At 45.8% G+C, this 63,687-nt stretch overlaps 1 protein-coding gene across 2 annotated transcripts; it reads right to left on the bottom strand.

The window, feature by feature from the left end:
• Positions 1-22,678: 22,678 nt before the first annotated feature.
• Etv3 (ETS variant transcription factor 3) lies at positions 22,679-38,963 on the bottom strand. 2 transcript variants are annotated; one of them, XM_048356939.1, is made up of 5 exons: positions 38,751-38,963; positions 36,816-36,874; positions 36,019-36,256; positions 34,644-34,759; positions 22,679-27,199 (listed from the first exon to the last, which is right to left on the bottom strand). In XM_048356939.1, exons 2-5 carry the CDS (start codon positions 36,859-36,861, stop codon positions 26,061-26,063), a joined length of 1,539 nt encoding a protein of 512 aa, XP_048212896.1. In that variant the 5' UTR covers positions 36,862-36,874; positions 38,751-38,963; the 3' UTR covers positions 22,679-26,060. The 2 variants fall into 2 exon arrangements, with proteins under 2 accessions (XP_048212896.1, XP_048212897.1); XM_048356940.1 differs by having other exon boundaries at positions 36,816-36,871.
• Between the last annotated feature and the right edge of the window lie 24,724 nt (positions 38,964-63,687).

Raw genomic sequence — 63,687 nt, 5'->3', positions numbered from 1 at the left:
AGAACTAGCCTTGGCCATAACCTTAATTTCTCACTTGTCCTTTAATCTACACTCTGGTGAGGGGATCCTACTTGGTCCTACTCTGTCCCTTTCTCCCTGTCCTCTGCCCACCCACCCCCCAGGTCCCTCCCTTTTGTTCCAGGAGCGGAACACACCAAGTTTAGAGAAGCTCTAACCACTGGCTGGGTACAGCCCCTTCAGTCCCTGCAGCCCCCACTGAAGAATAAGCACAGAGGCTTCTGAGAGGGACGATATTGAGAACCATAAATCAAAAAGGATCATAACCCAATCTTGAATGATCGGTATAGTTTCTCTAAAGCACTATATGTTTCTGGAAGGGTTAAAGAAGGAAGCAATTAGTCTTGTCATCATCATCATCATTCTGATTACTAATAATAAGGCTAATCCCCTTGGCCAATGTAAGTGTTCATTACAACATATGTAGGTTTTAGGTCATTATTTAATAAAAGCAATATAGATAACAATGAAAACAATGGCGAGTAAGTCTTAAGCTAGGGATTGGAGCCAAAGGAAACAACTAAAGCAGACTTTACTTTTCTAAGATTTTAGTTAATATGAATTGGGCCTCTGTCATGCACCTAGCATTGGGGGATTTTTAAAAAAAAATATGTTACTTCATAATAACCTCCCAAGGTGGATATTGGCTACATTTTGCAAGCCAAGGAAATTGAGGCTCAAAAAGATTAAGAAAGTGACTTGCATAAGACCTTAGCCTAGTGGTGGAGCCAGATGGGAACAGGTCTGTCAGACTCCAGACTTTGAGCTGTAATCAGTCAATCAGGGCAGAAGAGTTGAGGGTGAAACTTTCAGAGCATAGAGGTGAGACTGGCAGGCACTGTGCCCCAAAGAAGGAATGCTAGCCTAAACCTAAAGTATGGGCTCTCTGCCAGAAACAATTTCAGTAAAGGCCCCAGGAAGCCAGAGGACAACCATGCTGATTAGACAGAAAGCAATACAGAATAAAAAAGACAGAGGAAACACACACACACACACACACACACACACACACACACACACACACACACACACACACAGTGACCAAACCCTGTGTTGTCTGCATGCAAATAGAAACTTGTATTGAAAGTCACTTAATGTTGGGGGGCGTCTCCTAAGCAACCAAAGTGGACAGACAGTGTTAGCTGATTGACTGGACAAAATCAAGTCTTGATTCCCAGGAAAAATGGACTGTTTATAAACACAAAGGTAGCCAGAGGAGGCGGGCCAGGAGGGACTTGGAGAGGGAGAGGGAATCTGAATCCTGGCATAGGTGTAGCCCAGAGTGTTATGGGGGGGGGGGGTGTCTGAGAGATCAAGTAGAGAAACCAGCCCCTGGGGGCCACAGTGGGGAGAGACACCCCTTCAGAGATATAGGGATGGTGGTCTCCAGGGGATATTTTACACTTGTTAGCTTTGGACAAACTGCACATCCCCCTCCCCTCCACCAAATCCCCAATCTGATTACAAGCCTCTGGTCTCCTCTTTCCTTGATCTCAGCCCCAAGTGAAGAGTAGTTAGTCCTGAGACCTGCTTAATGCTATTAGCTAAAGCTGCTTAGGCAGGAGAGCAAGAGAAGCTGGGGGCCTGAGAAGGGCAAAGCCAGGCATCTTTTTTCCTTGGGCAGTGTGAGGAATGACTGGAGTAGATATCCTTCCTTCGACTCCCCTCAGTCTCCTTTCCCTTCTTCTCCCCTGACTGAAGGAGGTACTGACAGAGACCCCAAGGGCATCATGTGTCCTGGAGCAGAGAAGATCCTTTTTGGATGTTGGGATGCTGGTGTGGGAATAGCTTCCTCTAGCAGCTTTAGCTCCACCTACACAGACAGCAGGAGAGAGAGGCTCTCTAGGGTTCCGGACAGCCGCCCTGCAGTTCCTCTCCCTTCCTGCCCCTAGCCCTTCTCCTGGCTCCTTCTCCATCCCCTTCACTGGGTCTCAGATCTCTGTCCAGCCCCCACCCCTTGACCCTGACTCTTCTGCCTGCCATCCCCGGAGGTCCCGTGGGGTTGAAAAGGTTTAAATAACTCTGAGGGAGCAGAAATCCAAACCCAGACACCTCCATACTCCACCTCCAGACTCATTGTCTGTCATGGGCAGCTGAAGGTCGGGGTGGGGGGGTGGGGGGGATAACACATCCCCTCAGGGGTCCGGAGGTTAGGGGGATAGGACATGCGACATCCTACTCAGGTTTTTAGCTTGGGACTGGCCCGGTTGTCTGATCACTGCCAGTCTGTTTCACTCTGATCTTTCTTCAGCTCTTACACTACCTCTTCTTCCATCCACTTGATCCCTCTTTCTTTCCTCTTCTCAACCACCAGTTTTCTCTCAGTCTTTCTTTTCTGCTACTACTCAGTTTCCCACTCTTCTCTTCCCTGTTGTCTTTCCTCTCTCTGTCTCTCTGTCTGTCTCTCTCTCTCTGTTTCTCTCTCTGTCTCTCTCTCTGTCTTTCAGCTTGAACTCTGGGCCTGGGCGCTGTTCCTGAACTCTTCAGCTCAAGACAAGCACTCTACCACTTAAACCACAGAGCCACTTCCAGCTTTCTGGTGGTTAATTGGAGATAAGAATCTCATTGACTTCCTTGCCTGGGCTGGCTTTGAACCATGATCCTCAGATCTCAGCTGCCTGAGTAGCTAGGATTACAAGCGTGAGCCACCAGCGCCCAGCCTGTTTCTCTTTTTCTGAATGTGACCTCTGTCTCATCACTTCTCACCCAGCTATTTTGCTTTTTCTGTTACAGTCTCTCATGGTCACTTTCTGGTTTTATTTGTCTCTCTGTCTTTCCTTTCCAGATTCTGTGTGATGGCTCCTAGAGTCTCACTTCCCCAGTCCCTTCCTTTTCCCCAAATCCCACCTGCAGGCTGGGGATATGGCCTACTGGCAAGAGTGCTTGCTTCGTATACATGAGGCCCTGGGTTCAATTCCCCAGCACCACATATACAGAAAACGGCCAGAAGTGGTGCTGTGGCTCAAGTGGCAGAGTGCTAGCCTTGAGCAAAAAGAAGCCAGGGACAGTGCTCAGGCCCTGAGTCCAAGACCCAGGACTGGCCAAAAAAAAAAGTTCTCCCAAATCCCACCTGCACCCCTTCCTTTCCGCAAGTGGCCACCGCAGCATTGATTCCCCTCATGGCATTCCCATCAGCTGTGCCCTGGAGAACCCCCGGACACCCCCTCCCCCAGATCCTTAGTCTCCCTACCCAAGGGCAAGAAATCCCCTCCAGCAGGCACCGAAGTGGCAGAGGCCAGGTGGAGAGGAAGTGAAAGTTCCTAGCAAACAGCTGAGCTGGGTGAGTTGCCTTAAGTCTGGGGCTGAGTCATAGGGACCAGGAAATTAGAGGGCAGCCGCCTCTGTAGCAGGCTTCCAAGATAGTCCTCACTAACTGGAAGGATTCTGTGACACTGTCTGACTCAATCCCCAATCTTTAATCTCCAGTCCACTTCTAGCCTCAATTCCAGACTTAACATGAACCCTTAATTTCCAGCAAGCCCCATGCCCAACCCTGGACTTCATCCATGCACCTTGGTGCCTATGCCCACGGGGTCCCATCAGCCTTGGGGGCCAGAAAGGGGCACACAGATGGAATGCAGCAGCACCCATACCCTGGGACCCAAGCTCTCAGCCTTCAGCCTTCTTGGGCAGGATCTACGTAGTCTGAGGAAAGGAGGGAGGCAGGTGGACTGGGCAGAATCCCTTCACCTCAGGTTTCCATTGAATTCACCCCATCCTGGTTCAGATAAGACACAGCCCTAACTCTCCCCAAACCTGGTGCTCTTCGGCCCACCAGCCCCTTCCAGTCCTCAAACTGAGATGCGGGCAGCCTCACCTGCTTCAGTGGCCTCGCTCTGCCCCCACAGCCACCGGCCGAAGGCCAGCTGCTCAAGGAGCCCACAGCTACTCAACAGCAGCAGAGTGTGCTGAGAGCCGGAGCCCCTATTTACACAGACGCTCTACAGGGCAGAGAGATGGCTGAGACCACCCTTCATTCTGCCTCCAGAACCCAACTTCACTAATCCATCCCAAGAGTCTTTCTGCCCCCAGAAAGCCAATATCTGCCCCTGGCTGGGCCCCACTTGGGGCATAGTCCATTGCCATCATGGACCTGCTGGCTTATGCTGTACTCCTGCAGGTGCCCAGGTGCTCTCTGCCCTGAATGCCCAATACCTGGCTCTAGGGGCTACCCCACATCTGGATGCCAAAGCCCTGGCCCCTCCCAGGTGGCTTCAGTGTGGCCCCAGGGGGGACTCCCAGCGGCACACATCACTCCTCCAGTTCCCAATGGTCCCCATCACTGGCTCTACAGTTGGGCTGGGGGTAGGGGCAGAGAAGGGCCGCCCCCTCGGTGCCAGCCCCTGCCGGCCCCTGCCGCAGACCTACCAGAGACTGCTGCTGCAGACAAGTCCCCCGCGCTCAGTCCGGATCCTTCTGGTGCGCGGCTCGCCCAGCGACCCTGACTTAGCTCATCACAAGCGTTAGGGTTACTTAAAATGAGAGCGGGATCTCCAAGCTCCCTAGGGAGCCGATGTGGGTTTTCTTTTCTTTCTTTCTTTTTTTTTTCCCAGACAATAGCATTAACACTTCAGGGACCAGCGCAAGGTCCCGCGCCCCCCTCGCCTGCTCCCCCACCCTTTGGGGGTGGGGTGGAGGAGTGTCTTGCTCTAGGTCCTTTGCATTCTGAGCCTGCCTCTGGGGCAGCTAGCTCTGAAAACATCTAAAAACACCTGACCAACAAGGAGACGGGCATAAGCTACCTCTGCAACTCTTTCAAGGGATGCTAAGCTATTAGAAAGTCCTTCCAGCTGTCTACCCTCCCCACTCTGACAGCTGTTCTCTTGTGGAACTGTGGCAAACCGCCACGAGCGCCTGGTCTCGCCGCGGGCCGGGAGCAAAGCAATGAGGGAGACCAGACCGTGGAACTGGTTTCGGGGTACCAGGGGACCTGCTGCGTGCTGTCAGCAACAGATCCCCAGGGTCCCACGAACAGGGCATTTATTCAACATCAAATCGGGGAATACTTTCAGAAAACAAGGTAGCAGTCTCTTTGAAGTTTCAGACACCAGAATTGGGGGGGGGGGGGGAGGACAACCACGATCCTAGGATTGGTGACTTCCTGAAAACCGGAGATGAACGTGAGCAGCAAACAAACACAATTTGGTTAGGCCCCTGCCAGGCTCCAAGGTCTGAGGAAGTAGGGATGCTGAGTAGTTTACACCTAGTGAGGCTCTGCGGCCTTTGTAATGCTAAGGCCAAGAGATCTTTCTTTCTCAGGTAGCTGTCAGCCTTCTGAGAGTCAGAGAATGGCATTCCAATTCTCTTTGGCAGACCTCATGGCTCCGCACTTACAGGTTCCCACATGGAACTTCTTGTGGAGAGAAGAATACAGACCCAGAAAACAATCCACCTTCACAAACTCTGACAACACCCTTACACTTCTATTCCCCCACCTGAGCCCTGGGTCCTACCCGACTGTATTCAGAGACTGCTGCTGGGTCTTTTGATAACTTTTCTTCTTAGTCTCTGAAAAAACGATGTAACAGTTTTCCTCATTTTCCTTTTTCTAAGGAGTTTGAAGCAGTTGTTATGTCTGTAGTCAGAGCTCTAGAAAATGGAAGCCTTGTACTCATAACCTGACATGGAATTGCAAACCCATGGTACAACTACACAATAAATAATAATAATAATAATGAAAATGAGCCAGGCACTGGTGTCTCATGCTTGTAATCCTAGCTACTCAGGAGGATGCGATCTGAGGACTGCGGTTCGAAGCCAGCTCAAGGAAGAAAAGTCCCCAAGAGATTCCAATCTCCAATTAACCCGTTAACCACATCAATTAACCACTCAAAAACTGGAAGTGAAGCTGTGACTCAAAGTGGTAGAGCACTAGCCTTGAACAAAAGAGCTCAAGGAACAGAACCCTGGCCCCGGTTTCATGCCGCATGACCAACAAAAAGAAAGAAAGAAAGAAAGAAAGAAAGAAAGAAAGAAAGAAAGAAAGAAAGAAAGAAAGAAAGAAAGAAAGAAAGAAAGGAAAGAAAGAAAGAAAGGAAGGAAGGAAGGAAGGAAGGAAGGAAGGGAGAGAGAGAAAGAAAGAGAGAGAGAGAAAGAAAGAAAGAAAGAAAGAAACTTACTTTTCTTTTTTCTTATTAATTTGACTTGACGCTAGACAGCAGGAAGAACTTCCAGCTAAGGATTAAGACAGAGGGGAGAAAGTGACTATGGGGCCATCAGATAGCCAGCCTAAGAACAAGATAAGAGGTCTGATTCCAGGATATCCTGGGGAGGGAATGGATAACTTAAGTAACTGAATTGCCTAAGAGATAGGATTTTCAGGAGAAACCGGAGAAGGGTGGAGGCCAAAGACAGAACCTCTGTTTTTAAAGTCTGGGGACCAAGCTCCCCTGGAGCCTGTCAGGTCTGTGTCTAATCTCCCAACTCCTATCAGAGAGAAGATTGATGGATATCATTGGGGGGGGGGGAGAAATCAATATGAATTTCTTTTTGTCCCTTGGCTCTGAGAGACCAAGTTTCCCCCACTCTCCCCCTCATTACACAGCCCCTCCCAACCCCAAGATGATGGAGATAGGAATGGAGGGCCATGGAATTAAATTCTGGGGGTTGTTTTCTGGTTAAATCAACCGAAGCTAACATGATGGGAAGGTGAGAGAGAGGCTGATTGATGGGAGAGACAGGACTGGGGGCCATGAAGAGAGGAGGCAGGGAGGACAGGGCCCTGTGGGCCCACAGAGGGTGAAGAGAAAGAGGCTACAAAGGGAGGGTACATGGTGCCAGGAAAATGGATAGAGGGGTGTTGGGGGATACGAGCAAGAGCTAGGCAGACCTGGTCTCCAAAGAAGATAGATCTGCAGACAGTGAGATGAGAGCCAACATATGAATCCTGGTCTTTCTCTCTGTCTCTGTCTCTGTCTCTCTGTCTCTGCCTCTGTCTCTATCTCTGTCTCTGTCTCTCTCTCTTCTCTCTCTCACAGGGCCTTGAACTTGCTAAGCAAGTGCTCTGGCACTTGAACCTCATCCCCAGTCTGTTCATGTTCAGTTCATTTTTCAGATATTGTCTGTGTTAAAAACAACCCACACACACTCCCCACCCCACCCCAGTCTTAGGACTTTGATCCTCTTAACTCTGCCTCCAAAGTAGCTAAGGATGACAAGTGTATGCATTACACCCAGCGCTGGTGTCTGTCTTAGGTATCTTGGGCATTTCCTCATTTTGGAGCTTTCCTTGCCCCTTGTTCAATTTCAATTCAACTATTTTCTTTTCTTTTCATTTTTGGTGCCTGTATCTGCTTGAACTCAGCCTGAGTGCTTTTCCTTAAATTTTTTTTCTTTCTTGTGCTCATGGCTGGCACTCTACCATGTATGCCATAGCTCTACTTTCAGCTTTCTGTTGGTTAATAGGAAATAAGAAATGAGTCTTCCAGAAAACCAGAAATAGCACTGTTAAGCACTAACCTTGAGTGAAAGAGCTCAAGGACAGCCCACAGGCTTTGAATTCAAGCCCCATGACCAACTAAAAATAAATAATACATAAATGAATAAATAAATAAATATATAAATAAAATAAAGTGGAAATAAGAATCTCATGGACTTTCCTGCCTGGGCTGGCTTTGAACTACCATACTCAGACCTCAGCTTTCTGAACAGCTAGGTTTATAGGCATGAGACATCAGCACTGAGCTGTTTTTTGTTTGTTTGTTTGTTTGTTGAGTTGGTAGGGGTAAAAGCCAAGGCCTCACATGTACCAGGCAAGCACTCCAATCCTAAGCTACATCCTCAGCACCCATCTCCTCCACTGAAGAGTTTTCAAATCATTTGAGTTAGGAGCAGGTAGATGCCTAAGCCGAGGACTTCATTAGAAGAGGGGAGCACTTTATGAAGGCCCATTCACCTACAGAATTGACAGTCTACACTGTGAGAACCAAGACCTAGACTCAGGTCTGTGATCCCTTGGGATTCTCTAGAGTTCCTCTTGCCCACAAGCTGTTCTAGAAAGGCCTCTAGACAGCCGGGTGCTGGTGGCTCATGGTTGTAATTCTAGCTACTCAGGAGGCTGAGATCTGAGGGTTGCAGTTCAAGTACAGCCTGGGCAGAAAAGGCCATGAGACAGAAAAAGACGAAAGGGGGTGCTGTGGCTCAAGTGGTAAAGCACTACCTCGTCTTGAGCAAAAGAAGCTCAGGGACAGTGCCCAGGCCATCAGTTCAAGCCCTAGAACTGGCACCAAAAAATAAAACAACAACAACAAAAAAACCCTCTAGACAAAGCAATTCAAGGCTCTTCTGTGGTCTCACCTGACACCATCCTGCTCCTGCAAGAGTCCCTCACGTGGCTGACTTGAAGACCACGTGAGAGCAAGAGGAGCTGCTGCTGGGTAGGGTTTGCACCGCTTGTCTTTCTTGCCCACTTCCTCTCATCTTGCAGGAAACTTGATAAAACCAACTCTCCTCAGCTTGCCCACTTTTGGTCCAACTCATACTCACTAGCTTGGTTCAGATATTGACTTAAACTGGGATGGCCAGCTGGGTCTTCTCAGTTTCTTCCATGAGACATAAACAAATATCCTACTACTTGGGGTAGTGTGTGTGTGTGTGTGTGTGTGTGTGTGTGTTTGTGTATGTGTGTATATGTTTATGCACACGTGTGTGATAGGGAACCCTGGACTAAATGGAGCTATTGTGGATGATGAGTTGGCTCTCTGCTCTGTGTACAACCCAGTGCCTGGCATGATGATTCACATATCCAATCCAAAATCCAACCGGCCTGGTACACTATAGGCAGCCCCAACATATTTTTCTTTTTTGCTGGTCATGGGCTTGAACTCTGGGTGTTGTCGCTGAGCTCTTTCACTCAAAGCAAGTGCTTTACCACTTCTGGTTTTTAGGTGGTTAATTGGAGATAAGAGTCTTATGGACTTCCCTACCTGGCTGGCTTTGAACTGTGATCCTCAGATCTCAGTCTCTTGCGTAGCTAGGATTATGGGCATGAGCCACTGGCACCTGGCTTTCAACACATTTTATATTATTTGCTTTTTTTTTTTTTCTCTTTTTATGTGGTGCTGAGAAATCAAACCCAGGGCTTCATGCATGCTAGGCAAGTACTCTACCACTAAGCCACATTTCCAGCCCCAATTTTTTTCTTTTCTTCATTTTCATTTTTTTTTTTTTTTTTTTGCCAGACCTGGGGCTTGGACTCAGGGCCTGAGCACTGTCCCTGGCTTCTATTTTGCTCAAGGCTAGCACTCTGCCACTTGAGCCACAGCGCCATTTCTGGCCATTTTCTATATATATGTTGCTTGGGAATCGAACCCAGGGCTTCATGTATATGAGGCAAGCACTCTTGCCACTAGGCCATATTCCCAGCCCTATTATTTACTTTTATTTATTTATGTTTTGCAGCTCTGGGGATTACACCCAATTCTACTATTGACTTACACCCTAATTTTATTTCCACCAACTCTCCATGGTGCCCCACCACTTCTCTGTCACAATGAAGTAACAGAGTCTGGGTCTAAGCCAGGAAGGAAGGGGGTAGAGGCCCCACCTTATCTGGGGCAGGAGTTAGCTTCTCCTGCTTTGGGGCTTAGAGCAAGGTGCCTTCTAGGTGGGGGAAGAGACAGGAAGGAGCCTGGGGTGGGGGGGGCGGGCACAGGATCACAGCACAGACTCAGGCAAGTAGACACCATAGGAGTAAACCAAAGATAACTTGTGTCTCAAGTAGAACTTTTTTTTTTTTTTTTTTTTTTTTTTTTTTGCCAGTCCTGGAGTTTGACTCACGGCCTGAGCACTGTCCCTGCCTTCTTTATGCTCAAGGCTAGCACTCTGTCACTTGAGCCACAGCACCACTTCCAGCTTTTTCTATATATGTGGTGCTGAGGAATTGAACCCAGGGCTTCATGTATATGAGGCAAGCACTCTTGCCACTAGGACACATTCCCAGCCCTCAAGTAGAACTTTTACTGCTCTTGTGAGTGATTGTTTTTTCACATGTGGTTAAATTGTGCAAGAGGCTGAATTTGGAAGCGTCTATCAGCTGTGTATCAAGACCTCACTAGGGGCTGGGAATATGGCCTAGTGGCATACATGAAGCCCTAGTTTTGATTCCTCAGCACCACATATATAGAAAATGGTCAGAAGTGGCACTGTGGCTCAAGTGACAGAGTGCTAGCCTGGAGCAAAAAGAAGCCAGGGACAGTGCTCAGGCCCTGAGTTCAAGGCCCACAGTTGGCCAGAAAAAAAAAAAAGACCTCACTAGCTGAAAGTGCCCTTGGGGGGCATTTATGCAGTGCCTTTGCAGTGCCTGAAGTTAAAATGTGCAGGCTAGACTCTGGTGGCTCAGGCTTTTAGTTCTAGCTACTCAGAAGGTTGAGATCTGAGGATCATGATTCAAAGAAATAGCAAGGATTCAAGAAAACTACTCTCCTTTCTTGTCCTTCACTGTTCCCTTGCTCTTCTGAAAGGGACCTGCTGGGGGTCATGGCAGCCATGGTAGTGGAGGTTTGGGACCCTGGCTGGTTCCAGGAGGGCCTGTGTGACCTAATTGTGACAGGGACCCATTTATGAGCACCATTAACCAATTTTTGGAGAAAGAGGGGCCGTTCCCAGCACTCTTGTGGATCCAATGCAGAATGGAACTTGGTGCCTGCCATCAGAAAGGGTGGAAAGGCATGGTATTCTACTGGATTCCCTTGAAAAGGGGGGAAGAAAGGCCCCAGCACTACCAATAGAGGGACAAGATCCTCAGGTAGCTAGAGGGGGGGGGGAACAAAAAAAGAGGTGCAGCTGGGCACCATTAGCTCATGCCTAAAATCCTAACAACTCAGGAGACTGAGATCCGAGGGTCACCATTCAAAGCCAGCCAAGGCAGAAAAGTCTGTGAGACTTTTCAATCTGCCACCTAAAAGCCAGAAGTGGAGCTGGGGCTCAAGTGGTAGAGCACTAGCTTTGTGCAAACAGGCCCAGGGCTAGTGCCCAGGCCCTGAGTTCAAGCTCTAGGACCAGCACCAAATTTGAAAAAAAAAAAGATAGAGAGCAAAGAAGGAAGGAAGGAAGGAAAGAGGAAGGAGGGAGAGGGGGAGAGAGAGAGGGAGGGAGAGAGGGAGGGAAGGAGGAAGAAAGGAAGGAGGAAGGAAGGAAGGAAGGAAGGAAGGAAGGAAGGAAGGAAGGAAGGAAGGAAGGAAGGAAGGTGGGTGCCAGGCGAACCTTGGGAGAAGAGGAAATGTGGCTTGGCTTAAGGAGACCAAGAAGAAAGGAGAAGGAATTGAGAAGGCCAGGGGCAGAGGAGAGACGTGGGGAGGAGCTTTTGTCAGGGCGGGCACATGGCTGAGGTAGCCCTGGAATGCAGTGTTGGGGGGATGTGGGAGGGGGGTCTGGGAGACTGCAGGGGGAGGGCAGGCTGGGTTTGTGGAGCTAGGTGGCTGTGGTGTCAGTGGAGACTCTTCATGTCCCATTAGCAACAATGGAAGGTGACATGCAGGATCGATACCAATCGAGGCAACAGACTCCCAGTAATAAACCCATTTCACTCACACTTCTCCACCCCCACTGCCCGACCCGCAGCAGGGAGCTGGTGAGGGCTTCCCACCCCAACCCGGCTCTCCAGACAGGCGGCTCTCAGGATGGGCTCAGGCCTGGGACAGGGGCAGGGGCTGTGTCCATGGAGAAGCCTTCTTGGGGTGGAGGTCTGCAGTGTGGACAGCATTGGAGCTCAGCTCTCTCCTGGGCACAGGTGAAGGCTTCTTTGTGCTTCTGGGTATCTAGGAAGACACCCCTACCTTTATGGCTGGGCGTGGGGGGTTCTGAATGTGATTGTCTCTGTCTGTAGGTGTACGCCTGTGTGTCTATGAGGAGTTGTGAAATGACTGTGCCGCTCTCTGTGGATGTCTTTCTCTGCCACTGTGTGTCTTCGTGCGTCAGTGTTGGTGTCAGGTTTTGTGTTTCTAGCGTGTGTTGTTGGTGTACCATGTGTCCTTGCATATGTAGCTCTGGGAACCTGGAGGTCTGAGTCTGGGCTCTTGTGTTTCTGCAAGTGTCTCTTCTGGGTGTGGAGGCTGAGCTTTGTTTTGGAGAGTGTGTGTGTGTGTGTGTGTGTGTGTGTGTGTGTGTGTGTGTGTGTGTGTGTGTGTGTTGGCCTCTCTTTGTCTCCCTGGACACCTGGGGAAATGCCTCTGGCCTCTCCATACTTACACCCAAACCCTGTTTCCATCTGGCCCCTAAGGCAGTCTTGGCCTTCCAGGTCAGGCGCTCACCTGTTCAGAGTTGCTTGGGCCTGAGAGTGTTCCCAGAGGCAGAAGTTCCATTGCTAGAACTGAGACAGCCTCAGAAATATGGGACATTTGGTCAGGCAGTTTAGAGGCCTGCACACAGGGAAGCCAAGTAAATGGCCCTGCAGGTGTCAGAGAGGCAAGAGTGGAAGAAAGGAGGGGAGGGGAGTGTTGAAGCAGAACTTAGAAAGACAAGGCATTTGAATGGAGAAGGAACTAAAAAGAAAATGCTAGTTAGATTAAAAGGAACTTCCCTGGGACAAAGAAGGAGGGTTCTGAAAGCTAAGAGATGGGGAAAAGGGACCCTTTGATATGGAAAAACTCTGGTGGAGGGTGTGCTTCCTGTGGGATGGATAGTAGGGATAGTACTGGCTCTTGGCTGGTGAGGTGTCTCCAGATGCAAAGCCTGGGGGTGAGGGCTCCCACTGTCTTGCATACCCTGTGCTGTGCTCTGCCTCCTCACTGGTGGAGAGACCTGTAGTACAGAACACATGATGTTTCCTCTTTGAGTCCTCTTCCACTGTCTGCCAGGTGGGCTCCCTTCCTCAAAGTGACAGGGCCTGGAGGGCCTGGGTGATAGTAAGAGAATCTGGAGGGGGAGCTGGTTTTGAATCTCTTTGAATTTCTGAACTCCATCAGGGGAGTCTAGGGTGGATTCCGGTACTCATCACAAACACCCTAGCCCCACCCCCAGTGCCTGGCACACAGCTCTCCCACAGGCCCACATACACAGTCTTACATCCTGATCCCCTCACTTTGGCTGCCCTTCTTGGGCAGGATAGAGGGGATGAGAAAAAGGGCCCCTCTAATTTTCAGCCCCATCCTCTGCTCTTTACTCTGGTTTGTACTGCACCTATCATAGAAGTCTCAGCACAAAGACCCCCACCCCCAATTCTGCCATTCCTTACTGATTTACCTCAATGTAGTGTTTTTCAAGTTGTTCCTTTGGAATTTCCAGAAGTTGAAGGGGCTCACAGAACCATAAAGATTTAAAAATACTGCTGGAATCACACAAAGCTTTCATTTGTTTTATAAACTAGCTCTCAGGAGAAGTTCCAAAAAATAAAACCAAAAAAAACAGGGCCCCATACTAAAAAAATCTTTGTCCTGTGGATGACTCCTGACATATACAGATGTCCATCTATGCGAGAGGACACATAGACAGTGGCCCGACTGGGCCTTGCTCCAGAGGATGTGGTGGCAGGAGACAGAGAAATTGCGTTCTGGTTGCAGATGGGCACAGGGAATGCTGGGTGCTACAGTGCCTAGAGAAACACGGTTCTTGGTGGGTATTTTCCCTTTGACACCACAGAGCCCTTACCAGGTCTGGGCCCCGATTCTCTTTGAGAATGACCGTTTTAGGATCCACTTTCTGCCCCTGAGATCTGCTGACCTTTTAGCTGTGCAGAGCCGAGCTCTGAAAGATGAAAAGAGAACTGGATATCATCCAGGATCCCATACTACTTGCTCTCTCTTGGGGCTTTTTGTCCTTTGTGTTGACTTCTGGCCTTGTTCTCAGATAGGTCTTGTCTCTTTCTTCAGATGGGTAGCTTCAGGTGGCTGCAGCTATTGCTTCTCAGATTAGCACCTTCCACTGGAGCTGTATCTCTTCCCTCAGGCTGAGGGTTCTGTTTGGGGTCTGACCTTCCTTACATCCTTTTTGGGGCTCATGGCAGGGAAAGTGAGTGGCAGGGAAAGGAAAGTGTGAGGAAGGTGGGCTAGAAAGACACACGGAGGCTTCAAAGGTCACCTAGCATTGTGTATTTCAAGAAGAACAAAGGAGTTGGGTATGATGGTTCACACCTGTAATCCTAGTTACTCAGGAGGCTGAAATTCAAGGACTTCAGTTCAAAGTCAGCCAGGGCAAGAAATTCTGTGAGACTCTTACTTCCAAAAAGCCCAAAGTGGAGCTGTGGCTTCAGTGGTAGAGTACTAGCCTTGAGTGAAAAAGCTGAAGGACAGTGCCCAAGCCCCTGAGTTCAAGTATGCATGTAACTATGTACACACACACACACACACACACACACACACACACACACACGTAAAGTTTGGGGGGAGGGCTGTCCAAAGCCTGGTGTAGGAGCTGTAGCTGGCAAGGGGGTGGGGGGAGGAAGGTGGACCCCAGGCTTTGAAGCTCAGAAGCAAGATGAATGAGATGTTGGGAAAAAGAGAGACTGAGTGAAGGTCCTAGGCTTGTGGAGTTTGGGACCACCACCCTGGGGTCCTAGCTCCCCAACTCTTTTCTGGATTCCTGAGAACCTAGGCTGGGCAGGTGTGTCTACCATTTTGAACCAGGAAGGACATCTAGGAAGAGGAGAATTCAGGGGCAAGACTGATCTCCCCTTCCCTTTCAGCCCACTCCCTTCTTCTGCCTCAAACACTAACTCAGGGCAGCCTAACCAAACTTTATATATATATTCTGTGTTAAGAAGCTCTGTGTCAGGTTGATAGGAAAAAACAAGAAGGAGAAAGAAAGGGAAGCCAGGAGAATGCAGAGCTCAAATGAGAACCGAGATAAAGCAATTACCTGATCAATACGGGTGAAATTGAGTAATCTAGCAGATCAATACCATGAGCAGGAGCTGGAGTGCTCCTTGCTCTTTGCCCCCTCCTCTGCCCAACCACGTTCCTCATCTGCCCTCCCCCTCTTTGGGGATGCAACTCAGGCTGCCTCCCACTTCAGTCTCTGCATTCTTCCCCTCCCCCAATATCACCCCCCCCCCCAGCCAGTCCCCAACCTGTGCTCAGGATGCCATGCCAACAAGACTTCCTCCCCACCACATCTCCTCCCTTCCCATCCCCCTCTTTCCTTTCCAAAGTACTCAACAGTCCTTAAGGGTTGCTGCCTCCCTGTTTTCCTCCATGTATCCCACCCCCATCACACTGAAGGCTGCAGCCCACGCGAGTGGCAAGAACCCTGCCATCCCTCATCAGTCAGAGCACCTGTCATTTTGCTGTGCAACTGGAATATAAAGATAACTCCATCTGTGGCCTGCTGGCTATTTGGTGGTACAGGTTGAACTGGACATTAGAGAAGTGGAGCTGGGAGGGGGCACTGGTTCCTGTGGATCCAAAAGTCCCCATAGTGTGGGTGCCTCTTGTGAGAGGCGCTAGGAGCTCATCTAGGGGCTGCCTGGGTATGAGGGATATAACAGGGAGTCTGCAAGCTGTTGGTTTTTTGTTTGTTTGTTTATTTTGTTTTCCAGAAGGGGGTAAGGGAATGAGAACATTCCCAGGGTTGTAGCAACATCTGAGCTCCTGCTGGCCAATGGCAGCTGTGGAAAGGAACAGGTGCAGTTTCCCTAGGGAGTGGAGAGAAAGGACTGGCAATGTGGAGCAGGCCCTGGAGCAGGGCTCAGAGCTTTTTCACTCTGCCTCTGTCTCTGCTAGTCTGGAAGCCCTGGGATGGCCAGGACTGTGTTTATTTAACTTTGTAAAATAGCGCCTGGCTGAATGATGAGTCATTATTGTCACTTTGTACTTCATTAAATTGGCTGCTCCCTCACCAAACTGTAAGCCCTTCGAGAGCAGAGACTCTGTCTGGACTCTGTGTCCCAACACACAGCTGGCACACAGCAGGCAGCACCCCAAGTCTACTTCATGACTAGGTGACTGAGTGTGTGATTCTCAGTTTGTGACCCCGAGCTCAGGGGGCTCAAGTGGCAAGGGTCACACACATTTTCATCCGTGAAATCTGGGATGTCTTTAAAGCAACTCAATGGTCTGCCCATCCAGGCTAAATGTGTCAGTACTGACAATCTGTGGTATCTGAGGAAAAACATGGACTTTGGAACCTGAAGTGTTGGGTGAGTTGCTTCTTGTTACTCAAGGTGTTGTCCTTGGGCTATCCCTGTAACTTCCTTGATTCTTCACCTGTAAAATGGAGACAACGATAGCATCTTGGGCTGAGGATAATTTTGTGCATCCTAGAAGTTAACATGAGTTCTGGAAGAAGATAGAAATCACAATCCTTATTTTCAACCCCAGAGTAGGTAGGATTGATCTGCAGATCGCCAATAAAGATTTCTTTCAACACAGTCAAGAGTGAGAAGATAAAAACCAACTTCTTAGAGCTGTTATATTCTGAAGATAGGCTGACACCTACATACCTCTGTATAAGCTGGTCATTTCTGTTTATTTTGGTGTGAGTACTGGGATTTTTTTTTATGACAATTAAAATCTTTATTTTTAGTGTAAAACTGAGAAAAAGAAAAGTCTTGTGGAAAACATGTAACAAGTTTAAAACTTCAACCACTTACTTTGGAATCTTAGCAATTAGAATATGAAATAATAAGAGCAATATTTTATTGGTCACAATATATCAAAGCAAAATCTCTCTGGAAAACTCAATAGAATTTTGAACTTTAGTAATAATAACTAGGAAAAGACTGGCCTAATTAGGCTTTCCAATTACAAACAAACCATTAAATAATCTTTTTTTCCTTTTTCTTCTGTTTTATTATTTATTGTAAAGGTGATGAACAGGGGGATTACAGTTACATTAGTAAGATAATGAGTACATTTCTTTTTGTATGCTGTTACCCCTCCCGCATTTTCTCCCAGTTTCTCCTCCCATTCCCCTCCCACTTAACTATACTCATTAAAAAAATCTACTTTTGCAGGGCTGGAGGCATAGAGTACTTGCCTAGCAAGCACAAGGCCCTGAGAGTACTGGGATTTGAACCTAAGGCCTGGGCGCTGTCCCTTAGTTTTTTTTCGCCCAAGGCTAGCTTTTTACCATTTAAGCCACAACTCTACTTCTGGCTTTTTGGTGGTTAATTGGAGATAAGCTCACAGACATTCCAGTCTTGGCTGGCTTGAACCCCAAATCCTCAGATCTCAGCCTTCTGAGTAGCTAGGATTACAGGCATGAGCCACTGGTGCCCTGGTGCTACTAGTTAGTCTTGGGGCTTGAACTCAGGGCCTGGACACTGTCCCTGGCTTCTTTTTTGCTCAAGGCTAGCACTCTACCACCTGAGCCACAGCACCACTTCTAGCTTTTTCTGCTTATGTGGTGCTGAGGAATTGAACCCAGGGCTTCATGCATGCTAAGCCACATCCCCAGCCCTCTAGGTGGCTCATTAAGGCAGCAAAACAATATGAAGAAGACACTTGGGTCTCAAAACCACATCACACTAGCCAGGCACTGGTGCCTTGTGCCTGAAGTTCTAGTTACTCAGGAGGCTGAGATCTGGGGATATGGTTTGGGCTAACTTCCAACTAATTAATAAGGGAAAAGCCAGGTGTGGAACTATGGCTCAAGTGGAAGAGTGCTAGCTTGGAGAGAAAAAGCTAAGGGACAGTCATTGCCAAAGCCCTGAGTTTAAACCTTAGTACTGATCCAAAAAAGGAAACAAACTCCACCCAGCCATGCCCAGCTCCTGGTTTCTCACTTGTTTATGCTTCTTTCTGAGGAATTCTGAGAAAACATAGAAGGCAGTGTAATGACAGCTGGGAAAAGGGTCTTAAACCCTGTTCTCAGAAGATCTGAGGCTGACCTCTGCACCCAGACCTTCTGTACTCCCTCCCTTAGAGAGGCACTACAGGACTCAAGGTGACTAGGTGAGAGGTCAGTGACTTTTTTGCTGGCCCTAGGCTCTCTGGGACCCAGGTTGTAAGGCTTGGTCTCCTAGACTGATCTTTGGGCTAAAGGTGAGGTATACTCTGACCTGAGACTACTGAAGCAGGGACAGAAGCCTGCTGCTGTTGGTCCCAGACCTTCACTTGCAAGTTTGGGACACATCCCCTGGGTTTATGGCTTTCCCACCAACTGCTAACCTAATCCTGGAGCTAAGTAGAAGACTTCTGCCATCCTTCATCCTAGGCTGTCAGTCTATCAGTGTAGGGTGGAGTGAGCAGGCAGAGGGAAGGCTGGCCAATCTGCATTCTGGGAATGCTTTGGAGAATCTTTGGGAACTGGGAATCTCTGGAGGCTCTAGAGCCTGTCTGACAAGAGCACTAAGTCCTCATAATCCCCCATCAAAACAATATAACACAACAACAACAGGTGCTTCTCCTGGCTCTGCCCCCCTCCCCCCAGGTTTCTTACGAAGATCTATCTCAACACCCCAGGCTTGGGACACATAACCTAACACCTGGAGAAATGCTCGAGGCTGGTCTCTTCCCAGCCTCCATTCTGTTTGCTGGGTTCCGGGATGCTGGATAGAACAGGTGTCTTCAGAGGAGAAAGTGTGAAATCTGGATTTGGGAGACCTTGGTTTGAATCTCTGTCCTGTCACCTGCTCAAATCTTCTTTTTTTCTTTTTCTTGTATCAGTAAAATGGGGATGATAGTATCTTCTTCCCTTTGAGTGGACCGTGCAAACCTGTAAGGAAAAGCACAAAGCTTCAGAGGATGTAATTGTGATGCTAGGGTCCTAAGGAAGGACCTCACATAAGCATCTTGGTTACTTTACTGAAAGAACAGTTTTGAATACTAAGTGCTTTCTGTGCATCATTGAATCTCCATAACAACCCTATAAAACAGGGAAATGGAGGCACAGAGAACTTCTATAAATGGCCCAAGGCTTCATGCCAGTGAAGTGGCATGGGTGGAACTATGGATTCAATGTTTCAGGAGAGGCAAGCTGGTGCAGAGTAGGCCACAGTCTTATAGGGGATTTCTGTCTGCTCCCTTTTTGTTTTCTTCTCTGAAGGACAGGGGGTAGGTAGGCAAAGCTGGAACTGGTGAGGGAATCCCACAGAGGGCACAGGAAGGGAAATGGCTCAGGTGGGCTGTTTAGAAGTAAGGGCTAACTGGGAGGCAGGGGAAAGGCATTTTACAATTTCACTTTTTTTTTTCTTGCTTACATTTTCTTGGAGTAAATGAAAAGGCAGCCAATACATCCTGTTGATCCCCAGAGCAAAGGCAGGTTTGAAGATGGGAGAGAGTTAAGGTGGCAAGAAGGGAAGGGGACGCTGGAGACCAGAGGGGAGGAGCCTGTGAGGACCAGCTCAGAGACTGAAAGAAGGCTGTGGGAATGGGTTTCAGGGCAGGAGGGTTCAGCTCCTTTGGCAGGTATTCCCTACTCTGTGGCCTGAAAACTAGACCACAGGTATTGTATAACTGTCACTCTCCCCTCATGCTTTTGCCTGTCTTCATGTTCTAAACCTGATCTTGTCCCAGTAATGAAACATCCCTCATTTATTCAACAAGCATTTACCAAGGATCCTTAGCTTTAGTGTGTGAGGTGCTGAAGAAAGCCAGTTAATTTTAACACTGTGCTGGCCCTTGACCTCTTTGACTGCTCTGTGAGAAGTTAGACAAGCAGACAAGCAAGTAGTTAAGTGTGTGTGTTTGTGGGGGAAGGGAAGGCTGGGAGATAAGCAGAACTGCAATAGCACATCCAGGAGTTTCCCTACCTTGCTGGGAAAGGGCCATACTGAGCTGAATTCTGAAGAAGATATTTAGACAGAAATAGAAGAAGCTGGGTGCCAGTGGCTTATACCTGTAATCAATCCTAGCTATTCAGGAGGCTGAGATCTGAGGATTGCAGTTTGAAGCCAGCCCAGGCAGGAAAGTCCATGAACCTTTTTTTTTTTTTTTTTACCAGTCCTGGGGCTTGAACTCGGCTTGAGCATGGACCCTGGCTTCTTCTTCTTCTTCTTCTTCTTCTTTTTTTTTTTTTTTTTATCAAGGCTAGCACTCTACCACTTAAGCCACAGCCTCACTTCTGGCTTTTTCGAACCCAGGGCTTCATGTATACGAGGCAAGCACTCTATCACTAGGCCGTATTCCCAGCCCTCCACAAAACTCTTATCTCTAATAAACTACTCAGAAAAGCTGAAAGTGGAGAAGGTGGCACTGTGGCTCAAGTGGTAGAACACTAGCCTTGAGCACAGAGGCTCAGGGACAGTGCCCAGGCCCTGAGTTCAAGCCCCAGAAAAAGAAAGAAAGAAAGAAAAAAAGAAAGAGGAAAGGAGGGAGGGAGGGAGAGTAAGGAAGAAAGCATGAAAGAGGAGAAAGGCATTCAGGTAGAGCCAGGTGGATCAGATCTGTGGCTCTGCATGGCTGTGTAGTTGTGAGTCCAGGTGCTGAGGCTTGCACTCTGATCACAGGCTGAACTTCTCTGGAACTCAGGGTTCACCTCAGAAGAATGGGAACAAACAGCTCCTGCCTCAAGGACTGTCATGAGGACTGAGTTTAAGTAGTTTAAGTCCTTAAAAAGTCCTTAGGCTGGGGCAGGGAATGTGGCTTAGTGGTAGAGTGCTTGCCTAGCATGCATGAAGCCTGGGTTCAATTCCTCAGCACAACATAAACAGAAAAAAGCTGGAAGTGGTACTATGGCTCAAATGGTAGAGTGCTAATCTTGAGCAAAAGCAGCTCAGGGATAGTGGCCAGGCCCTAGCCCCCCCCCCCCCCCCAAAAAAAAAAAAGTCCTTATGCTTTGGTAACCAAGAGAATGTCTGCATGTCCATGTAAAGGATGAGGCTGGAAGCAGTCCAATGAAAGGCCTTCCAGGATATGCTAAACATTGTTACTGAGAGCCACTGAAGGCTTTAGGTCCTAACCATGAAGGGCTGATGGCCTTCCCAATGTCCTCACTGTCTGTTAATACCCCCTAGCCCCTTCTTCCCCTCAGTTCATCTTCACTCCCCTTGAATTCCAATACTTAACATGGTCCAGTTAGAGGCAACCTGTCATCTGGGATCCTGTTATTAACATGAGGTGCAAGCTTGTTCCAAGCCTACCTTTGCTTTCAGTATTGAGAGAAGCAGGAAGCACAAACTGCTGTAAAACACTAGAGATGGCCACTGCTGGCAGAATAAAATGCAAAAAATCTTAGGCTTGTCCCACACCAGGCCTTATACATTTACTTCTTTATCTGCATCCCTTATCATCCAGCTCTACCTAACTACTGAAGGAACTGCTACTCAAATCTGACACCAGGCATGTTGGGACTTTCAGAAAAAAATCACTTTTCCTATCACCCATGGGCAAAATGAAATTGCTGTCTGGCACCATTTTCTTGAAAGTTTGATTATATGGCATTCAATACTCAGGTCCCTTCCATCTCTCTGGATTCTTGTTCTCTACCAGGAATTACTTGTTTCCCTGGTACTGGCTTGCCTGCCTGCTACAAAAAAAAAAAAAAAAAAAGCAAGAACAAAGGAAAACCCAACTCATCTTTATTGAGATATAACTCACTCACTTTTAACACTCACCTTTTCAGGGTTTTCTTTCTTTTTTTTTTTTTTTTTGCCAGTCCTGGGCCTTGGACTCAGGGCCTGAGTACCGTCCCTGGCTTCTTTTTTTGCTTAAGGCTAGCACTCTGCCACTTGAGCCACAGTGCCACTTCTGGCCATTTTCTATATATGTGGTGCTAGGGAATCGAGCCTAGGGCTTCATGTATACGAAGCAAGCACTCTTGCCACTAGGCCATATTCCCAGACCCCAGAGTTGTTTTAATTCTCTGGTTTGTTATGTTCAAATTCTCACCACCCCTAAAGGAAAACGTGACTCCCCAATTACTCTGGCAACCACAAATCAAATCTATTTGGTCTCTGGATTTGTCTATCTTCTACATTTGTACATATATACAAGATCCGGAGTCCCTCCTAGCCCTGCTTTGCCTGGTTTTGTTTTGTGCCAGTCCTGGGGCTTAATCCCTGAGATTTTTTGCCCAAAGCTAGGAAGCCACAGATTTTTTTTTTTTAATTGGAGGTAATGAGTATCATGGGCTTTTTTCTCAGGCTGGCTTTAACCCACAATCCTCCCAAGTAGCAAGAGTTACATGTGGGGCTGGGAATATGGCCTAGTGGTAAAGTACTTGCCTCATATACATGAAGCCCTGGGTTCGATTCCCCAGCACCACATATATGGAAAATGGCCAGAAGGGGCGCTGTGGCTCAAGTGGTAGAGTGCTAGCCTTGAGCGAGAAGAAGCCAGGGACAGTGCTCAGGTCCTGAGTCCAAGGCCCAGGACTGGCCCCCCCAAAAAAAATTTAATTAAAAAAAAAAAGTTACATGTGTACAAGAGTTACATCAGCACTTGGTTTGCCTCGGTTCTTTCTGAGATAGGGTCTTGCTTCCTGCCTGGGCTGCCACCTATTTTAGGCTTACCATCATTGCTGGTACCAACTCATCTACTTCTCAGACTTTTCTGCCCAGGCTGGCCTGGAACCTTGAGCCTCCCAATATGAAAAAATTTCTTGAGAAATTTTCGCCTAACTTAGGTCCTTGATTTTGGTTTCCTTTATCTGGCAGTAGTGGCTCACTGGTGGAAACTGACAAGTTCCAAGACTGTTAAAGAGACCTAACCCTCACTATGTTAGTTCTCGGGCACATATGATTAAAAAAAAAGTGTGGCAGTGGTGTGAGCTAGCATGGACTTGGTAAACCCTCTGGTGTGATCACTCTGGCACAAGTATGTAATGAACAACAAAACCAACACTTACAAACATTACTTAAAAGTACTTTTTATTTAACTTTAATTTCTGAGGTAAAATACTTTTTTCTTTCAACTTCCATAACAAAATACAGAGCTATCAGATACCCCTGGAAAAAATATGTATATTATACATATATTTCTATAACATTACATCATATATATAATATATATGCAAAAATTTGGAGACTGTATAGAAAGCGGAACATCTAAAGGCACTGCACAATGGAGTTAAAATTACTTACATTTTATGTACATATACACACTTTATTCTGCTTATGTGGGTAACTAGTGAAGTTACCTTTCACACATGAATGTCTTATTCACAAATCCCTGCATCACAATTTATAACTCAAAGAATGCCTAAATATTTCAGAACAAATTAACTGGTAACTTTTTTCCCTAAGAAGAAACTACAAATGGAACAATTCTTGAAAGACTGAATCAAGAGTTTTCTTTTAAACCACATAAAAATATATGATCCATTACTGTTTATAACAAAAAGAAAACATAATTACAGAATAAATTAAAAAAACAAGGGACCAACAGCCAACTGACTACTCACTTGGTGAGAAGTGATATACTTCAACCATTCTTTTTTTTAATGCTTCTGGAAGTTTCTTGGCCCATGGATCACTAGGGTGTGGTAATTCCCTGTATTAGTGAGCTGGGTTTCATGTAGTACAGCTTGACAACTGGGGTGAAGGGACTTGGGGTCTGTTTACATTTTACTCCTACCCTTCAGAAAAAAAGGTGAGCTCAGCAAGGCTGGATGCCCTTAAGAGATCTCTACTGTTTCCTTCTTATAGCTAAAAAAAAAAAAAAAAAAAAAAAACCCAACTTTTTACATGAACAAGTTCTTGATTAATGAAATTTCAATAATTTATATTTGCAAACTCCTAAACATTTGGCACAGCAAAACTGGAAAAATGGGGGAAGGGGACAGTAGGTCTGGCTTTTGTCCCCCTTTTTTTTCCATCTGCTGTTGGACAGTGATGAGATGCTTATGGAAGGTAAAAGCCTGCCTTGTACCAGGCTGGTGACAGGTGCTGTGGAGTGGGCTGGGGGAGATAATACTCTTGCAAGAGGAAACATCATTGACCTGCGCATTCCCCAGCCCGCTTCCTGAGCAAGCCCAAGTTCGGCTGTTTACGAAGCCCCACCCCCACCCCCAGTGTGCAGTGCAAATCAACCATCACTGGTGGAATGGCAATCAAAGGAAACAGTTAAACAGCAAACAATTTCTTAAAGCCGAAAAAAAAAAAACATTTTTCATGGAGTTGAACATATTTTGAGTGTGTTTTCAAGTGTAAAAAAAGCAGTGACTTTTTTCTTCAAACAGAAGCAGCATCTAGGAATTAATTCTGGCACTTGGGTTCTAGGGGGTTACAGATATGTAACATGGATTTTTCTCCCTCTTATTTTAAAGGCCCCATGTTTCTATTCCTGAGTTCATACTGACACCTGCTGGCCCTCCCCTCTAGTGGACAATGGGTGTCCAGCTGGCCTCCCTGGTTAGATTGGGCAGCACTTAGCAGAGAGCCTCCTTCCACCTGCTGGGCTTTGCTTTCTGATTCAGAGGTAAGTTGAGGTGCAGAGAAGGAAACACAACCACAAAGGCAGCATGACCAAAGCCTGAGTTGTTAGGGACCATTCTCTCAGTCCCTTTGGGGGGGAAAGGGGGGGAGACAAGTCACTCTTGGAATTTGGATTAAGCAAGGAGGACACTTGTCATGAAAAAGCATGATGGACTCCTGTAAAATATTACTATCAAATGTTACTTAGTATACAGTTTTCTTAGGCTAAGGGAGTCAGGAATCTCTCCAATTTCTGGAAGCCACTCCCGTGCCACCCCTTTCTTCCCTGATGCCTTGTTATGGCGGATCTAGGCCACAGCCAGCTAGGTGTTTACTGCATTACAGAGGCACACATGCACACACATAGAAGGCTGGCTGCTGCCTCTCTGCCCCAGGTCCTAGTGTTTTGCTTCATGTAAGACCAGTATCTTCCCATTCCCTTGAAGTTGCTGTGAGGGAATTTCCCACAGAAAGAAATAACTGTCAATAAACTGGTCTGACTCAGGATACTTAACTGACCAGGAGACTCAGAACTAGCTGGGCAAATGGGGATGGCAAGAATGGCAACACCAGAAGAGCAGAGACACCGACTTCTTCCCGCACACCAGGCCTCTCAGTGTCTAACCCTCTGTCTTCTTTCTACCACTTTCTACTGTTTCAACAAACTTCCACTTGTTCCTGCAGCCACCTTCTGTGTTACCAGACATGTCCTCGGCTCTCACAGTTTTGCCTTTTGCTACCATTCCAACATTAAGAGGATATGGCTACCAGTAGGAATCAAACCATGTCTCAAGATTCCTTGATTATCTGAACAGTGGCCATGTCCTTTACAGGTTGAAGTTGACAGACCCGTATCACTTTTAAGTGTGTTCATAGTTAAGGCTCTACTTAAGAAAAGGATAAGAGCATCAGACACAATGCAAAGACATTTGTCAGGCTTCTCAGTGAACTTGCTCACACTTTGGTTTGGCTTACCAAACCCACAATGGAAAAAGAAAAATGACCATTTTTTTTGTTGTTTTCGTTTTAAAGGCATTGGGTTACTTCCTCCTGCCCTCTTCTTTCTTCCCTGAACAAGAGTTTACAAGTCTTCATGGCTTCTTAGTAGGTGAAGTGGGTGAAAAGTCCAAGGCGTGGGTGGCAGGGCTTGCTCCCGCTGCCCCCCTGCAGCGCCCTCCCAGTCTACCCTAACTGGCAGTTTTGCTCACGTGTCCTGAAAACAGTTTTTAAAAAAGGAAATGAAAAATGCCAAACAACAACAAAAGAAAAGGAGAAAAGGAAAAAGAGAGACACCTGAACATTCTCTCTGCCCTAGAGGAGATCGACATTCTATTTTTCTTCCCCTGAAATAATTAAAAGAGTATTTTCAGGTAAAATACTTAACTGTTGAACTTCTCCCAGCTACGTTTTTTCCTTTTATGTATCTCTCTCAGAACAAAAGAAACTCATTAATGGCTTTCCATGTATATATAGAAAAGAAAAGTCTGAAACCTGAACTGTCATGGGACCAGAAAGTACCTGGGCCCTTTAGAAATTTCCTTGCCAGGAAGTGTAAGCCTCAAATGGGAAACAGGCTCCTTCCCCTTTCAGTTCAATACTTTCCCTGTGTCCTACTTCCCAGGAAAAAAAAGTGTGTTCACACCCAACCTAATTTACAACAGAAGATTACTATCCCATCCCCAACAGAAAAGTACAAGACTATGCCCCAGAATGATCAAACCAGTTTAACACCCTCCCCCACCCCCCCAAATCTTGCTACATAAATACATGTATGTATTTGATTATAATATAAACAGCTCCTATCTCACTTGCAGTTCTAAGCATCAGCGGCTGCTGCTGCCAGGCCCCGAGGTCCTGCCCCACTCCAGAAGAATTTGCCGGTCTTATTCAGCTCCCGGGCTTCGGGGTCACCATTCCAGCGCCGCTTCAATCGAAGCTTGGGGGGCATTAGGGCATCCTCTTTCTTCTCAGGTACACTGGGCTCTTTGCCGGATCTATCCTCACTGTCTTCAGTCACCTCTGGAGGTTCTTCACCAGGAGTACTAATGGATACAGAGGGCCAGGCAGGTGGAGCAGTAGGGCGGGCAAAGACAGTGCCTTTCTCCTCTTCTATGGTCCTGCTTGGCACAGTGCCCTCATCTTGAGAGTGTTCTTCCTTCTCCCGGGCTGAATGCCTGGGGCTCTCGGAATCTTTCTCAGAGGTGGGCTCCACCTTAATTCGAGGGGGAATGGGAGCCATGGTGGGCGCAGCAACAGGTACAGACTCCTCAGTGCTCTCTGCTCTCTCTCGGTTCTTCCGCCCAATGGGTGGGGGCTGCAGCTTGATAGAAAACTGAGTAGACTCCTCAGGATGCATTTGGCATTGCAGCGGTGGGACCATGAGCCCTGGGTAGCGGGGAAAAGTCCGAGGACTCAGATGATAATTGAACACAGAACAGGCTTGAGAATGAAGGTAGTGTTTCATTTCCTCTGGGTTGAAGGAGAAGCAACTGCTGTTGGTGAAGGGGCTGAGGCCTGGTGAAGGGCTATAGGAGAAGATGGTAGGAGTCAGGGAGAGGGCAGGTGAGATGGGGACACTAAGGACACCTCCACGGCTAGGAATCGGAGAGACAGCAAAAGGACTGTGAGGGTCAGGGTACATCCCTGGCCTAGTGAACAGAGGAAGCATTATGTCAGGCTTGCGTTTCTGATGGCCAATCCCTCCTCCACCAACAGCACTCCGGGAGGCCATGAGATCCACACCCCGGCGCCAGTCAGAAGCTGAGCTATCTTCCAGCTCTGAAAGCTCCACCTTTCTATCAGTGCCATTATTTGACTCCTGGCCAGAGGCAGTTAGGGAGCTAGCAGAGAACCGCCCTGGCTGCAGATCACCAGGTGGAGAATGGGCATCCAGAGTTGGGAAATGGAACCGTGAAGAGGCTGTTGGCACCGGTGGTGCACTTTGAGGAACCACACCTGTGATGGTGGAGAAGACAAAAGATTGCACTGATCATCTGGCCATTCACTATCATCACTTCTACTATGCTAGTCCAATTTTCAGTGGCAACCGGCAAGAAACACTCCAAATGACCCAAATCCCAGTTTCCTGTCTAAGAGAATACAGATCAGCCTGGTTATAATGGCATATACCTATAATCTCAGCACATGGGTGGATAAGGAGTTCAAGGACAGCCTTGAGTTCAAAGCAGCTGGGTGCCAATGGATCATGCCTATAATTCTAGCTACTCAGGAGGTTGAGATATGAGGACTGCAGTTCAAAGCCAGCCCACGCAGGAAAGCCCATGAGACTCTTATATCCAATTAATGCTCAAAAAGCCAAAATTGGAGCTGTGGCTCAAGTGGTAGAGTGCTGGACTTGAGCAAAAAGGTCAGAGACAGCACCCAGGCCAGAGTTCAAGCCCAGGACCGGCATGTGCACACTTGCACACACACATACTCAAAATAATCTAGCAAACAAAACTATTCAGTTTCTTCCATTCATCTAGCTGCCCGCTTTCTGTAGCCATTTACGTTACTGTCTTTACAGTATTCTTTACTGTCTGCACTATTATTCAGTTGTTTATACCAATATTTTAAAGGTAGGGACTTCCTATTGCTAACAATTATATTCCTAGCAGTTCAAGAGTTAACAATTAGTAGGTTCCCAATAAATATTAGGTGGGTAAGTGTATGAGCACAAGAAACTTCTCTGCAACTAAAAGAAATTGTGTGACTATCACCTGCCTCAACTTTTAGCTTTGCAAATAGCTCTGTATAAAGTAAGCAAACCTAATAACCAAAACACAAATGTTGAAACTAATATGTATGTAAAGTGATGCATTGAAAACCCAAAGACTCAGTACCTTAACAAAAGTATATTGCTAATAAAAAAGACTGTTAAGCCAGGCGCTGGCAATCTGAAGATCCCAGTTCAAAGCCAGCCTGGGTCAGGAAAGGCAGTGAGACCCTTATCTCCCACCACCAGAAAACTGAAAGTGGTGTAGAGGCTCAAAATGGTAAAATACTAGCCTTGAGCAAAAGAGCTCAGAGACAGCATGCAGGCGCCAAGTTCAAGCCTACTACAGACACCTCCACACAAACAAACACACACACACACACACACACGTACACTGTCTTTTAAGTTTTCAGTGTTCTTATAGTGGATATCCCCCTAACAAGTTCTCTATCATCTCTCTATGTAAGGTAATGATTGCCATTCTCATTTAAACATTGAGGAGACTGGGAGAAAATCTAGGATCTAGTTTCCCTCTCCCAAATTCCACTGCTAAACCTAAAACTCTCATTGTGTTGCCCATACTAACTTGAAAGTCTCCCAAGTTCTCAACTTCCCCCAACAGCCCTAAATATGAACTGAGAAAGTTTTGCTATCTGAAGCCGCAGGAATGCTTCAGGCTCTTATGAGGTGTCAGTGGCTTCCACTAGGAGGATGAGGTCAGATTTCTTTACACTCTGAAGGAGCAAGTAAAAGAGAAGGAAAAAGGGGACAAGAAATAAACAGAAAAAAAATCAGTCTAAGTATGGTGGTCATGGAAAGGAAACAAAAAAAAGGCTCATTAGATACAGTGTGGTTCATACTTGCTGCCAATCAGCTGGAGAGAGAGAGAGAGAGAGTGTATGTCATGGGACTTGAACTCAGGGCCTGGGCACTGCCTCTGAACTTCATTTGCTTTTGTTTTTGATGCTCAAGGCTAGCACTCTATCACTTGACCCACTGCTCCACTTAAGGCTTTTCTGGTAGTATACTGGAGAAAAGAGTCTCAGGGACTTTCCTACCTGAGCTGGCTTCAAACTGCAATCCTCAGATTTCAGTCTCGTGAGTAGCTAAGATTACAGATGTGACCATAAGTGCCTGGCATGCATCCTTTACTCAGACATGACTAGAGTTGGCTGATAAATATAAGACTATAGCTTCCTATGTTCAATTAGTCACACTGTACTAGAAGAGCATTTCCTGAGCTGATGTTTCCTGAACTGACTGATGTTCCACAGAGAACTGTTCTGCAATAGTTCTAAAATGGCCTCTTATTTAATCTCAATCAGGAAAAACAGATAATCTTGAATATTATTTAAACAGGCAGAGAGCACCAGGGCAAAATGATCTCTTCTTTCAGCTTACTACAATGATGACTAAAATCCTACCTATCTTTTTTCATTGTTTTGAATTTTTTTTTTCTAGTCCTGGGGCCTGAACTCTGACTTGGGCTGTCCTTGAGCTTCTTTTGCTCAAGGCTAGCACTCTACCACTTGTACAGCATCCTCACCTCTGGCCTTTTCTGAGTAGTTTACTGGAGATAAGAGTTTCATAGATTTTCCTGTCCTTGCTGGCTTGAAACTGTGATCCTCACCTCTCAGCCTCCTGAGTAGTTAGGATTACAGGTGTGTGGCCCCTCATTTTTTTTTTTTTTTGCTAGTCCTGGAGCTTGAACTCAGGGCCTGAGCACTGTCCCTCGCTTCTTTTTGCTCAAGGCTAGCACTCTACCACTTGAGCCACAGTGCCACGTCTGCCTTTTTTATATACATGTGGTGCTGAGGAATTGAACCCAGGGCTTCATGCATGCCAGGCAAATACTCTACCACTAAGCCACATTCCCAGCCCCTGGCTCCTTATTTTTTTAAGCGTACATGTAGTCAAATGCAGAAGATCACTTGTATGCATTCTGAAGGACAATAAGTTGTTAAGCATAACATGGGGAAGAGAAGACTCGACTCCTAAGCTAGAAATACTTGGTAATTTTTTTTAAGGAGAATACTTTTTTACATGTATGTCTAAATCTATTAGGAGAAATAACACATACCATTTCCCAAATGCATTTATGTGGGGCAAAGGAAGATGAGACTAGAGTAACATATGGAAGACAGCATTGTCATTACTCCCCTCTGAGAATTAGAACTGTTTCCCACTTTTATATGTTATATCTTGAGATGTCAGAGCTAAGATTCTGTTCACAATGTAGTTTGCTGCTAAAAAATGACAAATACTGTTCCTCTTAAAAGACGATCACTTCCGTGAGACTCAAGTAGTAGGGCTGAAAAATCTGTGTCTGAATCTGTTTTGGCACCTTCTATCTTGTAGCCAGAGTAAATATCAAACTGGAGTTTCTGAACTTCCTCTGGAAAAAATGAAAAAAAAAATGTCTTTGCATAAGTTCAAATCCTGGTCCCAGTTATGTGCCTCTAGACAATTTACATCTTGTGTGCCAGTTTCCTTACCTGTAAAACAGTAATAGGACCAATTCTAATGTTCTGAGGAGCTAAGAGTTAATATATTTGTGAAGCCGTTACATTAGTACCAGTGCATAGCCACCAGTTAAAATAATTTATTAGATAATAATCATGGTTCAAAAATCAAAATCTAAAGGCAAGGTATACCTCATTCAAAAATGTATTGAGGTAACAGCATTAGAGCAATGTTAAACTTCCTGGGTGTGGTAATGTTATTGTGGCTAAAGAAAAGAATGTCCTTGCTCCTGGGAGATACATGCTGAAGTACATGGGGTGAAGTGCCAGGATGTCTGTGATTTAATCTCAAAAGATTTAAAAAGTATATATAAATAGAAAGAGATAAAACAAACGTGGCAGTAACATTAACCATTTAGTGAATCTAAGGAGAGATGTGTGTTCACTGTTTTTAACCCAATTTTTCTGTAGGTTTGAAGTTCTCCAAAAAAAAAAAAAAAAAAATGAAGTGAGGATATGTGGGCACTGAGAGGTAGAGACTGAAGAGATCTGCCCTACCTGATGATAAGTAAACACTTTCATCAGTATCTTCTATATCTTTCTTATACAAATACAAGTAAATATTTAAATATACTCAATAATATTATCATAAGATGCTTTTAGTGATAAAAATGGGATACTCCATATAAAGTACTGTTTTGGGGTTTTTTTTGAGATAGGCTCCCATTATGTAGTCCAGGCTGGATTTGAACACTCAATCCTCCTACCTTAGTTCCCAAGAACTAGGAGTATAGTATGTGCCACCTTGCATGATTTATAGAAGTGATTTCAACATTATTCACACGTTAATTTCTCTACACTAAATTGTTAACAGTAAGACCAAGGGAAAGGAAAAAAATGAGTAGTTACCCTGTTCAATAAACTTTTGCATTATTTGACTATATTACAAACAGCAATTTTTTTAAAGACACCAAAATAGCCCCATTCTATCAACCTATCTATAGACAGATGTCTTTAGCTTTGAAGATCTAAATCTATATAGACCACTTTCTAAAGCACTACATTTCACATTGCATTACACCAAATATATAGTACCTCTCCTGCTAAACAATAAATTCCTTGAGGGAAAGAACTCCCCTATAATCTTTTTGTGCCTTTAGGATTTATACATTATCTACTGAACTAATAAATGAATCCTGAGAGGATATGATCTATAAAATATGAGTGACATTCCATAGTTCCATCTTCCAGGGATTGTCTCAACAGGTATTTTACACTTTACCAGAGTAGAAAGGATAGGTTGAGACAATTTGCCAACTCAGCAAAAGTACCTTGACTAAGTACATGCTTAATATATTTTATACTCCTTTGTCATCATAAAAGCTATATACCTAGCCTATGTGGGTAAAAGCAAGTAAGTAAGCAAGAAACCATAAGCAAGTAACTCTGGTTCTTTGGAATTACTTGCACCTAAGATTTGAGTAGCCAAATAGTATATACATTATTATTATTTTTTTTTTTTTTTTTGCCAGTCCTGGGCCTTGGACTCAGGGCCTGAGCACTGTCCCTGGCTTCTTCTTGCTCAAGGCTAGCACTCTGCCACTTGAGCCACAGTGCCACTTCTGGCCATTTTCTATATATGTGGTGCTGGGGAATCGAACCCAGGGCTTCATGTATAGGAGGCAAGCACTCTTGCCGCGAGGCCATATTCCCAGCCCCAAATAGTATATACTTTTGAGAAAGAAAGATATACTGTTTTGTTTTCCCTGTAACTTTTTTTTTTGGAGGGGTGGTGGTCAGTCATGGGGCTTGAACTTTGGGCCTGGCAAGTGTCCCTGAGCTCTTCAGCTCAAGGCTAGTGCTCCAGCACTTTGAGCCACAGCACTACTTTTGGTTTTCTGGTGGTTAATTGGAGATAAGTCTCATGGAGAGCTGGGAATGTGGTTTAGCAGTAGAGTGACTGCCTAGCATGCATGAAGCCCTGGGTTCAATTCCTCAATACCGCATAAACAGAAAAGGCTGGAAGTGGTGCTGTGGCTCAAGTGGTAGAGTGCTAGCCTTGAGCAAAAAGAAGCCAGGGACCATATTCAGGCCGAGTTCAAGCCCAAGGACTGCCCTCCCACCCCCCCCCCCCCCCCCAAAAAAAGGCTCATGGACTTTCCTGCCTGTGCTGGCTTTGAACTGAGATCCTCAGGTCTCAAGCCTCCTGAGTAGCTAGGATTACAGGCATGAGCCCTGGCAGCTGGCCCCAGTAACATTTAAGAATGACAAGCACATACTCTTCTGATCTATATCCCAGACCCTCATTGTGAATTTTGGATTAGAATCTTGAGCCTGTTAGGGACCAAGGGTGATTCCATTGGTAGAACAGGTGTGTGTCATACCAATAAGGGTAGGTCTCCAGACCAGAGCTTTCATAGTCCTTGCCCTGGAAACCACATTACCCCCAGGGGCTGATAAGATACCCCATTTCAGGCTGTCCAAGTGGCTGGACTTCTATGAGTTTTCAACCAACAGAAAATGGATCAAATAAGAATCAGACCAATATGGCATGTGGGATGAGGGGGTGTGACTATCAGCACATCCTTCAAAATTGCTGGTCCTGATTCCCATCCATTGTCTACGTAAAGTCCTAATTCCTAAAGGTACACAGGGAAAGGGGCTATAGTGAGAAATAGAGGAAACAAAATTCCAGTGGGTAGAACAGGTCTGATTTCCTAATGCCGCTCCCTCAGGCACAAGGAAAGAAAACAGGTTGTAATTAGAGAGATGCATTCCAATACCACTTTTTTTTTTTAAATGCATGCCCCAGGGACAGGAGGGAGTGGTTACAGAAGGAGAGATGGAACTGTAATGATAGCAGAGTCAAGCTTAAACTGCCCTAACTTGTTGAGTGTAGTAATTACATATCTGCGATATATCTTAGCATTATATTCTCTCAGCCACACCTCTGTTCTAATTTTGCAGTTTCTTACAACTTTTCTCTGAGAAGTTGTATGACTTCAGAATCACAATCAGTTTTCTTTGTCTTAACACACAAGCCCTCAAAGACAGAGTAATGATAAATTGGTTAAAAGTAATTAAATACAATCTTATGTTTTTGACGCAGGGACTGGGATAATTTTTATCTTAATGCCCCTCCCCTAAACAATCACACCCATTAACAATATGGCATTCTCCATGAAGAAGAGGCAGTCCTGGGGAGAATGTATTTTACATGTATGTGACAATGTCCAAAAAGAAATGCACTTTTCACCTAACTTACGTAAGTGTAACCCCTCCATATATCACCTTTATAATAATAATAATAATAAATTAATTTTTAAAAAAAGATGGGGCTAGGAATGTGGCTTATCAGTAGAATGCTTGTCTTAGCATGCATGAAGCCCTGGGTTCCATTCCTCAGCATCACATATACAGAAAAAGCCAGAAGTGGCACTGTAGTTCAAGTGGTAGTGCTAGCCTTGAGCAAAAAGGAGCCAGGGACAGTGCTCAGGCCCTGAGTTCAAGCCCCAGGACTGGCAAAAAGAAAAAAAAAAAAGAAAGAGACAGTCTTGGAGAGAAAGTGTATTACATGTATGCATGGAAATGTCATAATGGAAATGTCACAATGAACCTCCCCCTTATACAGCTAGTTAAAAAAAAAGGATAAGACCTAAAGAAAGATAAGATCTAAAGCCTCTATGAATTGAGATGGAAAGCTATAACCCAGCAAGTTAAAGGGGAAACCTTGCTACACTTACAGTAGATAAGGCTAAGTAACCCCAGTGCTTTGTTCTGAGTTGTTGGTACAGATCAAAGACACAGTCTCACTGCAAACATGTGAACCTCCTCTTCTCTGATGAAGGATGCTGTGGTTTTTTATGAGATTCACTTGATAAAGAAGTGCCTGATAGTTTCATAGAAAATTGGAAGTGTTTGTACTGAGTCCTCAACTAAAAGTCAACACAACCCTAAGGAACCCCTTTTCTAAACAGGATAGTTGAATAGTATATAGGATATTGCAAATATGGAGAAAAAAGCTTCAAATAAGCAAATATACCTTGCTACTGCAAAGTCTACTCCCTTTAGGAGATGAAAGGAGAGACACTTAATGAACACTAATGTAATCCATCATAGTGCTTCTAAAATTCCCTTAAAAAGGCCATGTCTTAGAGTTTGGTTTTTAAAGTTCTCTTTTCAATTCAGAATATATTCTCAATCAAAGGAATTTGTATCTTACCACTTGACCGAATGTTGATGAATGGGTAGTTGGGCATCACCAGCTTATTGAAGTTAAATTTATAAGTAAACCTTTTCCCTTTTGTTTTATGAAGAATCCTCTTGTTGTAATAGTATCTGTAAAATAGGAACACACTCAGTTTATCTTATAGCCATTGACAGCTTCTGATAAACTTAAGTAATCGCTAAGACCAATAATTCTTGCTCTTAATATAACCTACAAACATCATTATTGCTCCTGTGTGGCCTGTCCTTAGGTCACAGCTAGGAGAAGGAAGAAGAGCTTACTTTTATCATTCAGTTTTCAAATAAGCCATTAGATGAGAGCTTTTACAAAAGTATGCTTAAAGATCACAGTTACCCACCCCAGTTCTAAGCACTGTTCTTCTCCATTGCTACAACTTCAATTCTACAGTTCACTTCCTTGCTGTTCTACTGCAAGTTGCTTTGTAGTTTACGCTGAGTAGTTTAGTTTCTTTCTGTCTTGTCTAGTGGGGAGTCAGAAAAGTCTTTTGGAAGACCTGATGTGGTTAGTCTGGAGATGTTAAGTGCAAGGTACAAAGGAACATGGAATCTTTTATGGTAGCCAGTGAGATACCTAAACAGGAAAATAGCAGTTGTCTTGGTCTCTTCACCTTCAAACACTTAAAAGGGATGTAGGTGTGGGACACTCCTACAAAGTTACAGCATAGATTTTAAATTCAGGGACTAAGAATAAAGAAAAGCAGGGAATATGAATATACCTGAATCTTTTAGCATGGCTTCAATTAAATAGTACAGGTCATAAACTGCCTCTGGCCTCTTGAGAAGCAGAGTCATGAGATTTAAAAACCAAGCAAGGAAAAGAATATCTGGAATAATTTATAGTGACTGTTCTTTACACTTATGGGGTAACCAACCAGTGGACTGGTAACTGAGCCTACAGACATAGTATCTGGGTAGGTAGCTATGTGAGCAAGCCTTCCTGTGCTAGTTTCCCTGCTTCCTAGCCTCTTATGGGTGAGCCCAAAAAGAGAAATTCTAATATACTCCCTATAAGGAAGTCTCAACTAATCCTCTGGATTAAAAGAGAGCTCCAATCCATGTCTTACCATATACTCTCGCCCACTAGAGGAGCAAGATCGGCTGTCTGTCAGGATCCAGTGCCAGCTACACTGGAATTCCCTCCTACATATAACCAAAGATATGTCTTTTCTCCTCCTGTGCCTGCACTACTTGGATTCAACACCTCTTCCACTCCCACTCTAAAGCTACACATTATTCACTATAAATTGTAATTGCTTATTACCTGATACGCTTTTTATCTAAGATTCACCAAACTGCGTGGTCTCCTTTCCAATCTGTTACCATCATAAATTTGGAAACCTTTCTCTCACCTGAGGGCCCGGCTCAGCTTGTCATAATTCATCTGTGGTTTGCATTTCCTGCGGCCCCAGAGACGGGCCACCTCATCTGGATCCTTGATGACAAACTCCCCGTATTCTCCCTGCTGCCAGGCAATGACATGGCGAAACTCTTCCTTCTGCAGCAGCTCCAGGATGAAATGCCACAGCTGGATCTGCCGGGAGCCTGGGGATGACTCTGTTTTGTAGGCCCAGTCTGGAAACTGATATCCTTTAATGTGAAAGGGTGAGATCAAAGAAGTCATGAGCTAGGTACACACATACCAGAACCCCCAACTCCACATTCCATTGCTCAGAATTTCTAGAGTGCTTTGCAAACATGCCATAAACACCCAGGCGGCTGGGGCTAACCACAACAGGAGAGTAAAGGTCAGAGAAACTACCCATCTTTGTGGCAATCACTGGATCTGAAAAAAGTTGGGCAGTTAACACAAGTTACACTTTCATACTTACAAATCTCACACATACTTTCTTTGAGGTCATCAAAGTTCCAAAAGGAAGAAACAGGATAAAAACTATAGTTTACAAAAATACAGCTGAAAATTCATTATCATATCTCCCCCTCCTCAAGCTGATTTTATGTCTTCAAACAGGGAAGAAACTAAAACTTGGGATAAAGGAGTATTTAGCAGACATGTTAAATACATATCCATAAGATGCAAGCCTCCAGCTGTCAATCATGGTCTAGCATTCTTGAACTAAGCCAAAGTAAAGAGAACAGGAACCACTAAGGAACATTCCAGGTATATTAGTGATTAATTTCTGCTCACCTCCACCTCCTTCTGGCTTTTCCACGATGCTACAGCCTGCTTTCATTTTCGCCCTCCTGCTGAGAGACACAAGCCACACAATTACTTTGTGATACTATGTAGTATCCTCTTGAGCTTTTCCTGGCATAGCCTTTTCTCAGACTTCCTTTTCCCCATTTTTCTTCCTTATACAATGTTGTCTTTCAAACATGTCACTTCCAAACTGCTAATCCTCAAGTCATCCAATGATGGTCCTCAGGTCATCAGCCTCAAAAGCCATAATTATCTTTCACCTGACTTTAAACCACAAAGTGTAAACACTGTCCTTAACATTTGCTTCTTCCAACCAACCTTTCAAATGTTAAAAAAAAAAAAGGAAGGGTGCAGTGAAATGGGTCCAAAGAGGTAGCCGAAACAAGTCAAAACAGTTTGTCTTCTATTACTAGACAAGGTGAGATGCCAAGATACACAAGTCCACGATCACCCAGATGTACTAGTTTAAAGGGTGAAAAAAATACAAATGCATCTGATTCCCACTCTAGAATGAACATCTGATTTTGATTTCTTTTACTAAATTATGTGAGTTGAGAGGGAAAAAGAACAACTCCTCCGAGTCAGAAACTGTCCCCTCCTCCTAGAAAACACTTTGGGATACAGGAAGTAAATGTACAGACACTATACAAGAAACACACACTCAGTTTTTTGGGAGAAAAATTTTGACATGTAGTTCCTTTCATAGGGAAGGAAGAGTGGAGAAAGCAGGCATTTCTGGGGATCTTATGGCTGAAGAGCATTGTCTTGCTCTGAGCCTGAATTCATTCCATCCAGATTTATAGTTCCTCAATAAATTTCCTGTTCCCAGCAGCAAGCGGCTCCGTGTCAGTTAGTCCACCAGTAAAGAGAGAAGGGGAAACGGCCAGAGGTATCTGGGGGCAGGAGGGCAGATTTACCCTCATTGTTCCCCAGGGTGGATGACAGGCCCTCAGCACCCACATTAGCAAGTCAGAAGGGAATACAGATACCTTGGTGGCTCCAGGGTGGGGTGAGGACAAATTCCTAATCTTGTAAATTTCAACTAATTTCTTTCTCAACACACACATTAAGGAGACCAGTACACACTTCAGTCTACAGAACTACCAGGGGCTGAAGAGGAGATAAATAGCCCTAAGGGGGGAGCACACACACACACGCACGCACGCACACACGCACACACACACACTCACGAGATACACAATAATAAGGCACCAAAGGCTGAGGCAGGAGCTTCCTCTCTCATTTCCGTGAGGATGAGGGAGGAAAAACATTAATTTCCCCCACGGCTCCAGGAGGTTGCTAGTTCCGGACGCCCCTAACTCCTACACTGCGGTGCCAGATCGCGGGGCCTTTATCATAAACCACTACAGGGATACCCTTCAACCAGGAGGACCGTGGGGGATCCATACCCTAGTGACGACACTATGATCTGGAATCCCTCTCTAGTTACTCCAGCTCCCGATTTTCCCATAAACGGAACAGGATCCGAGGTGCCTCTACGGGCTTATTATTATTATTATTATTTTTAACAAATTTGCCCCGACAACACTCCGCTCAAGTAGGGTCACCCGAACTCAATTCTGCAAACCGCAGCCCCCTGCCCCTGCCCCTGCCTCTGATCGCGACCATTCCCTCAAGAATGAGACACGGCCAGCTGGGCGCTGTGGACCACGCAAGTAGTTCCCCGTCCCGAAGCCTCCGTTCCCCTCGTCTGCCGGCCGGGCCTCCGCGGATCGATGCAGCCCCGGGTCCGGTCGCCCCTCAGACGCCGGCCCCCTCTCTCCTCGCCATGGGCGAGGCCCCGCAGGAGTAGCACAGTCCGGTTGGCGGTTCCGATTTCAGGGACACCGTTTTCGCGGGGGTCCCGGATGCTGGCTGGGGGGCGGGGGGAGCTGGCGACCGCGACCGAGCCAGCGGACTCACCTTTCCCCGGCACGGTCCGTCTTCAGTCCGGTCTCCTCCGCGGCGTCTCCGGCTCCTCCTCATCCACCCCAGCAGGAAGTGACCTGCTCGTCGGCTTTCGTCACTTCCATCCTTAAAGCGAGGGCGGGGGAGGAGGCGGCGCCCGCCCTCCCGCCGGCTTCGGGGCCCTCGCCGCGCCGCGCCACGCCGCGCCCTGCTGCGTCTGCCTTTCCTTTCTCCTTTTCCGCAGACGCCGACTTCCGCCCGCACTCCGCCCCCCTCCCCCTGCGTCCTCCTCACGCCGTCGCGTCCCGCGCCTCCGCCCGGTGCGCCGCCGCGTTCGTCACGCTTCGGGGACACGTGACGCGCGCGCCTGCACGTAGGTGCGTGGCCAGTCCTTCGTTCGGCGGCACCGAGACCCTGGCTGTTGTGGGGATGGGGCCGCGGGCTGGATCCCGCCGGATTCGGCGTCGTGTCGCAGCGGCCGCTGAGGGCCCGGGGTGGGGTCTGAGGGGGCGTCTTGTCCCGGCCCCACGTCCCACAGAAGGAGTCCTCGCAGGCCCCACAGGGCTAGAGCGCGCCGAGGAGAGAGATCCCTGACTTCCCCAGAGAAGGGCCTGTGGCCTCCTGACGTGAGCGCCCTGCCGGGGAAGGCGGTCCCGCGGGCCCCCACGCAGCTCCCTGACACCCTCCTCCCCACAAAGTGGTCCTCCCACGCTCGGTTAAAGAAGCTGGGGAGCCCTGGGCTCTGCCATTCCCCCTCCCCCAAAACACCCGGGAAGACTGCTTTTGCCTCCTCACCCAGCACTTAATTTATCCTGATCCAAGCATTCAAAGACTAGTCTTTCCTTTTCTCCTTGCAATTCCAAATAGCTTGTCTGAAGCAAAACTTTAAAGCTTAATGAAATGAGATATCAAACAAGTGTATCAAACAGTTCAATTTTTGTGTCCAAAATCTAATGGGTGTCCAGAGGCCAAGAATGGGATCAGTAATGGGGTGAGATAAGTTAGAATAAAAAGTTCATGTGTGTATGTAATACCACATTAAAAAAAAAAACCCTGCCTGTCCATAAAACACGAAAATCTCGGGCTGGGAATATGGCCTAGTGGCAAGAGTGCTTGCCTCGTATACATGAAGCCCTGGGTTCAATTCCCCAGCACCACATATACAGAAAATGGCCAGAAGTGGCACTGTGGCTCAAGTGGCAGAGTGCTAGCCTTGAGCAAAAAGAAGCCAGGGACAGTGCTTAGGCCCTGAGTCCAAGGCCCAGGACTGGCAAAAAGAAAAAAAAAAAAAAGATGGAGATTACATTTGAGTCCACCTGCCTTCAACTACAAGCTTTGTTACCTAGTTTCTTAACCTCTCTGTGTTAGTGTCTTGTCTGTCTGAAGATAATACTGGTGAAGACTCAGGTAGACTTCTGTATCTATCTATAGGTATCTCATTCTATAGTAGATGCTGTATATATCTCTTTTCTTGTGTTTTAAGAATTATTATAAAGGTGATGTACAGAGTGGTTACAGTTATATAAGTCAGGTAATGAGTACATTTCTTTTTGGACAATGTAACCCTTTCCCAAAGTATCTTATTTGTGTTAGATGTATTAATATGTGTAGCTTGCTTAAGACAGAATGACACATTGTAAATATAGCAAATGAATAAACAGTGGCAAAAGTAATTCTAAGAATCACCAGGTAGTAGGGTGCTTGCCTACCATGCAAGAAGCCCTGGGTTTGATTCCTCAGTACACCATAAACAGAAAAAGCAGGAAATGGTACTGGTGCTCAAGGGGTAGAGCACTAGCCTTGAGCAAAAAGAAGCCAGAGACAGTGCTCAGGCCCTGAGTCCAAGCCCCAAGACTGGCAAAAAGAAAAAAAAAAAAAAAAGAATCACCATGGTCAGGAACCAATAGCTCATGTTTATACTTCTAGCTACTCCAATCTGAATATTGAGGTTCAAAGCCAGCTCAGTCAGGAAAGTCTATAAGACTCTTATTTCTAATTAACCACCAAAAAGGCAGAGGTGAAAGTATGGCTTAAGTGGAAGAACACCAGCCTTGAGCAGATAAAGCTGAAAGGGCAGTGCCTAGGCCCTGAGTTCAAGGCCCAGTACCAGGAAGAAAAATAATTATCTTAAGGATCTTTTGAACCTTTCATATCATGCAAATCTTAATTACTGTGTTAAGTCAGAAACAAGAGCGATGGGAAATGAGTAGTTTATTCAGAAAGTCTGAAGTTGCCAGTCTTTTTGCTCACAGTTCAAATGGTCCTGGAGCCAGCATTATTAGCTCCGGGGACCCCTATGGTCTTCAAAGGGCTAGCAACCAGAGTTCAGGGACTCTTTCTGCATGTAGTTGAACTCATCCCAGACTCCTAGTGGTTCTCTCTTGCTGCTTTTCTAGCTAATTAGGGTCACAAAGGATGATTTGAGTAAACACAGCAGAGACAAACAGGTCTCTCTACTTGCTTGGAATTTGAATTGTTATATTGAGAAATGTTTATACCCCTGAACAACTCAATATTGAGTTTTTACACTGAGAATCGAGTCACTGGCCTGAAACTCCACAGGTGAATTTGCAAACTGGCACACCATTAACACCGAGTGGGTCTGGGTAGATGAGCTGTGTACTGGGATTTGTCCTGTGGGGACAGAATCTGGGGAGGCTCAGATGCCTGGGGACTTCTCACCCAACATACCCAGGTCCCTATCCACCATCTCCACCACAGCACTGCTGCGCATCTGCTGCAAACAGGCTTTCACAACTTGAAGATTCTTTGTATTCCAGAAGTGAGGAGGACATATGCCTATGAAAGCATGGGGGTGGAAACCCTTAGGCACAGCCTAGGAGTCAGGACAAGTTGTAATTGCTCTTGAATTTCCACCTGCTCAGAGCCCTCTTTGTCCACTGACATTGCCCTCCTACCCTTTCCCACACTTTGTAATTGCTCCGTGTATCCAAGATAAGTTTCTGTTCTGAACCACACACTACTCTCACTGCAGTACAGCTGTTATTTTGTTTATCTAGGCAAGGTCCTGCTATGTAGCCCAGACTGGCCTCAAATGTGTGGTCTTTCCTGCCTCACCTTTCCAAGTGCTGGTAATACAGGCATGTAAAACCATACCTGACCTTCATAAGGTTGTGTTTTGTTTTGTTTTTGTTTTTTTTCCCCAGTCCTGGGGCTTAAACACAGGGCCTAGGCACTGTCCCTGAATTTCTTTTGCTCAAGGCTAGCACTCTACTACTTGAGCCACTGTACCACTTCTGGCCTTTTCTTTTTATGTGGTATTGAGGAACCAAACCCAGGGCTTCATGCATGCTAGGCAAGCACTCTACCACTAAGCCACATCCCCAGCCCCTTAAGTATAAAAAAGAAAAGAGAATCAGTGTACCCATGGCCTGTAACCCTAGCTACTCAGGAGGCTGAGATCTGACGATTGCAGTTTGAAGCCAGCCTGGGCAGGAAAACCTATGAGACTCCTAATCTCCAATTAACTACCAAAAGAGCTGGAAGTGGAGCTATGGCTCAAGTGATAGTGTTAACCTTGAGCAAAGAAGCTCAGGGACAGTGCTCAGGCCCTGAGTTCAAGCCCCAGAACCAGCCCCCCACCCCCCAAAAAAAGAGAACTTCTAAAATGTATTTTTCTTTTAACAAAACAAAAACTCTTCCTGAATATTCCATCCCTCTTTTTTGGTGAAGGTACTGGGGCTTGAACTTGTAGCCTTGAGATCTCACTTTTCTGCTTAAGGAGAGTGTTCTATCACTGGATCCACATTCCCACATTTGGCTTTTTGCTATTAATTGGAGATAAGAGTCTCTTAGATTTGTTTGTTCTAGCTGACTTGAAATCTTGATCCTCAGATCTCAGACTCTTGAGTAGCTAGGACAGTTTGTGCTTCTTTACTGCTCTCATTTTCACTTAGGTATTTAGGTTCGTCACACCCAGAACCTACCTGAACACCTGTATGATCTAAGTGCTTCCCTGTCTACTCTTGTAATGGTTGTTCTTATTCTATCACCTGTATCTCATATACATATTTGCTCTTCCTAGTGTGTTTGTTTTAGATCGCAGGCCCTCAGAGGTTACAGACAGTCCCCACAGTACTGAGAGCAGTTCTGTGCCACTGTTTGAAGTGCCTAATGATGGTAATTTCTTTCACTGCTATCCTGTGCTGAGGTACTGTGTGGAGTGGCTTCTTCTCTCTCAATCTTGTCAGTCTCCCAGTAAAAAGATAGGTAGTCTCTCCCCCCACAAGTTTGTTCCCCCTGAAATTTAGATTTGGAAGGCCTAAGTTTCAGTACCTTCAGTTCTTCACTAACTTCATTCTTTGATAGTCCACTAACTTTATCTGAGTTCCAGCCTCTGCCTATCTACAAAGGGACAGTATTGATGTCCTTGATGAGGACAGAGTGTAATAGTGGCTGTGGAGTGCTTGTAAACTCTGAAACCCTTTGCAAAGGTCAAGGATCATGATTACTCTAGCTACCATCCCAGACTCTGCACTGCTCTTGGTATCAAGAACTCAAAGTTGACAGCAGTTTTCACAAAATATCACAAACTCTTGCATAGATTCAATGTTTCCAACTTGGATTGGCATCTAAAGAGAAAAGAATTTTGTCCTGAGAATTAGGGCTTTTGGATTTCTCACATAAGCATCATTTTAGGCGGCTTAGCTCTTAATCACTGTGTTTCAGTTTCTTTATCTGAAATGATTATAAGGCCAGGAGCTGGTTTCTCATGGCTATAGTCTTAGCTACTCAGGAGGCTGAGATCTGAAAATCCTAGACAGAAAAGTTGTGAGACTCTTAAATCCAATTAACTAGCAACCCCCCCCCCCAGAAGTGGAAGTGTGGCTCAAGTAGAGCACCAACTTTGAGTGAAAAAGCCAAGTGAGAGGGCCGAGTTTAAGTCCCAGCACCAGTATGCACACACCCACAGATGGTAAGAATTTCCAGGAAGAAAAAATTACTATAACATTAAAACCTTATGGACACTTATGAAGTCAAAGACTGGAGAGTGGATATAAAATTGGCTGATTTACACATTTATTTCTTGGTTTTCCTTTTAGTGAAGTGAAGATAAATTATAAAAGGGTAAATTTTGACCAGATATGATTTGCATTTTACCAGATTGGACCAGAGTAGCTGGTAATAGCTTATGTTTTGGCTTATTTTTCCCATCAGCCTAAGGTTATTGCGAGGATAGAGGAATAATGTCAGTAACATGATTGGGGATCCCCAGATTAAAGGTTAAGTGAGTCCAAAGCAGAAGTAACTTCACTCAAAATTATAGTTTAGCCAGAAGGAGTAGAGAATGTGGCTATTTATTTAGCAATGATTTGGGGACTCAAGGACTCTCCGGGATTCCACATCCACGATAGTCCACAAATACCCCTGCTTCTCATTTCCCTTTTTTAAGTCTTAGTTCCCCACTCTGTGATCAGCATAGTGGAGAAGGTAGTGAGAGATCACGAAGGAACAGAATGGGAGACCAGGATCAAGGGAAGGAAATGACCACTTAAGCTACTTTAGTTTTGTTTTATTTATTTATTTTTGTAGCCAAGAGAAAGATTTCCCTCACCAAATGTTGGATTGCCAGAACCTACTTCTGAAGGCTCTCTTAGTCCAGGATGCCTGCTGAAGCTAACCAGAGTAAAGGGTTAGCGTTTGGTCTTAACCTATCTATGATGTTTCCCAAGGCCCAGTATTTGTTCCCTGCTCTTACGATACCCCAAACTTTAACCTTGACCACATAGACTTTTTCACTTCTTTTCTATTTATTCACTGTTCACATTGAGTTCTCACTGTATTCTCTTTATAATTGTCCCTGTTGTTTATTATCCTAAGAGGGCAGAGACTTTCTATCTACTTCTCATTATACAATGCCAATAAAAATGATAATCACTGTAATAGAGACATGATGGTCATATGCTAACACATTTCTGTAATGGTTGTAGCAAATCTACTACATCAAGTGATGCCTCCATGAAGTTAGTTAAAAGCCCACCACCTACACATTTTAGAAATGCTTTGCTGTGATAATCACTCCTGTTATGGAATTGCAGGAATTTGAAGATGAGTGAAGTCAGAGGTCATAGCTCCATCCTTTCATCCAATGCCACCAGCTTCTCCTTGAACCTTCACAATCATGAGGCATTCGTGTCTTTGCCTAGTTACGTCTTCACCTAGTCTATACTTTATCATTGTAAAGTATACTATGCCAACAATATGAAAACGTATGTGGATCAGTTGAAGAACTATAACAAAAACATATAAGTACCTGTTGCCAAGTGAAAAAGTCTCAAAACTCAATGTCCTGATCATCCTAAATATTATAGGATGTTCTTCCTTTTATGGAGCCCAAATGCTTCCCTGGACACTTCTAACCATGACTCCTAGTTCTGGGCACTAGGGCTATGTGATTTAATTTAATATTTCTCCCATATGACACCTATCAGATATTTGAACATAGACACTATGTCAGGGTTGCCAAAATAAACACTTAGTTCCTTTCCTCTTCAAGTGTGGTCTCTATAACCAACCGCAGTCCTCCATAGACCTGTCCCAACTAGCTAGGTGAGGAGAGAAACTGTTCCTTAAATTGGATACTTTTATTTTATTTTAAAAGTAAAGCCAGGTACTTTAACACTAGCTAATCAGAAGGCTGAGATATGAAGATTCTGGTTTGAAACTAGACCAGGCAAACAAATCCTGGAGACTCTTATCTGTTATGAACCAGCAAACAAACAAAAAAACCAGAAGTGGAGGTTTGGCTCGAGTTGGTAAAATGCCAGTCTTGAGAAAAAAATGCTAAATGAGGGAGCAAGCAAGGCCCTGAGTTCAAGCCTTAGTACTGGCACGATAAATAAATGAATTACAAAAAAAGCAAATAAGGTTTTGCATCAGATCATCTGTTTCAGAAGCTAATGAACCTCTGATTCCACGCCCTCTGAACTGCTGAGTTGATAACCAAAATCCCCATGGCTTTCTTACAGGAACTGTGAATTCAGGTCTCTTCTGGTAAGTAGCTTTCAAACCTGAATGCCAGACTTCACATTAGTTACATTAAGTTCTGTTCATTTATTTTGTGTTTTTTTTTCTGTTACTCCAGCATTGTCTTGATTTATTAGAATGTATTACTGGGTCTTTTATTAATAGACAGAGTGTACTTGGAGCAAACTTGAAAACATTTTCTACAGAAGACATTAAAACACTAACGTTAAACTATTCTAAGCATGATGAAATATTTTCCAAATGGCTCAGAAGTTGTTGCAGGATCTTGCAGTGTCTCATCAGTCATTGCACCTTTGATCTGTAGGATGCCAGTTAGTAGCGTTGCAGGTAATGGGATTCCAAATAGCACAGTGCTTAGTGCTGAAACTCTGCCAGAGAGTTAAAGCCATGGTGGAAAGCAGAGAACATCAAAGTCAAGCTAGTCATTATGTTGGCAGTGGGGAGAGGGGAGTGGGAGTTCACCACCAGTAGTTGGACATCATAAGGAACCAGGAATCTATCGTATTTTGGCACCAAGCCAGAAGGCGGAACTCGGAGATACATGTATTGCCAGGATATTTTTTCCCTCAACAATAGATTATTGTAATGGGCTTGGCTAATGTGCTTGTAATAAATAATGTGTTAAGACCAGGTTCATTGGCACACATAAGAAAAATGCCGTCATTACATTAATCAGTCTTGATTTTTGTAGCAAAAAATCTGGGCTGCCAATGCTTTAAAGAAAGAAGAAGGAGGAAAAAAAACCACCTTCACAACTTGTGGGGAAAACACTTTAGCATGCAACTGGCTGTTAGGAAAGCACCTGGGGCACAGAGAACAGGAGCTGTAGGAGCGCGTGCGCGCGCACACACACACACACACACACACACACACACACACACACACACACACACACAAGTGCCATCTTGTCCAGCCTCTTCATTATGCAGATGTTGGTTGCAGACCAAGTCCTCTCCTGCCCCTGCATGCCACTCTGGTCCAGTGCTAATTTCTCTTAAGTTCCTCGTAGAAAATATTTTGCCAGAGACTGCTCCTAAAGCCCTGAAACACTAATTGAACCTGAACGTTTTAATTGAACCTCATTACTTGAACTGCATGAGGGAGACGTGAATCCCTTGGGTCTGAAATAGGGCAAGAGGAGACTCAACTCTCAGTTACACAGTTGTCTCATGATGCCAAAATACACTGCCTCTGGGAACTAAGTTACTTGTGGCAACTTTGATTTTTTTTTTTTTTTTGCTTCCCCTGCTTCTCTTTTTCTGAGGTGATTTATACCTCTGGCCTGAGTTTTGATGCAGAGAGATGGGAGGGGGGAAGAAAAGAAGAATCAGATGAAAATCAGGACTGGGAATGTGGCTTATTGGTAGAGTGCTTGCCTATCATGCATAAAGCCCTGGGTTTGATTCCTTAGTACCACATAAACAGAATAAACCAGAAGTGGCCTTGTGGCTCAAGTGGTAGAGTGCTAGCCTTGAGCAAAAGTAGTTCAGGGACAGTGGTGCCCAGGCCCTGAGTTCAAGCCCCAGGACTAGCAAAAAAAAAAAAAAAAAGATGGAAATCAGTCTCTAATATTGGTGGTAGGTGGCTAGAATTTGGGGAAGCATCATTCAGTTGCTCACTCCACAACGAATAGTATTCATTAATTAAGTGCTTGATTCTTTTCTAAAGAACATGGGAAGGAAGATATGTAGAGTTTTGTGGAGCAAGAGTGACATATGATAGAATTCCAAAGTACTTTGTATGGATTTATGACATCCTGCTAAAACTCCATGGGGCCCAAATCAATCACCACTTCAAATAGCTCCATCATATAATTATGTAGGTTTCTTTGTTGAAATTACTCTCAGCATGACAGAGCACTCTGGATCTAGTGACCAAATTCACCTGGATCATTCTTGATTGAAATTGAAATAGCCTGGTGATATATAGATTCTTGCTGATATATCACCTTTGCAAGAAGCTACAGAACAGAATGAGTTCCCACTTCTGGAAGACATTTTTCTGGAAACAGCAACAGGTACTTATTTCTGTACAACTATTTTTTTTTAACATTTGGTATATTCATCCAGAACTAATTTATATATTCCAAAAATTTTTATGCAGCAGCTCCATGCCATGTACTTCATAGACTTTAGGGAGACAAAAACTCCCCAAGTTTGGTGGTCTAATAGCAGTTCCTTCCATTAGCAATACTCTGTACATTTACTTAAAGGTGTGAACCACAGATTGCAAACCGAACAGAAGAACAAAGTTTAATGTTGTAATCAAATATAACAGAAACAGGTTCATCTAGTTCATTAAGTTCTCTTTGCTTATTCTTTCAATTGACAATGATTGGATACCCTACCATAAGCCAGGCAACTGTGTGGGTCACTAGGGGTACACAGTTGGCTCATCTCTGCTTGAAAGAGCTAGTGAGAGAGATAGACATGTTGTGTTACGAAGACAATTTGATCACAATTTGAGAGCACAGGCTGAGTAGTTGTCTACTTAGTAGTCATTCCTACCTGTGCATTCTGGTTTCTACAGCTCTATTCCATTATAAAAGTGAAAGTGCTGGGCTGGAGGTTTGGCACAAGTGGTAGAGTGACTGCCTAGCCAGCATTAAGACCCTGAGTTCAAGCCCCAGTACCTCTTCCACCTCAAAAAGTGTGAAAATGCTTTCCATGTAGCAGTCAGTCTTTGTTTATATGTCTTTTGGAAAGATCTTAGGAAATGTTTTTCTCTTTGAAAATAATTCCTAGCTGGTGCCAGTGCCGCTGGTGCCAGCAGTTCAAAACCAGTCTAGGCAGAAAAGTCTCTATGAGATTCTTATCTCCAGTTAACCATCAGAAAATGGGAAGTGACACTGTGGCTCAAAGTGGTAGACTGCTAGCCTTGAGTGAACAAAGCTCAGGGACAGCACCCAGGCCCTGAGTTTCCCAGGCCCAGAGTTTAAGACCCAGGACTGACAACAACAAGTAAAAGTAATTCCCAGAGGGGGTGCTTTTATTCTAGAATCTCCTGAATTGGCACTCTCCTTCCAATTTGTGTGTACAAATCCTAATTCTTTTTTTTTTTGGCCAGTCCTGGGGCTTGGACTCAGGGTCTGAGTACTGTCCCTGGCTTCTTTTTGCTCAAGGCTAGCACCCTGCCGCTTGAGCCACAGCACCACTTCTGGCCATTTTCTGTATATGTGGTGCTGGGGAATTGAACCCAGGGCCTCATGTATAAGAGGCAAGCACTCTTGCCACTAGGCCATATCCCCAGCCCCTACAAATCCTAATTCTTATACTTCAAAATAGAACTATATTTTGAGGTAGGGTCTTTAAGGAGGTAATTGGGTTAAAATTAGGCTACTAGGATAGTCCCTATATGGTGTTTTTATAAGAGGACATTTATACCCAGCACAGAGATGAAAAAGCACTTGAAGACACAAGAAGAAGACAATCATTTCCAGCCAAGGAGAGGCCCCAGAGAAAACCAACTCTGCCAACACCTTGGTCTTGGACTACTAGCCTGAAGAACTATTAGAAAATAAAATCTCTATTGTTGGAGCCCTTGAGGCTGTAGTACTTTGTTATGGTGGCCCTAGCAAACTAGTGAATTTGAATGTTGTCATGTGAGTTTGGAGCTGCTACACCCATTTTACAGAAGGGCAAAGAAAATTCCAGGGTGCTAACTTAGAACCCTGACATCACAGAGCCTACCCTGAATCATCATCTTCTAGATGGACTTTTTGGGAAGAGACAGTAAGCCCTTATTGTTCCACCTGCCCAGGCTGTGGGAGTTGTTACACCCACAATCATCTAGTAGATAGAGGCATTGTGATAGCATGGAGTCACCCAGAAGAGGTGACAAAATGACAACTCTGAGCATAGGTTTTTCAAGATGTGCAGAAATTAATCAAAGTTCTGGGCAAAGAATGTTTCAGGCAGAAGGAAAACAAAGAGCAGAGGTCACCAGATATGTGGGAGAAGCTTAATAGTTACAAGCCTTTGGCACTGTAGGAGCTCAAATGTGGAGCTGGGATTGACCAGACATGAGGCTGTGAAGGGTGGGAGGGGTGAGATAGTAGAATGGGGCCTCCGCCATTTCTGGTATGGAGCTGTCTCTCTTTTTCCTGTTCCCTTGGTCAGAGTGGTGTAGTGGAGTTTAAAGGGTCAAGGTTAGGCACCAGTGGCTCACACCTGTATAATCCTAGTTACTCAGGAGGCTGAGATCTGAGGATCCCTGGGTGAAGCCAGCCCAGGCACACAAATCTGAGAGACTATTATCTCCAATGAACTTTCCCAAAGCTGGGGGAATGGCTTAAGTGGTAGAGCACCAGCTTTGAGTAAAAAAGCTCAGAGATAACACCACAGGCTCCGAGTTCAAGCTACAGTATCTACACCTAGAAAGAATAAATAATAGTAAATAAATGACTAATTTATAAGAGAGCTCGGACTAGATAGCTGACCTTTAACCCAGAATGTCCAACTTGGTCAATTTTCTTTCTATGAGAAAAACTTAAAAAAGTATCACTGCTCTGACTTCTTCAACACAGTTTTACTAGACAGAAACTAATCTTTTCTTGATGACTCATGGTCACCAGTCTGAGAAAGGAAATTATCTGGGTGTAGAGGAAAGCCAAGTCAGGGTGTAAAGGACAGAAGAGAACTCCTGTGCTGGACAACATAAGGTCAAGTTTACTCCCAGCTAATCTGTGTGGGCCTGGAAAAGTCACGGAATCCTCTCTGAGTATTTGTTTTCTCCTTGGCTACCTGTTTCCCAGGCTTCCTGTGGAGGTGTGATGACATAATACGTGTGCAAGGGCTTCATAAAGCACCGGGTACCATACAATGAGGCCTTATAGTACTTTTCCCAAAGTGAAGCAGACATAACACAATGCTTGTCTCCACTTGAGGCCTTTGTCCTCTGTTGATAGGGTGTTTGCCGTCCCTTTGCTCCCCAGTGCTTCCCTCTCTGGAAGGGTTTTACTCCCAACTTGACCTTTCTGTTCCAAGGGCTCTGGGCTGGGAAAATAACAGGGGTTAGTGCTCTAAACTTCTGAAATGTTTTGTCCACTGTAACCCAACAAGGCTCTTGTGGAGGCCCAAGGACCTGTCTTTGGTTCCATTATTTGTCAGCTATTTTTGGAACTCAAAGACCTTTTTCACTTCTGGATTTGCTGCTACATTCCACAGAATTGAGGTTGTCAGAGCCTAACTTCCAGTTAAGTGGGTGTAGCTAAGGTGTTTTTATACTGTCAGATGAACTGTCCAGTTTTCATTCTTCCTGTTTGCTTAGTTCTCTTTTTATGTCTTTGTAACCAGTTTTTGCTGATTTTATATACTGATTTACCCTTCCTACGAACCCACACACCATGACATTAAGACAAAAATGCTTGAATATAACTTTTCAACGGGAGATTTCTTTGATTTCCTCTTTTAAGGATTTAGGTTCCTCTTTAGAAAGATTTAGTTTTTCCTCCCTTTCCTCATCCTCTAAAGACATCTTTTACATTATATTGAGGTGCTTCTAGTCTCCCACACTGACTATCAGAGCTATACTACATGGCCTAGACATAGAATATGAGTTACACATTTAAGTAGAAGTAATTACATAAGATATGCAGCACAGGCCTGAAAGCCTAAAATTTAAGGTTGAAAGACTTGAACTTTGGTGTATGGCATCATTCTGGTTGGCCTCATCTAAAGAGAACAATAATGCTTTATGTGTGTGCAGACATGTTTGTATGCACACGTGTGTGTGTGTGTATGTGTGTGTGTGTTGATACTGTGGCTTGATCTCAAGCCCTTGTGCTCTTGCTTTGCTTTTTGCTCAAGTTGTGCCATATACCTCCTCTTCTGGCTTTTTACTGGTTAGTTGGAGATAAAAGAGTTGCTCATGCCTAGCATATGTGAATCCCTAGGTTTGATTCCTCAGCACCACATATACAGAAGTGGCTCTGTGGTTCAAGTGGTAGAGTGATAGCTTGAGCAAAAAGAAGTCAGGAACAGTGCTCAGGCCCTGAGTTCAAGGCCCAGGACTAGCAGAAACAAAACAAAACAAAAGAGTTTCTCAGCTGGATATTCAAAATCCAACATATATAGAAACTACCCAACATCCAACTTTCTTCTAGGACCTACTTCCCTTTGAACTCCTATCTTCACTAGGTTCTTCTTTCTCCCTTTGATTTACTGCCTCCCAGGACTGGCTTCTACAACAATATGGTCACTTTCCATTAGTGAGCACTTACTTTGTCCTAAGGTCGATGCTAAATTGTTCTTGTTGTTGTTACTTATTTTGGTCAGTCGTTGGGCTTGAACTCAGGGCCTGGGCACTGTCTCCACTCAATGCTAGTGCTCTACCACTTTGAGCCTGTGCTGGTTTAAACCTCAAACCTCAGATCTCAGCCTTTTGAGTAGCTAGGATTACAGGCATGAGAGCCCAGTTCAAGAGGAATACATTTTTGCAAAGAGTCAATGTAATAACGAATATAAAACACTTAGTAAACCAGGTGCTGGTGGCTCAAGCCTGTGATCCTAGCTTCTTGGTAGGCTAAGATCTGAGGAGCTCAGTTCAAAGCCATCTGGGAGTAAAAGTCCCGGAGACTCTTATCTCCAGTTAACCACTAGTAAACCAGAAGTGGCACTGTGGCTCAAAGTGGTAGAGCACTAGCATTGAGTGGAAATAGTGCCCAGGCCCTGAGTTCAAGCCCCATGACTGACCAAAATAAGTAATAACAACAGCAACAACAACAACAACAACCACTTAACATAGACCTTAGGACAAAGTAAGTGCTCACTAATGGAAAGTGGCCATATTGTTGTAGAAGCCAGTCCTAGGAGGCAGTTAAAACTAAAGGGAGAAAGTAGGATCTAGTAAAGATAGGCGTTCAAAGGGAAGTAGGTCCTGGAAGAAAGTTGGATGTTGGGTAGTTTCTATATATGTTGGATTTTGAATATCCAGCCACAGTAATTCTTGTGATTGACCAGATCAAGCTAGGTTTGGGGTGTAAAGATAATCTGGGTTGTTGAAATTTAGTTAAGCCTGAAACTTCAAACTTCACATAGACAATCTCTCCCTGGGGCTGGGAATATGGCCTAGTGGTAGAGTGCTTACCTTGCATACATGAAGCCCTGGGTTCGATTCCTCGGCACCACATATATGGAAAAAGGCAGAAGTGGAGCTGTGGCTCAAGGGGTAGAGTGCTAGCCTTGAGCAAAAAGAAGCCAGGGACAGTGCTCATGCCCTGAGTCCAAGCCCCAGGACTGACAAAACCAACCAAACAAAAACTCTCTCTGGCCTTCTTCATGTCAGTGTTTCCTTTCCCCAGTTTACTTAAGTAGACAATTTTCCTTCTTAGAGCTCATCCATTTACCAAGGGATGGAGTCAAGATGAGTTTGAATTGTTTAGTATGTCTCCTGTGAGAGATGGAATATACTTCCCTTCCTCCTGATTACTGTCTGGTTTCTGACTGTGTTGAGCCACAGAGTACAGCATAAGTGACATGCTGGGAGGCCTGGGTCTGGCCTTAGGAGGATTCACAGCTTTCTATTTGGTTGTAACCTTGAGATGACATGTAAGAAGCTCCAAGTCCTACTAGAGAAAGCACAAAGACTCTGAGACCATGGAGGAAGGGAAAGATATCCAGCTGAGTCCAGCCTTTCTTTAATCTCAGACAAAGCCCTTATATATCACTAAATGCAGCCCCAGTCGACACCTACACACCACTAGGAAGTGCCAGGCAAAGCTATATGGAGCAAAGTTGTCCAAATGAGCTTTATTATGCAAACTCCCGACTTAAAAAATTATGAGGTAGAACAAACAAATTCCTGTTCTTGGCAGCTACATCTGGGGGTGCTTTATTATAAAGCAATAGGTAACAGAATAAAGTCAAAGTAGGTGCATTTTTAATAACATAATAAGATCAAAATTAGGTGTATTTATAATTTGGGGGGGGGGGAAGCACAAGGGAACTTCAGGGATAAGAAGGAGGGGCTCTCCATGATCTCTATCAAGATATTCTCAGAGGGTGGGGAAGGTGCCTTAGTGGTAGAGTGCTTGCTAGCATGCATGAAGCCCTGGCTTCGATTCCTTATAGTACCTTATAAACAGTAAAGGCCAGAAGTGGCACTGTGGCTCAAGTGGTAGAGTGCTAGCCATGAGCTAAAGAAGCTCAGGGACAGTGCCCAGGCCCTGAGTTCAAGTCCCAGAACTGCGCCCCCCCCCAAAAAAAAGATATTCTCAGAGATAATTATTGGAAGGAGAAATTCAGTGAATCATATCTCTGCTACAGATTGTAGGTCCAAAGTTCAACTGACCTGGCAATTGATTATAAAAATGCACATCATTCCAGCAACAGTGGACTCTACTATCCAACTTCTTTCATGTGTACATAAAACGGTAGAGAAATACTGGGGAGAGGACATCTTCTCTCTTCCCATTGAAGAAGTTGGAAAGGATCTTAGGCCAAAGTACATCAGAATGTGTCAGTTTGCTTAGGTCTCAGTCCATTTACCTTCAATCATAAGTAAACAAATCAAAGCTCTGCCCAAGGTATCTTGGAAGGAAGGACAGCCCTATAAACAGACTGGGATGGGTTGATATCATCCTCAGGTGTCAGAACCACATGAGGATATCTGAATAGTTCAGTTCCTTGGCCAGGTCTCCATTCGACCAGTAGTGAAACTTCAATTCAGATGATGGCTAGGAATCTAAGAGTGTTTCCATTGCATGAGTGTTTCATCTGTTTTATGGAGGACAGCGCACCTTTAAACAACAACCACCAAAGTTCTCTGGAAGCTCAATTCCCAGAAGTCCAGCCTTCTTTCCTGAGTGGTCACATTCCTTCATTCTGAGAAGGGGAGCCAGGCGCAGGCTTGTCTACCTTTGACCAAGATGGAAACTGAGCATTGGACAGTGGGCCTACAAACAGCTCACAGCTGGGATAGAGGCATTCTAGTGGGGGCGGGGCAGAGGGGTAACTTTGAAAGAGATCAGGTGTTTGGCCTCAGGCATTTACATTCAAGATTGGGATAAGACAGCTGCTTCTTCTAAGAGTGTGGGGGGGGGGGGAGTAGGGGGAGAGAACAGGAAGCCATGACTAACAACAAATCCCATGTGATCCTGCTTCAGAATCAAGGAGAAAGCTGAAGTCAAAGAAATCCTCTTAGAGGAGATGGTAGGCGCTGAGGGAAGGGGAAATGATAGAAAATATTCTAGGAGTACATATTTTGTGAAAAGTTCCAGACATAGAGATGAGCAATGTTCATGTTCAAGACATGATAAGAAAATTGTCTGAGATAGAGCACACAGACTCTTGCTGAGAAGGCATAAGTGTTATTAAGAAAGTAGAGGGAAAGAGAGGAAGATGAATAACAGAGGGAGGCTTGTGCAGTCTTCAGGCTGTGTTCTTCCATCCATCTCTGGGCCTGCCTCTCCCCATGGACTGGCTTGACCTCTGGTCTCAAGACCAAATGTCCATTGCTTCCAGGCCTGATCTAACTTTCCAGCTCCCATCTTGTCTCAGCAACAATCATTGTATGAGTGCTTCCCAGGTGCAGGATGCTCTGGGAGGCCTTTCACATGTATTTTCTCTTTTGACCCTCCAGAAACACGAAGAGAGAGCTACATGTGATAGCTGAGCAAGCTGAAATGATGAAGAGAGCCAGGAGCAGGTGGAGATGCAGTTCTTTTCCCCATGAATCTTTCAATACTCACAAACAGCAGGATGAGCAAGGAGCCCAGGCCCTCACATGGCAGGTTGTCATTACCTTCATCTGTAAGGTTTGGGGCATTGTGCAAAAGATTACATGAAGACCAACTGTGTAATTTATGGAGCCCAGTGCAAAATGAAAAACAACAACCAAGTGAGTCCTTTGTTTAAAAACATATATTAAGAATTTGAAAATGGTGACAGTGGGGCTGGGAATGTGACTTAGTGGTAGAGTGCTTGCCTACCAGGCATGAAACCTTGGGTTCAACTCCTCAGCACCACATAAACAGAAAAAGCCTGAAGTGGCACTGTGGCTCAAGTGATAGAGTGCTAGCCTTCCGCAAAGAGAAGTTCAGGGACAGTGCTCAGGCCCTGAGTTCAAGCCCCAGGACTGGACTAAAATAAAATAGTGACAGTGCTGCATGGGTTTCAGTGCAGGACTTGCATGGGTAGCTGGCCCAGGAGGGAGGGCAATTGCCTGGTTCAGGAGAGAGACAGTTGAAGGTTAGACATGAGGACTCCTGTGCAGTCAGCAGCCCTGTGTACCCTTCCTGACTCATTTCCCCTCATTTAGGAAGGTTAGGGAGGAAAGGTGGGAAAGCCAAAGAACTGGGGTATAGAGGAGAGTAAAACTACCTTGGGATCATCTGTCCTTTAAGGTCCTCCAGCTTCCAGGAAGGAGCCCAGGCAGGCAGCTGCCTGCAGATGAGACCAATGAACCCCAAGTAACACAAATCAGTGTCCAGAGAATAAGATGTGAACACGATGAAGCCTTACAATCTCCTGGCTCTTTGTTGCTCATTTAAGGAGTACTAATAGTGTGCTGGTACTCTGGTAAGTGACCCAGGGAGGAAGATGAATATGTAAAAGAAAAGTTAAGGCCGTGTGTGTGTGTGTGTGTGTGTGTGTGTGTGTGTGTGTGTGTGTGTAAGAGAGCTTGACTCAAGGCCTAGGCACTGTCCCTTGTTTGCTCAAGTCTGGTACTCTACCACTTGGCCTATCCTTACACTTCTGGCTTTTTGGTTGTTAACTAGAGTTAAGATTCTCATGGGCTTTTCTGCCTGGGCCGAATTTAAACCATGATCCTCAGATCTCAGCCTCCTGAGTAGCTAGGATTACAGGTGTGAGCCACCAGTGCCTGGCGAGTTAAGGTTCTGGTGCTCAAGGAACTTTGACCTCTGATCGGAGCTAGAAGGCTTCTATACATTAAATAGGTAGGAGACAAAAACCAAACAGTGCACATTCCACTGTTTAATAAAAAATGACCAAGTGTCAAAATACATGCCATCAATGTTCCTTGCTATGTGCTGTGAGGAGGAGGAAGAGAAGCCGGGGGTAGCTGACAATGAGTCAGTGGGCAGGGATTCATGAAATGGTAGAAATTCAGTGGGGTGTTTAATTATGGGAAGAGACCAATAAGGGGAGGGGGCAATTCAGAGGTGGTGTGTAGAGTGGGTGGGAGTTTTGACAAAACACGAAGAGAACAAACATGGCGATTGTGTGAGCCTGGGAGGTGAGCAGACAGGCTGAGCTCCGTGGGTGGTTGACAGCAGAAGACAGAACTCTGGAGTCAGACAGACTCAAGTTTAAGTCTGGTTCTGCAAGGGAGCTAGCTGCCAGACTTTGGGTATTAACTTTTCAAGCCTTGCTTTCCCTCTTCATATTGTAGTAGTTGCCATTCAAGATTGTTCTAAGATTTAAATGCAGAAAAAACAAAGTCAACATGGAAGAGCCAGGCATACAGTGTTTTTTTCTTTTTTTTTGAAAGTTAGCTACTGCTATTTTTATATTATTACTATTATTATTATTTAATGGCAGTACTGGGGCTTGAACTAAGGACTTTTTCCCCCACTCAAGGCTAGTGCTCTACCACCTGAGCCATAGCTCCATTTCTGGCTTTTTGGTGGTTAATTGGAGCTAGGAGTCTATGGACTTTCCTTCCCAGGCTGGCTTCAAACCACGATCCTCAGATCTCAGCCTCCTGAGTCACTAGGATTTCAAGTATAAGCCACTGACAGGCAGCTGCTACAATTATGTGAAGGTTCAGTTACATAGGTGAGAAGGATCAGGTTAGTGTCTTGCATCAATCCTGGCTTAAGTCCTTATTAACTGGGCCAGTTTGGGCATTTTGCCTACCTGCTCCCTCATGCCTCAAAGATAGAGGGCAATGTCACCTCCCTTGTATGGGGTTTGCAAAGATTAAGTGACATGATACATAGAAAGCACTTAGGATAGGGTTTGATATGTAATGAAAGCTAATAAACGTTTGCTATTATTATAGCTACTCCTCCAGATCTCTTCAAGGTTGTCTTTTTAATTTTTTTTTAATCATTCCCATATTGTTGTTGAGGAAACAAAGGCTCAGAGGTTGAGCAACTGGTCCAAGGCCACCCAGTTAGCAATCAGAGAGCTAGAGCTTCATTACTTCCCTGAAGGACAGACAGAAATAGTCCAGCCTGCTGTTCTCAGCCTGGAGCAGGAGTCCCTCCCTCTCATCTCCCAAACCCTCTGTTTCTGCTGCAATCTTCCTTTCCATCTGAAGGGTGCTGCACCGCAGGCTCCTTCCGGGGCAAGGCTGGAATCTTGCTCATCTTTTCTGAACCAGCACCTGCTATCAGCCAGTCCTGGAAGGGCTGGGGATGTTTGTTGACATGCTACGAGGAGATGAGGCAGGGGGAGGGCCAGAAGACCGTGGCTGTGAGCCTGTGTTTGGGGTGTCACAGATGGCTCTGAGGCCTCAAGTCTGGGTGACTAGGGGGATAGGAGAACTCTGAGCAGAAAATGGGAAGCCCAGAGAGGCAAAGGAGAAAGCAGAGAGCAGGGAGGATGCAAAGACCACGTTCAGACAAGTTCCAGTGATGAGATGCAGTCATGTAATTAGGAGTCCATGCTGTAAAAAGCCACCTGCCAGGGGCTGGGAATATGGCCTAGTGGTAAAGTGCTTGCCACCTATACATGAAGCCCTGGGTTTGACTCCTCAGCACCACATATGTAGAAAAAAAAAAAAAGCCAGAAGTGGCGCTGTGGCTCAAGAGGTAGAGTGATAGCCTTGAGCAAAAAGAAGCCAGGGACAGTGCTTAGGCCCTGAGTCCAAGCCCCGGGACTGGCAACAAAAACAAAAGCCACCTGCCATCCTGGCCATGACCTGACATCCCTGTCCCTGCCCTGGACTTGTCTCCTAATGGGAGACACCTGAGACACACCCAGGAAACCATAGTGCTGAGAGTGTTTGCACAGTCAAACTATGAACACACTACAGTGAGAAGAGTGTTTGTCCTTGGGGTGGTGAGGATGAGGAGCTTCGGAATGAGAAGAATAGGGAGAGTCAGGCCAGGAGAGCTGCCTGGAGGAGGAGGAGGAGGAGGAGGAGGAGGAGGAGGAGGAGGAGGAGGAGGAGGCCTGGTGTGGGCCAGGTGGGAATAGTTAGCTGGGAAGCAGGTAGCTGGGAAGCAGAAAAGAGAATGGGGTGGGGGCTGCACACGGTGGGAGCGCTGAGGCTTGCTGCCCTTGGCTAGAACCCTGGGCACGGTCCTCCAATCCATTCCCAGGAGCTAGGGAGGAAGAGCCGATCACAGCTGTTGTGGGGGCCCAGAATGAGATCTCTAGGGAAACATGACAAGAATAACCATTCTAGCGCCCAGGATGGTTCCATAACTCAGCTGCCTTCTCTGCCTGCGGGGGCTGCTCTTTCTGCCATGTGGACACCTCTCAGTCCCCACTCAGTTCTCTATTACCCTCCTTCCCGCCCCAGCAAGCCGTGAGGAGAGGACCACCAGCTCCCAGCACGAGGGGCTAGTGGGCGTGGCCACCTGTCTTCTCCCCCCCCCCCCCACCCCAGCCTGTCACGATCCCCTCCTAGTGTCAGGCAGGGTCCCCTTTTCTTCTTGCCAACACATCAGCCCCTGTCATCTCTCCCAGCCCACTCTCTCCTCCTTCCACTCCCCTCTCCCCGCCCCAGCACACCATCTCCCCTGAGCAGCTGACCGTGATCAAACCAAGCCAGGCAAAAAGAAGTGGGGGAGAGCCCCACCACCTTTCTTCCCTCCCTCTTGGAACCCAGTTCCCCTGCCCAATCCACTGGAATCCCCCAGACCCTCCAACACTGCCAGTGCTTCCTTTCTGGGAGGCCTTAGTTCCAGCCCTTTCTCTGAAGTCCCCTCAGCACTGCCAATAGCTTCTGTACCCTTCAAGAAGGCCCAGCAGCCTGCTCTGCCTAGACCTGAGTTCTTCAGGGGGTGGGCTGGGGGGGCAGGGCAGCTCAGCTTCTGGGATTTCCCCAGCCTGTAGCCAGCAGGAAGTCTGACTCAAAAGGGGAAACCTTCTTCTTGGCTGCTGTCCAGCTATTAAACAAGACCAAAGTGCAGGGGAGGAGCCTGTTTCCCTGGTCAGCTGGGGACTCCCAGCCAGCTGACCTCTAACTCCTCAGGATTTGGGGGTTTGAATTTCTGAGGTTGGTTAGCAAGGTCAAGTTCAGGGGAAATGAGGGTGGTAAGGGAGGAAGTTGGAGGAGGGCAGTGTAGCTGATCTCCCAGCCTGCATTACCAGGCCTAAGCTTGGGGTGGCAGGCTGATGGCCCCCTGGAACTCTCTGCTCTCCTGATCTGGGCACATGAGCCAGGTGACTGTGTGTTGATAAGAGGACTGAGCAACTCCACCCTTCCTCGCTCCAAGGGCACCCCAACTGTGTTCCTAGAGAAGAGTGGGTCTGGGGGCATATCTGGAAGCTGGTTATTTTGTTTGGTGCCTTAGTTTCTCCTTCCCTGGGGGCAATTGCTCTTGTAGAGGATCCACCCCTACCAATGGTGCTGTAGAGGAACAGCCTCTTTGTCCAGGGTTCACAGAAAACACAGCAAAGGCCTCACAGTGAACGCAGGCTCTTTTCTCTGCCCTTTGAGTCTTTCCTCTCTGCCCTTACTCCTCCTGGTTGCCCAGTTTCCTGGCTCCAAATGAGCCCCGTGGGGGACCCTCAGCAGCGAACACAACAGGGAAAGAGCAAGAGCCAGAACCAGTCCCTAGGGACAAATGAGGCAGACAACACTGGTGAATGCGCACATTCCCTGCTTCCTGCACCCCACAGACCATCTTTCCCACTCCCTTGTCTCCTAGGTGCCCCTCAAAGCCCCGACTGGGGTCTCCTTAGGAAAGACAGTGATGCTAAGTCAGAAGGAGCGAGGGTAGGAGGGATACCCTTGTGTGGGGTGGTGGTGGTGGCAATGTCGAGGTCAGAGTCCTTGCGGGTGGGGAAAGGAGTAATGGCTCGCTGGGAGGGGTGAGGGGAGGGAATGTACTACAGAACTACAGAAGCAACAACAGAAAACTTCCAAGGATGGAGGGGGAGCTGCACGCAGCGCCATCACCCTCTGGTGGACGATGCTGTAGCTGCAACCTCAGGACTGAAAAATCCTCAGCCTGGCTCCCTGGGGTCTCACCTGCCTTTCCGGACTCCGGGGAGGTGGTGGGGGGTGGGGGGGTGGGGTGGGGTGTGTGTGTCAAGGAAGAGTAGCAAGAAGCCAGGTGCCAGTGGCTCATGCTTGTGCTCCTAGTTACTCAGGAGGCGGAGATCTGAGGATCGTGGTTCAAAGTCAGCTTGGGCAGGAAAGTATAAGACTTTTATCTCATATGAACCACCAGAAAGCAGAAGTGGAGCTGTGGCTCAAAATGGTAGAGCACTAGCCTTGAGCACAAAAGCTCAGGGATAGCACCCAGGCCCTGAGTTCAAGCTCCATGACTACCCCCCCCCCCCAAAGAAAAATGTAGAAAGAGCATAGCTGTGACCCCAGTCCAGGTAAAGGCCCTCCAGTAATGGTGGCTTTCAGAGAGTAGCTGAGATTACAGGCGTGAGCCATGGGGACCTGGCTGAATCTTTTTAAAATATAATTTTCTTTGTGTTATTTCCTACGATTTAAGAAGTCTTGTTAGCTGGCTGCCAGTGGTTCATACCTGTAATCTTAGCTACTCTGGAGGCTGAGATCTGAGCATCCCAGTTCAAAGCCACCTCAGGGGGCTGGGAATACAGCCTAGTGGTAGAGTGCTTGCCTCTCTATACATGAAGCTCTGGGTTCTATTCCTCAGCACCACATACACAGGAAAAGCCAGAAGGGGTGCTGTGGCTCAAGGGCTAGAGTGCTAGCCTTGAGCAGAAAGAAGCCAGGGACAGTGCTCAGGCCCTGAGTCTCAAGCCCCAGCACTGGACCAAAAAAAAAAAAAAAAAAAAAATTCAGTGTGCAAAGCCAGCCCAGGCAGGAAAGTCTGTGAGACTCTTATCTCTAATAAACTACTCAGAAAAAGTTGGAAGTGGCATTGTAGCCTAAGTGGTAAACCACTAGCCTTGAGCACAAAGATGCTCAGGGACAGTGCCCAGGCCCTAAATTCAAGCCCCAGAACTGGCAAAAAAAAGAAAAAGAAAAGAAAAATTCAGCTTAATGGACTATAGTAGAGGAAACCCCATAAGAAAACCATGATGTTACCATATGGAGCACATCAGTACCTAGGGCTCTGGGCCTTGCAAACTTACCCTCCTCCCCTTTGAGATAACCATGCTATTGTTTTTCTAGAGTTTGACCCTGTCAAAATGTATTCATGAACTTGATGACTTAGCTTTGGCCTGTGTTTAGAGTTCTCACAAAGGCATTCACTGATTTGTGTCCTTGACTTTCTTCATTTGACATCACTGGCGACTTTTCCAGTGTCCTGTAGGCAGACTCATCACTGTAGACAACAGTGGCTGAGTCTCTGGGATCACAGGAGATAACAGCCTATCAACACCTAACAGAGAGACTCATTTGGAGTGGGCTCCATCCAAGTTTCATTGTCTCCCCTGCCTCTGAGAATATTGGGCAGCTTTACTCCTGGAGCAGGATTCTCCCTGCTCCCAAACCCTTGCTGTCCCACTACCCCTTGCCACCTACAATCTGGATTTGCCATCATTTGGGCCACGGAGGACAGAGTTCCATCTCAGGGTTGTATCCTTTTTTCTGCATTTTTTTTTTTTGGGCAGTCCTGGGGCTTGGACTCAGGGCCTGAGCACTGTCCCTGGCTTCTTTTTGCTCAAGGCTAGCATTCTGCCACTTGAGCCACATCGCCACTTCTGGTCATTTTCTATATATGTGGTGCTGGGGAATCGAACCCAGGGCTTCATGTATACGAGGCAAGCACTCGTGCCACTAGGCCATATTCCCAGCCCATATCCTCTTTTCTGTCCATACAACTCTCCCTATTCTTGCAAAGGTTCCTTAGGACTTCCTTCCAGGAACTGGAAACAGTAGATGGGGTGGAGCCTATACTGTCACCCATACTTCATTCTTCACTAAGGTCCCATTGCAAGATGGCGATTCCTTCACAGTTCAGCAGGTGCATTTTTAACCTATTAAAAGATTAAATCTGCACTGAATCGGTCTTTCAGAGAAAAATGAATAATCAGGCTTTTCAGAGGAAGTTGAGGTAAGAGAATGGAATGTGGAAAGTGGAGTCCAGGTAAGAGGTGCAGGCTGGACTGTAGCAGGGAGGGCAGGGGGCTACCTGAGTCAGGCCCTTGGTCCTTACTCTATGTCTCTTTTATGCTCTGTTCTTTAAAAAGTCACTGTGTGGGGGCTGGGAATATGGCCTAGTGGCAAGAGTGCTTGTCTTGTATACATGAGGCCCTGGTTTCGACTCCTCAGCACCACATATATAGAAAAAGCTGGAAGTGGGGCTGTGGCTGAAGTGGCAGAGTGCTAGCCTTGAGCAAAAAAGAAGCCAGGGACAGTGCTCAGGCCCCGAGTTCAAGTCCCAGGACTGACAACAAAAAGAAAACCAAGCAAAAAAGTCACTGTGTGTCCCCCGTGCTCAGTTTCAGTGTCTTGCACCATTTTTCAAGGTGAATTTTTTTTACGTTGATCATTTTGGTGGCCCAGATCAAAAAGAGCAATTCTTTTTTTTTTTTTTTTTTTTTTTTTTGGCCAGTCCTGGGCCTTGGACTCAGGGCCTGAGCACTGTCCCTGGCTTCTTCCCGCTCAAGGCTAGCACTCTGCCACTTGAGCCACAGCGCCACTTCTGGCGGTTTTCTGTATATGTGGTGCTGGGGAATCGAACCCAGGGCCTCGTGTATCCGAGGCAGGCACTCTTGCCGCTAGGCTATATCCCCAGCCCCCCCCAAAAAAAGAGCAATTCTTAAACCTTTCTAAGGGCTTAGGAACAGGCTTGGGGGTGGGGTGGGGGGAGCTACCAGGCAATGCTGGCAAGAAAAGAGGATTGGGACCTCAGCTTTGCTATCCCATGTTTAGG

The sequence above is a fragment of the Perognathus longimembris genome, chromosome 11 (assembly GCF_023159225.1).
Source record: "Perognathus longimembris pacificus isolate PPM17 chromosome 11, ASM2315922v1, whole genome shotgun sequence".
Lineage (NCBI taxonomy): Eukaryota > Metazoa > Chordata > Mammalia > Rodentia > Heteromyidae > Perognathus > Perognathus longimembris.
Note: the sequence above shows the minus strand (reverse complement) of the source record. Positions and strands in the feature narration are given on the sequence as shown.

Coding starts and splice junctions, on each gene's coding strand:
- Etv3 (XM_048356939.1), bottom strand. CDS start 36,861: ATGAAAGCAGGCTGTAGCATCGTGGAAAAGCCAGAAGGAGGTGGAG. Junction 34,760..36,018: donor AAGCTGAGCCGGGCCCTCAG/GTGAGAGAAAGG, acceptor CCTATTTTACAG/ATACTATTACAACAAGAGGA. Junction 27,200..34,643: donor CATCAACATTCGGTCAAGTG/GTAAGATACAAA, acceptor CCACCATCACAG/GTGTGGTTCCTCAAAGTGCA.